Here is a 72089-nt window from a genome sequence, read left to right as displayed (position 1 = left end):
TTGGAGTCAATTGTCCAATTACTTTGGGTCCCTTTAAAAACAGGGTGGCACATGTTAAGGAGCTGAAACTCCTAAACCCTTCATCCAATTTTAATGTGGATACCCTCAAATGAAAGCTGAAAGTCTGAACTTCAAATGCATCTGAATTATTTTGTTTAAAATTCATTGTGGTAATGTCTGTAGCCAAAATTAGAAAAATGTTGTCTCTGTCCAAATATATATGGATTTAACTGTATAAGGCAAATAGATAATGGCTGCACTCAAGTGTATTGTGCTAAAGCAAGGAAATGGGCAATACATGAAATGTGAACAGCATAATGGCTTGTGAAATTTATGAAAAAACACATGAGATTTTTAGCACAAAATTTGGCCAAATGTTGTGAGCCCATTCACCAAACGTCAAGGTAATCTCAGATCGAATGGGTAACTAACCTGTCTGCCTAGTGTGAACACTTACCTATGGCTAATAAAATGGTAAAGCCTGTATTTATAGAGGAGGTTAGAACCAACTGTGTTTGGATGTAATTAAAATCACAGCATGGTGAAGGGCGGGGCGTTCAAGTCAGAAAAAGCAATACATAGTAAATATAGAAAAACTGACTGAACTGGCTGTTCAGTCAGTTTTTCTATATTTACTATTTAACTGTATAAGGTTAGAATTTTTTTGTTTGTCATTTAAACTCATTGATGGTGATGTGTGTCAGGGCTCTTTATATCACTGAAAGCAATTGCAGATACCTGTGCAAATTAGTTTGGCAGGTGTGTCCAAATAAAGGCAAGACTACTTAAGAAGGCTGTTCCACATTATTAAGCAGCCTACATTTTTTGCCAAAATGGGAAAGAAAAAGGATGTGTTGGCTGCTGAGAAGCAACAAATTGTGGAGTATTTAGGTCAAGGCATGACTACAATCAACATTGCCAAGACACTTCATCGTGATCATCGCACAATCAAGAAGTATGTAGCCGATTCCCAGCACACATGTGTGCGTGCTGATAAGGAAAAATTGAGGACTCTTTCCAACAGGCAATTGCGTAAGGTTAAAACAGCAGCTGCAAAAATGCCTTGTCATAGCAGCAGACAAGTTTTTGAAGCTGCTGGTGCCTCCAACGTCCCCAGAACAACAAGATGCAGGGTCCTTCAGAGGTTTGCAGCTGTGCGTCAGCCATCCTGTCAACCACCTCTATCCACTGCACATAAGCAGAAACGGCTTCAGTGGGCCAAACGATACATGAAGACTGACTTCCAAACTGTTTTGTTCACCGATGAGTGCCGTGCAACGCTCGATGGTCCAGATGGATGGAGTGGAGGATGGCTGGTTGATGGACACCCCATGAAAACACGGATAAGGCGCCAACAAGGAGGAGGTGGAGTAATGTTTTGGGCTGGAATCATGGGGAGAGAGATTGACGGTCCCTTTATGATCCCTGAAGGGGTAAAGATGAACTCCATAATCTATGTGGAGTTTCTAAAACAACACTTCCTGCCATGGTTCAAGAGGAAGAACCGTGCTTTCCGCATCAAGACCATTTTCATGCATGACAATGCACCGTCTCATGCTGCAAAAAACACATCTGCATCTCTGGCTGCTATGGGCATAAAAGAGGACAAACTTATGGTGTGGCCACCATCTTCCCCTGACCATACCTCCCAACTTTTGAAGATGGGAAAGAGGGACAAAGTTTGAAGCGCGCAACGTGCGCCGCGGCAAATTTTAGGCCACGCCTCTGACCACACCCATTCATAACTAGTCACACCCATATCCACGTCCCAACCACACCCATTTAGCACTGCTGATCACATTGTTTCACATACAATAATTATAAACAAAAAAAATATGGCCACACAGTGCTCCATGCTGTATAAGGGCCACACATGATGCTCCATACTGTATAATGACCGCACATGATGTTCCATACTGTATAATGACCACACATGATACTCCATACTGTATAATGACTGCACATGATGCTCCATACTGTATAATGACCGCACAAGATGCTCCATACTGTATAATGACCGCACATGATGCTCCATACTGTATAATGACCGCACATGATGCTCCATACTGTATAATGACCGCACATGATGCTCCATACTGTATAATGGCCCCACATGATGCTCCATTCTGTATAATAACCGCACATGATGCTCCATACTGTATATTGGCAGCACATGATACTTCGTACCGTATAATGGCCACATAGCTACTCCTACACACGCGGCTGCGCTCCGTACACTTTGCACTCACAGCTCCACTCCGTACACACGCACTCTGCTCCATACACCTCGCACACACATGGCTCTGCTCCATACACCTCGTACACATTCAGCTCCGCTCCATACATCTCATACACACACGGCTCCGCTCCATACACCTCATACACACACGGCTCCGCTCCATACACCTCATACACATAAGGCTCCACTCCATGCACCTCGTACACACATGGCTCTGCTACATCCACACTGTAAACACCTCCTGACCCCACACAAGGCAGCTAACTTACCTCATCCAGCAGCACCGCAAGTTGGCAACCAGCGCCACAGCTGAGTCCTGCAATCCATGGAGGTCCGGATCATGTGACCCCTGACTCCTTCCCTCCTGTGACCTCATCACAGGTCCTGTGCGCAGAAAGCAGGCAGCCAATATGTGGTGTAAGGCTCTGTGGTGCAGGGATGACCGGCTGATACGTGTCCCCTCTCTCTCTGGAAGACTCAGGAACATACGGCAGGGGAGGGAGCGTGGCCTAACACAAGGGGGCGTGTGACGGCTGCTTCTCCTGCTGTCTGCAGGAAGCAGAGTGTCCCGTGCTGGACAGCGGGGCAAAGCATCAAATCCGAGACAGTCCCGCACAATGAGGGACGGTTGGGAGCTATGCCCCGGACCTCAACCCAATTGAGAACCTCTGGAGCATCATCAAAAGGAGTGTCTATGATGGCGGGAGGCAGTTCACATCTAAGCAACAGCTCTGGGAGGGTATTCTGTCCACATGCAAAACAATTAAAGCAGAAACCATCCAAAAACTGACAAATTCAATGGACGAGAGAGTTCAGAAGCTTCTTTCGAACAAGGGGTCCTATGTGCAAATGTAACATCACCTAGAATAAAGTTTTCACTTGAAAACTGTTTGATTTCATTTTGTAATAAGCTGATAATGCTTATAACTTCACAATTGACCATTTTTTTGTTCAAAATTTAAAAAAAAGGTTGAAAACTCTGCTGTGCATAATAATTTGGAACATGCATTTTGAGTGTTTATTTTTTTTAAAAAGGATACTGTTTTCATTGGCAGTTTGTTCCAAAACACTGCAATTATACTAGAATAGTAGATGACTGGAAAATAACAATGACTGCAATTCAGATTTAGATTAGTAATTTAGAGAAAATATGAGGAAATATTATTTGCATAATAATTTGAAACACAGTATATATATATATATATATATATATATATATATATATATATATATATATATATATATATTTATTATATACACCCCTCTGTGTTCATCATCTCATTGAATACATTTACATTTGACCAGCTTGATTTTCCTGAAATTACCAGCACCCCGACAACCAATGTGCGAAAATTTCGCAGGGGCCAACTAGTAGTTTATCAATTAACAAAATGCTAAGTGAATGAACAAAAGAAAATCTAAATCACAATAGGATCAATTCTTCCAGGCACTTGCACACAGTATTTAACCCCTTCACCCCGAAGCCTGTTTTCACCTAAGTGACAGGGCCAATTTTTACAATTCTGACCACTGTCAGTTTATAAGGTCATAACTCTGAAATGCTTCAACGGATCCTGGTGATTCTGAGATTGTTTTCTTGTGACATATTGTATTTTATGATAGTGGTAAAACTTCTTCGATATGACTTGCATTTATTTGTGAAAAAAACAGAAACTTGAAGAAAATTGTGAAAATTTAGCAATTTTCAAACTTTTAGTTTTTATGCCCTTAAATTAGAGAGTTATATCACATAATCTAGTTAATAAACAACATTTCACACGTCTGCTTTACATCAGCACAATTTTTGGAATTTTTTTTTTGTTAGGGAGTTATAAGGGTTAAAAGTTGACCAGCGATTTCTCATTTTTGCAACAAAATTTGCAAAACCATTTTTTTTTAGGGACCACCTCACACTTGAAGTGACTTTCAGGGGTCTATATGACAGAAAATGCCCAAAAGTGACATCATTCTAAAAACTGCACCCATCAAGGTACTCAAAACCACATTCAAAAAGTTTATTAACCCTTCAGGTGCTTCACAGGAATTTTTGGAATGTTTAAAAAAAATTTGAACATTTAACTTTTTTTTCACAAAATTTTTACTTCAGATAAAATTTGTTTTATTTTACCAAGGGTAACAGGAGAAATTGGACCACAAAAGTCGTTGTAAAATTTGTCCTGAGTACGCCGATACCCCATATGTTGGGGTAAACCACTGTTTGGGCACATGGCAGAGCTCGGAAGGGAAGGAGCGCCATTTGACTTTTCAATGCAAAATTTGCTGGAATTGAGATCGGACACCATGTTGCGTTTGGAGTGCCCCTAATGTGCCTAAACAGTGGAAATCCCCCACAAGTGACACCATTTTGGAAAGTAGACCCTCTAAGGAACTAATCTAGATGTGTGGTGAGCACTTTGAACCTCCAAGTGCTTCACAGAAGTTTATAATGTAGAGCCGTAAAAAGAAAATCATTTTTTTTCACAAATAATTATCTTTTCGCCCCAAATTTTTTATTTTCCCAAGGGTACCAGGATAAATTGGACCCCAAAAGTTGTTGTGCAATTTGTCCTGAGTACGCTGATACCCCATATATGGGGGGGAACCACTGTTTGGGCGCACGGCAGAGCTCAGAAGGGAAGGAGCGCCGTTTGAAATGCAGACTTAGATGGATTGGTCTGCAGGCGTCATGTTGCATTTGCAGAGCCCTTGATGTACCTAAACAGTAGAAACCCCCCACAAGTGACCCCATATTGGAAACTAGACCCCCACGGAACTTATCTAGATGTGTTGTGAGAACTTTGAACCAACAAGTGTTTCACTACAGTTTATAACGCAGAGCCGTGAAAATAAAAAATATATTTTTTTCCACGAAAATGATATTTTAGCCCCCAAATTTTTATTTTCCCAAGGGTAACAAGACAAATTGGACCCCAAAAGTTGTTGTCCAATTTGTCCTGAGAACGCTGATACCCCATATGTGGGGGGAACCACTGTTTGAGCGCACGGGAGAACTTGGAAGGGAAGGAGCACTGTTTTAGTTTTTCAACAAAGAATTGGCTGGAATTGAGATCGGACGCCATGTCGCGTTTGGAGAGCCCCTGATGTGCCTAAACAGTGGAAACCCCCCAATTCTAACTGAAACCCTAATCCAATCACACCCCTAACCCTAATCCTAAAGGTAACCCTAACCACACCCCTAACCCTGACACACCCCAAACTCTAATCCCAGCCCTAACCCCAGCCGGAAAATGGAAATAAATACATTTTTTAAAATTTTATTATTTTTCCCTAAGGGGGTGATGAAGGGGGGTTTGACTTACTTTTATAGGGTTTTGGCGGATTTTTATGATTGGCAGCCGTCACACACTAAAAGACACTTTTTATTGCAAAAACTAGTTGTTACGCTTTTGGGACCAGGAGAACAAGATAGGTGAACCCACTGAACCGAAACAGCGAACCTCCCCAGGACGAGTGGACCAGGTAGACCACCCCCTATACAGGGAGCGTTAGGAGCAGGCCCAGGGGAGACTACTGCATGGCAGCCGGTACCAAAGGCAGGGACGACGGGCAAAAACAAAACAAGAAAGATGAAGAGAAGCGGGTAACGGGAAACAGACTAAACAGGACGAGAATGGGAGACAAACCAGTAGACAAGATGAGGACACTGGACCACGGATGAGCAGAAGACGAAGACGGAAGGACTAAACTGAGGAACGGAGCACCGGGGAAACGGAGACACAGGAGGACTGGAGCTGAAAAGAAGCACGTAAAAAGGCAAGGGTTAGGCACAGAAACGAAAAACCAGAAACGTAAGACAATCCGAAAAGAGAACGCAGAGTACGCAGAGAAGCGAGAGAGCCAGAGACACTTGCAAAAGAACAAATGACAAACAGGCACAGGCGAAAGGAAGAGGTGACCTTAAATGCAGAGCGGCAGCGTACCTTCCGGGTCATGGTCCTCCAGAACCACAGAGAGCAGCGGGAGGAGCGTCAGGACAAAAGAACAGTGTGCGCGTGCGCAGAGGAACCTAATGCGCGTGCGCCCGACAGGAAGCAGGAGCCGGGAGAGCGAGCAGAGGAGACGGCACTGGAGGAAGAACAGGAGCGCGCCGGGACGCCGTGGAACTGTAAGTATGAGCGGACAGCAGGGGCCGCGGCGGTGATAACGGCGACCTGACAGTACCCCCTCCTTACCTCCCCCCTCCTAAGACCAGAAAGAAATCTAGCCAAAACTCAAGGAGCTTGGATGTTCTCCCGAGGTTCCCAAGATCTCTCCTCCGGACCAAAACCCTTCCAATCCACCAGAAAAAAAGGTCCTCCCCCTCACTTTCTTCATGGCTAGAATGTCCTTGATCTCAAAAACATCAGCAGCGGAGACCGGCTGAGAAGAATGAGTAGAAGAGGCATGAAACTGGGTGAGAACAAGTGGCTTCAGGAGGGAAACGTGGAAGGAATTAGGAATACGGAACGAGGGAGGTAGCTTCAATTTGTAAGAGACATCATTAATACGGGTCAAGATCTCAAAAGGTCCAATATAACGGGGACCCAATTTACGTGAAGGAATCTTTAAGCGAACAAATTTAGAGGATAACCATACCCTATCACCAGGACGATATAATGGAGGATCTAAGCGCCTCTTGTCAGCATGCCTTTTCATTCTGTCACGCGCAAATTCAAGAACTGTCTTGGTCTTTTGCCAGATCCTGGAGAACTCCCCGGACAGAAGATCAATCCGCCGGTACCCCCAAGACAGGAGGAACCGGTAGAGGTACACCAGGATGTTGCCCGTAGACGATAAAGAAGGGCGACTTGGAAGAAGATTCACTGGGATGGTTGTTGTATGCGAATGCAGCCCACGGAAGAAGATCGGACCAGTCACTGTGATGTGAATTGGAAAAATGACGAAGATAAGTCACCAGAGTCTGATTAGTGCGTTCCACTTGACCGTTGGTCTGTGGATGGTAGGCAGAAGAGAAGTCGAGCGAGATGTTCATAAATTTACAGAGAGATCTCCAGAACCGAGAGGTGAACTGAACTCCTCTATCCGAAACGATATGTTGAGGGAAGCCATGAATACGAAAAATATGGCGAACAAAAATTGCCAAATCAGGTGCAGAGGGTAAACAAGGAAGGGATATGAAATGAGCCATTTTGGAAAACCTGTCCACAACAACAAGGATGACAGTGCAGCCGGAAGAGCGAGGCAAATCGGTGATAAAATCCATTGCAATGTGTTGCCACGGAGCTGAAGGAACTGGCAGCGGATGAAGAAGTCCACAGGGCCGTCGCCTTGGTATCTTGTTCTTGGCACAAGATGGACAGGAGGCAATAAAATCTTGAACATCCTGGGAAAGAGTTGGCCACCAGTAGTAGCGGGACAGAAGGGAGAGAGTCTTCTTTAGACCAACATGACCAGCAAATTTGGAAGCATGGCCCCAACGTAAGACCAGCCTCCTATTGCGCTCAGAGACGAAGGTCTTGCCCGGAGGCAACGAAGACAGATTGACGGGAGCTACTACGATGACTTTGGAGGGATCCAGGATGAGCAAAGCCTCCTCCTTCGAATCGACAGACAAAAAGGATCTGGAGAGAGCATCAGCCTTAAGATTTTTATTGCCAGGACGAAAATTTAACTCAAAATTGAAACGAGCAAAGAAGAGGGACCATCTAGCTTGCCGGGGATTAAGTCTCTGTGCTGAACGAATATAAGCTAGGTTCTTGTGGTCCGTATAGACCCTGAACGGGTGAATAGCTCCTTCCAATAAGTACCTCCACTCTTGTAAGGCCAATTTGATGGCCAATAACTCCCTGTCACCAATCGAATAGTTTCGCTCAGAAGAGGAGAAGGTCTTGGAAAAGAAACCGCAGGTGACGAGTCACCTAGACGAAGATTTTTGAGAAAGTACTGCCCCAGCTCCTACTGCAGAAGCGTCCACTTCGAGAATAAAAGGTTTGTCAACCTGAGGGCGATGAAGCACGGGAGCAGTGGAGAAGGCTTGTTTCAGAGACAGGAAGGCATCTTCAGCTTCAGCGGACCAGACGTGAGGATCGGATCCCTTGCGAATCAAAGAGATGATAGGTCTGATCAGAGAAGAAAAGTGAGGAATGAACTGTCGGTAGTAATTCGCGAGACCGATGAATCGCTGGATAGCTTTAGTACCTAGAGGACGAGGCCAATTGAGCACGGCGGACACTTTCTCCGGGGTCCATACATAAACCAGAGTCGGAGATAATGTATCCCAGGAAAGGAAGAGATGACTGCTCAAAAGCACACTTCTCGATCTTGGCGAATAGGCGATTCTCCTTCAGATGCAGAAGAACAAGACGAACGTCCCTTCTGTGAGAAGACAGGTCAGGAGAGTAAACGAGAATGTCGTCCAAATATACCACCACACAGGAATACAAAAGATCTCGGAAAATGTAATTCACAAATTCTTGGAATACTGCGGGGGCATTGCATATGCCGAAGGGCATGAAAAGGTACTCATAGTGACCATCTCTGGTGTTGAAAGCGGTCTTCCACTCATCTCCGGAACGAATTCGGATAAGGTTGTAGGCCCCACGAAGATCCAGCTTAGTAAAAATTTGTGCACCCCGTAGCCGATCGAAAAGTTCAGGATTGAGAGGAAGTGGATACTTGTTCTTGATAGTAATACAATTAAGACCTCGGTAGTCAATGCAGGGACGGAGAGTACCATCCTTCTTGACAAAAAAGAAACCTGCGCCCGCAGGAGAGGAGGACTTCCGGATGAAACCCCTGGCCAAATTTTCCTGTACATACTCGGTCATAGCTTGAGACTCAAGAGGATTCAGCGGGTAAATGCGTCCCCTGGGTGGAGTTGAACCAGGAACGAGGTCAATCGGGCAGTCATATGAACGATGCGGGGGCAAGTTCTCCGCCTCTTTCTTGTCGAAGACATCAGCAAAGGAATGGTAGGCCGAAGGCAAACCTGCCCGAGGAGAAATCAAGACAGACGACCTTAATGGAAGAACAGGACGCGGACATCTAGTCTGACAGGAATGACCCCATCGGAGGACATCACCAGACCGCCAATCCAAAACAGGCTCGTGTATTCTTAACCATGGAAGACCCAGAAGAAACGAATGAGACAGCGATGGCAACACGTAAAAGGCAATCTTCTCCCGATGCAAAGCTCCGATTTGCAGCTCCACTTCTTCGGTGACCAAGGTAACGGTCTCCTGCAAGGGCCGACCGTCAACTGAAGCTAACTGCCGAGGAGACTCCAAGGATCTGACAGGAATTTGAAACCTACTGACCGCCTCGAGTTGAATAAAATTCCCAGCCGCTCCTGAATCAACATAAGCTACCTCAGAAAAACAAGAAGAACCAACATGCAACAGAACAGAGATAGTAAAAGGTAGAGAGGTATCACTATCACCTAGGTAGGCCTCCCTTACCTGTCCAAGGCGGAAGCGTTTCCCGGCTTCACCGGACAGGAACGTAGAAGATGGGAGGCGCTGCCACAATAAAAGCAGAGACCCTGTTTAAGTCTCTCCTTACGATGCTGTTCCGCCGGCTTGATACGGTCCACTTGCATAAGTTCAGGTGCAGAGGCTGTAGAAGAAGAGACTGGCAGAGAACGAGAAGGACTGCGAGAAGACGTAACTGGTCGAGGCAATCTCCTCTCCCTGGCAGATTCACGGAGACGTTCCTGAAAACGCAAATCTATGCGGGTTGCCAGGGAAATAAGATCCTCCAGGGATGTTGGAGTATCTCTACCCGCCAACTCGTCTTAATTCGACCAGACAGACCGCGCCAAAAAGCCCCAACCAAAGCCTCATTGTCCCAGCCCAGCTCGGAGGCCAAAGTACGAAAATGAATGGCGTACTGGCCGACAGAAAGGGAACCCTGGCGGAGATTAAAAAGAGACTCTGTGGTAGAAGCTAACCGCCCTGGCTCATCGAAAACCTTACAAAAAGTCTTCAGAAATGAAGAAAGTTGGGAGACGAGAGGATCATCTCGTTCCCAGAGGGGATTAACCCAGGCCAGAGCCGCACCCTCAAAGTGAGACACAATAAATGCCACCTTAGCTCGGTCAGTGGGGTATTGTTGTGGCAGAAGTTCAAAGTGCAACTGGCATTGATTTAGGAAACTCGACACAATTTGGGATCCCCGCTATACCGCGGAGATCTAGCCAGACGAGGAGGTGGGTGAGAGGCCGTAGTCTGGGCAGGAGCAGAGGCGGCAGTTTGTAGGGTCAGCAAACGGTTATCCACCGAAGCCATGTAATTTAGTATGTGGCCCTGGGTGTCGCATTGCTGGGCGAGCTCCTGCTGGAGACCAGCCAGCTGGGTAGCGCTCCCCGGGTCAGAGGGTTGAAGAGCAGCTAAACAAGACTCCATAGATTTTAGAAAACCCATAATCCTGGTTTGGTTCTCCCGCAGAAACAACAGTTCATTTGGGTGGAAACGGAAGTACCAGCGGGGTCCATGGCCTGTTTGTACTGTTATGCTTTTGGGACCAGGAGAACAAGATAGGTGAACCCACTGAACCGAAACAGCGAACCTCCCCAGGACGAGTGGACCAGGTAGACCACCCCCTATACAGGGAGCGTTAGGAGCAGGCCCAGGGGAGACTACTGCATGGCAGCCGGTACCAAAGGCAGGGACGACAGGGAAAAACAAAACAAGAAAGATGAAGAGAAGCGGGTAACGGGAAACAGACTAAACAGGAGGAGAATGGGAGACAAACCAGTAGACAAGATGAGGACACTGGACCACGGATGAGCAGAAGACGAAGACGGAAGGACTAAACTGAGGAACAGGAGCACCGGGGAAACGGAGACACAGGAGGACTGGAGCTGAAAAGAAGCACGTAAAAAGGCAAGGGTTAGGCACAGAAACGAAAAACCAGAAACGTAAGACAATCCGAAAAGAGAACGCAGAGTACGCAGAGAAGCGAGAGAGCCAGAGACACTTGCAAAAGAACAAATGACAAACAGGCACAGGCGAAAGGAAGAGGCGACCTTAAATGCAGAACGGCAGCGTACCTTCCGGGTCATGGTCCTCCAGGACCACAGAGAGCAGCGGGAGGAGCGTCAGGACAAAAGAACAGTGTGTGCGTGCGCAGAGAAACCTAATGCGCTGCGCGCCCGACAGGAAGCAGGAGCCGGGAGAGTGAGCAGAGGAGACGGCGCTGGAGGAAGAACAGGAGCGCGCCGGGACGCCGTGGAACGGTAAGTATGAGCGGACAGCAGGGGCCGCGGCGGTGATAACGGCGACCTGACAATAGTTTTTGCATCACCACATTTTGAGAGCTATAATTTATCCATATTTTGGCCCACAGAGTCATATGAGATCTTGTTTTTTGCGGGACGAGTTGATGTTTTTATTGGTACCATTTTCAGGCACATGACATTTTTTGATCGCTTTTTATTCCGATTTTTGGGAGGCGGAATGAACAAAAACCAGCAATTCCTGAAATTCTTTTAGGGGGGGCGTTCATACCGTTCCACGTGTGGTAAAATTGATAAAGCAGCTTTATTCTTCAGGTCAGTACGATTACAGCGATACCTCATTTATATAATTTTTTTATGTTTTGGCGCTTTTACACAATAAAAACTATTTTATATAAAAAAAATAATTGTTTTTGCATCGCTTTATTCTGAGAGCTATAACTTTTTTATTTTTCTGCTCATGACGCTGTATGGCGGCTTTTTTTTTGCGTGCCAAGATGACGTTTTCAGCAGTACCATGTTTATTTATATCCGTCTTTTTGATCGCATGTTATTCCACTTTTTGTTCGCCTGTATAATTAAGCTGTTTTTTTTTTGCCTTGTTTTTTATTTTTTATTTTTGCGGTGTTCACTGAAGGGGTTAACTAGTGGGATAGTTTATAGAGCGGGTCGTTACGGACGCGGCGATACCAAATATGTGTACTTTTATTGTTTTTTATTTACATAAATAAATGGATTTATTGGGAATTTTTTTTTTTCCCTTTATTTGGGGGTTTTTTTTGTTTGTTTTTTTTATACATTCTATTTTTTTTTTACTTTCTACCATTGTCCCAGGGTGGGACATCACTATATTAGATCAGATCGCTGATCTGACACTGTGCATAGCACTGTGTCAGATCAGTGATCTGACACGCAGTGCAGTAGGCTTTCCGGCGCCTGCTCTCAGCAGGCGCCGGCTAGCCACGTTACTTCATGACCCGGAAGAAGTCCCGCGGCCATCTTGGATCCGGGGACTCCTTCCGGATCACCGGAGCAATGCGATCGCATCACGTTGCTCCGGTGGGAGAGCGCAGGGAGCCCCCGTCACTACTGAGAGCGGCATCAGAGGGGTTAAATGCTCGTGGGCATTGCTGCGGGGTGTCAGCTGTTATATACAGCTGACACCCACACCCAATCACCGCGGCGCTCAGCGCGAGACCGCGGTGATCGCTGCGCTGTACTAGTACTGCGGCTGGCACAAATGCAGTGCCCGCAGCGCAGTACTAGTACGGCGCATGTCACGAAGGGGTTAAGGTTGTTCTAAACATCCTGGGAGAACCGCAGACCTTCTGTGGATTTAGTCTAGCACATATCCTTCAGTCTCTTCACATAATCCTAGTCAAACTTAATGTTTAGAGCAGAACTCTGTGGGGCCGTGTCCTCACTTACAGGACTCCTTGTTCTTCAGCCTGAAGATAAATCTTAATGACAGTGGCTGTATATATTGGGTTGTTATCCTGCTACAGAACACATTTGGAGTCAATCAGATGCCTTCCTGATGTTATTGCATAATGGGCAAGTATTTGCCTGTGTCACGCTCACGCCCTGACTGGTGGGCGTGAGCTCGGGGAGTTTGTGGCCCCACTGTGCCACGAACCAGACTACCCTGGAAGGGGCATGACTATGACAGCTGCCTGGGTTTTCGCTGGAGCCTCTGATGGTGAGGTCAGGCTTGTGCGGCGCAGCTGCCAGGTGCTCCAGGGTGGTGTCTGGCTGTGGCTGCTGATCCCACTTGGGAGACAGGAACACTAGGAAAGGCACAGCAGAGACACAGGGCTGGCAGGCACAGCAGAGAACACAGGGCTGGCAGGCACGGCAGAGAACACAGGGCAGGCAGGCACGGCTGAGAACACAGGGCAGGCAGGCACAGCTGAGACACTGGGCAGGTTGGTGTGGTGTATGAAGGAACAGGTAGGGACCTGTTCACACAGGAGGTGCAGGTATGGATATGAAGTATGAAGGAACAGGTTGGGACCTGTTCACACCGGAAAAGAACCGCAAGGCTGCAGATAGGAGCAGTAGAGCAGCAACAGAAGCTAGGCAGAGCGGAACCGCAAGGAATGTGGAGAGGAGCTGCAGTTAGATTTCTGCAGAAGCTAAGCAGAGCAGAACCGCAAGGAATGTGGATGGGAGCTGCAGCAAGAGATTTCTGCAGCAGCAGGAGTGGAGCAGAGTAGAACGGAGCAGAACCGCAGGAGTGCGGAGCAGAGGCAAAGTCGCAGAGAGACAAGGGTAGAACCACAAAGTGCAGAGCCAAGAGCAGAGTGAAGGCACAGAGTGCAGAGCCAAAAGCAAAGGCACAGAGTGCAGAGACAAGAGCAGAGCAAGCCCCAGAGTGCAGAGCAAAGTCACAGGTTGCAGAGTAAAAAGCAAAGCAGAGTGTGGAGCCCAGAGCAGAGAGGCACTGCAGGGAAAGAAACCACAGACAAGGAGACAGAGGTAGGACAAAGTTCAGACAAGGTAATGGAACAAGACAAGGTATAAGAACAAAGACACAGGGACCAGGATATACTGCCTACTGGAGGGCGGACAACAAGATCAAGGCAAAGCTAGGAGTAGAACCTCCAGAGAAGGAGAAAAACAGAGCAAGGCCTGGCAGCTCAGAAGCAAAACACATACTGAGTTAACACATTGCACAGGCCCCGTCCACAGGATGGAGCTGCCCTAAATACTGGAGGCCTCTTGGTAATTGGTCAGGAACACATTAGACAAGTGTGCCCTGATTCTTTAAGAACCAGAGAGTTCTGGCGCCGACCCTCTATGCACACAGCCAGGAAGCATGCAGAGAGCAGAGGCACAGAATATGGAGCTGGCAACAAACAGAAACCAGAACATGACCTGGAGCAGTGGGTAAGATAGCGTGAGATGAGAGGCCATGCCGTGATGCCAGAAGAGTTGTTACAGTCTGTATTTCTCAGTATTAAGGATAACAAGAAAAGGGTAATGTTGAGGACTATAGACACAGTAGTCAAACAAGGACACAGTGAAACAGATGAAAGACACATCATGCTTATTTATCTTCAAAATCAAAGATGTTAAGCAATGCCGTCAACTCAGAGGTGGCAGCAACCAGTGTGACCCAGCTACACCCATCTACTTTTGGAAAAGTCTGTCTGGAAGTGTTCTTCATGGAAGTTTTGTGGCCAAAAACCATTCCTTATACATAAAAACAAGGCCAAGCAAGTAAACTGTGCATACCAACATAAGAAATGATGTCCTGAAAATGGCAGCAGGTGTTTTGGAATGAGGTGTCAAAATTTGAAATATTTCGCTGTAACAGAAGGCAATTTATTCACTTAAGGGCTGGAGAGTGGTAAAGAATGAGTGCTTGCGGGCAGCACTAAAGCTTGTTGGAGGGTCCTTGAACATTTAGGGCTTTGTTTTATCAAACAGAGTTGAGAATTTGGTCAAGATTAATGGTGTCCTCATTGCTGACAAATACACGCAGATATTCAATCACTTCTGAAAATTGGTATAAGCCCAAAATGGAATAAAGTTGCCAAAAGGTATTTACCAAAATATATGATTTTCTTGTGTTTAATATATCATAAAAGTAGAATACTAGCCTTGATAAATTCCCTTTTTCATATGTCCTCATTTCAGATTTGCTGCAAAAATTACAGTTATGCTTACATATGGAAGATTTGTTTTAGGTTATGTGCACACGTTGCCAGGCTCGGACTGGCCCACCGGAGAACCGGAGGATTCTCCGGTGGGCCCAGGCACTGACACCTGCTGGCATACTGGCCAGCAGCTGCCTAGGGCCCCCACTGCTCCAGGGGCCCCCTTCCTGGCCGCCCACCCTCCTTGAAGACGATACTCACCCTGCTCCAGCGATGCCTGGTCTCGGCGTCTGCAGCTCGTCCTGAATGAGCGTTCACGTGGTGCCGCTCATTAAGGTCATGAATATGCGCATATTCATGACCTTAATGAGCTGTATCACATGACCGCTCATGCAGGAAGGTGCTGCGCCGGGAGTCGGGACAGAGCCAGAGGGATGTCGGCGCGGCCGCGCGGCGTTGGACAGGTGAGTATGAGGGACGGGGGGATGAAGGAGGACATAAGCCAGCACGCCATGCAAGATGGGAGCAGGAGCGGGAGCTGGGGGGTGGAGAGATAAGCCATGCATACAGGGGCGGATATGAGCCATGCATACAGGGGGGGATATGAGCCATGCATACAGGAGGGGGGAATATGAGCCAAGCATACAGGGGGGGATATGAGCCAAGCACACGGGGGGGGAATATGAGCCATGCATACAGGAAGGGGGGAATATGAGCCATGCATACAGGGGGGGGGGAATATGAGCCATGCATACGGGGGGGGGGGGAAATATGAGCCATGCATACAGGGAGGAATATGAGCCATGCATATGGGATGGGAGGGAGATGAGCCATGCATACAGGAGGGGGGTCATTATACAGTATGGAGAACTGTGTGTGGCCATTATACAGTATGGAGCATCATGTGTGGCCAATGGACATTATACAGTATGGAGCATCATGTGTGGCCATTATACAGCATGGAGCATCATGTGTGGCCATTATACACTATGGAGCATCATGTGTGGCCATTATACAGTATTGAGCATCATGTGTGGCCATTATACAGAATGTAGAACTGTGTGTGGCCATTATACAGCATGGAGCATCATGTGTGGTGGCCGTTATACAGTATTGAGTATCATGTGTGGCCATTATACAGTATGGAGCACTGTGTGGCCATATTTTTTTGTTTATAATTATTGTATATACAACAGTGTGATCAGCAGTGCTAAATGGCTGTGGTTGGGACGTGGATATGGGTGTGACTAGTTGTGAAATGGGTGTGGTCAGAGGCGTGGCCTAAAATTTGCCGCGGCGCACTACGCACGCCGCAAACTTTATACCTTCTTCCCTTCTTCAAAAGTTGGGAGGTATGGTACCACATTTGCCAGATCACGGCAAGTGCCGCAAATCTCATAGGGAATGAATGAGGCCGAACGCAGTATTGCTGTAAGTGATCCATTATGCGGCAGACGCAGAAAAACTGCCAGATCTGCTGCAAAAGGTGACTTTCACATCAGCGATTCTTGCCAAAGTCACTGCCGATAGTGTCATACTCACAAAAGGGGGAGGCAGCACTAAAAGTGCCTAGGGCAGCAGAAACTCTAAATACGGCCCTGGGGGGGGCTACATTATATTCTGTGGGGGGACTGCATTATACTCAGGGTACATTATATTATGGGGGGCTACATCATACTATATGAGGGGTTGCAGTATACTCTATGGGGGGCTGCATTATATTCTGTGGTGGGGTTGCATTATTCTCTCAAGGGACTACATTATAATGTGGCACCCCTAGGGGTATTTGGTGTCAATAACTATTTTTGTGGCAAATACAAATACTAAAATAGCAAGACTGCACTACCATCTCCGGCCAGAAGGGGGAGCTCCAGAGACTCCCCTTGATCTATTCTGGTCTGAGAAAAGGACTGGCAGTTGGGCTAAGGAGCTAGGAGTGAAAGGTCATACAACTGAATTTCTAACAACCCTATGACGGTTGATAAGTCAGGACCATCGACCTGAAGAGAAGAGGAATAGAGAGAAAGGACATTGTGAGAACCGGGTAGCATTAATTATTACCCAGAATAGACGCAGAGACGGATACCGGATCCGCGGCTATATTCATTATATATAATACAGCAACCGGAAAGACGTGAGGTGATATCAGCCTCACTAGGGTCAGGCGTAGCAACAGACAGAGTTCAGCGGTATTCCCAGAGGGGATAAACTGACAAAAAGGACTCGGGTTGCCCGTCGAACCAGGACCCGGGAGGGACAGATTGAGTCGGCAGCCAGTTCACATACAGCAGCAGGGCCACATGGAAACTGCGCATAATAAGAGATAGAAATCTTGACATGGTCAGAGTAATTCAGAGTGCTCATACAGACTCCGGTGACAGTACTGATTGCAAATCCCTTCATGTTGAAGTAAACTGGTTAAACGTTTCAACGCCTCAGTCTTTCATTTGGACAATAATCATCTACTCAAGATCGGGATCATCACTACTGGGAGGATCCGCTGCTGATCAAGTAAGTGCCTGTTCCTTCACGATATCCCTTACACTGTGCATTGCCTGAGACCACAGCACTGGGTCAAGCCATTCGTGACATCCCCCTCAAGAGACAGACTTCATTGGTCTAGTGCTGGGTACTTCGGTCTCCCGGGCGTCACAACTGGCGTCACAACTGGCGTCACGAACAGGATAGGGCCAGCCCGTACACCGGGTATTGTGTGCCGTGATTGGAGCCTAAAACTGTGAAAACTTGGATGAAAATTTTGAAAATTGACTTATTAACCCCTTCATGACCCAGCCTATTTTGGCCTTAATGACCTTGCCATTTTTTGCAATTCTGACCAGTGTCCCTTTATGAGGTAATAACTCAGGAACGTTTCAACGGATCCTTGCGGTTCTGAGATTGTTTTTTCGTGACATATTGGGCTTCATGTTAGTGGTAAATTTAGGTCGATAATTTCTGAGTTTATTTGTGAAAAAAACGGAAATTTGGCGAAAATTTTGAAAATTTCGCAATTTTCACATTTTGAATTTTTATTCTGTTAAACCAGAGAGTTATGTGACACAAAATAGTTAATAAATAACATTTCCCACATGTCTACTTTACATCAGCACAATTTTGGAAATAATTTTTTTTTTTGCTAGGAAGTTATAAGGGTTAAAATTTGACCAGTGATTTCTCATTTTTACAACAAAATTTACAAAACCATTTTTTTTAGGGACCACCTCACATTTGAAGTCAGTTTCAGGGTTCTATATGGCCGAAAATACCCAAAAGTGACACCATTCTAAAAACTGCACCCCTCAAGGTGCTCAAAACCACATTCAAGAAGTTTATTAACCCTTCAGGTGTTTCACAACAGCAGAAGCAACATGGAAGGAAAAAGTGAACATTTAACTTTTTAGTCACAAAAATGATCTTTTAGCAACAATTTTTTTATTTTCCCAAGGGTAAAAGGAGAAACTGGACCACAAAAGTTGTTGTCCAATTTGTCCTGAGTACGTTGATACCTCATATGTGGGGGTAAACCACTGTTTGTGGGCACGGCAGGGCTCGGAAGCGAAGGAGCGCCATTTGACTTTTTCAATGAAAAATTGGCTCCAATCTTTAGCAGACACCATGTCGCGTTTGGAGAGCCCCCGTGTGCCTGCCTAAACATTGGAGCTCCCCCACAAGTGACCCCATTTTGGAAACTAGACGCCCCAAGGAACTTATCTAGATGCATAGTGAGCACTTTAATCCCCCAGGTGCTTCACAAATTGATCCGTAAAAATGAAAAAGTACTTTTTTTTCACAAAAAATTTTTTTAGCCTCAATTTTTTCATTTTCACATGGGCAACAGGATAAAATGGATCCTAAAATCTGTTGGGCAATTTCTCCTGAGTACGCCGATACCTCATATGTGGGGGTAAACCACTGTTTGGGTGCACGGCAAGGCTCGGAAGGGAAGGCGCGCCATTTGACTTTTTGAATGAAAAATTATCTCCATCGTTAGCGGACACCATGTCGCGTTTGGAGAGACCCTGTGTGCCTAAACATTAGAGCTCCCCTACAAGTGACCCCATTTTGGAAACTAGACCCCCCAAGGAACTAATCTAGATGTATAGTGAGCACTTAAAACCCCCAGGTGCTTCACAGAAGTTTATAACGCAGAGCCATGAAAATAAAAAAATATTTTTCTTTCCTCAAAAATGATTTTTAGCCCGGAGTTTTTTATTTTCCCAAGGATAATAGGAGAAATTGGACCCCAAATGTTGTTGTCCAGTTTGTCCTGAGTACGATGATACCCCATATGTGGGGGTAAACCACTGTTTGGGCGCACGGCAGGGCTCGGAAGGGAAGGCACGCCATTTGGCTTTTTGAATGGAAAATTAGCTCCAATCATTAGCGGACACCATGTCGCGTTTGGAGAGCCCCTGTGTGCCTAAACATTGGAGCTCCCACACAAGTGACCCCATTTTGGAAACTAGACCTCCCAAGGAACTAATCTAGATGTGTGGTGAGCATTTTGAACCCTCAAGTGCTTCACAGAAGTTTATAACGCAGAGCCATGAAAATATAAAATTATTTTTCTTTCCTCAAAAATGATTTTTTAACCCACAATTTTTTATTTTCCCAAGGGTAACTGTTGTGAAATTGGATTTTGGGCTCCCCCGGTGGCCACTGGTGGAATTGAACTGGTGTGCATCATCCCCTCTGTTCACCTGTTTCCATCAGGATGTGGGAGTCGCTATTTAACCTTGCTCCTCTGTCACTTCCATGCCGGTCAACATTGTAATCAGAAGCCTTTCTGTGCATGTTCCTGCTGCTAGACAACTCCCAGCTAAGTTGGACTTTAGTCCTCGTTTGTTTTTGCATTTTGTTCCAGTTCACTGCTGTAGTTTCGTTTCTGTGTCTGGAAAGCTCTTGTGATCTGAAATTGCCACTCTGATGTTATGAGTTAATACTAGAGTCTTAAAGTAATTTCAGGATGGTATTTTGATAGGGTTTTCAGCTGACCATGAAAGTGCCCTTTCTGTCTTCCTGCTATCTAGTAAGCGGACCTCAATTTTGCTAAACCTATTTTCATACTACGTTTGTCATTTCATCTAAAATCACCGCCAATATATGTGGGGGCCTCTGTCTGCCTATCGGGGAAACTTCTCTAGAGGTGAGCCAGGACTATATTTTCCTCTGCCAGGATTAGTTAGTCCTCCGGCCGGCGCTGGGCGTCTAGGGATAAAAAACGTAGGCAACGCTACCCGGCTACTGTTAGTTGTGCGGCAGGTTTAGTTCATGGTCAGTTTAGTTTCCATCCTTCCAAGAGCTAGTACTTATGTTTGCTGGGCTATGTTCTCTTGCCATTGAGAACCATAACAGGTAACAGGAGAAATTGGACCCCAAAAGTTGTTGTGCAGTTTCTCCTGAGTACGCTGATACCCCATATGTGGGGGTAAACCACTGTTTTGGCACACGTCGGGGAGCGGAAGGGAAGTAGTGACGTTTTGAAATGCAGACTTTAATGGAATGCTCTGCGGGCGTCACGTTGCGTTTGCAGAGCCCCTGATGTGCCTAAACAGTAGGAACTCCCCACAATTGACCCCACTTTGGAAACTAGACCCCCAAGGGAACTTATCTAGATGTGTGGTGAGCACTTTGAACCCCCAAGTGCTTCACAGAAGTTTATAACGCAGAGACGTGAAAATAAAAAATGTGTTTTCTTTCCTGAAAAATATTTTTTTAGCCCAGAATTTTTTAATTTTCCCAAGGGTAACAGGAAAAATTTGACCCCAAAAGTTGTTGTCCAGTTTCTCCTGAGTACGCTGATACCCCATATGTGGGGGTAAACCACTGTTTGGGCACATGGCGGGGCTCGGAAGGGAAGTAGGGACGATTTGGAATGCAGACTTTGATGGAATGGTCTGCGGGAATCATGTTATGTTTGCAGAGCCCCTGATGTGCCTAAACAGTAGGAAACCCCCCACAAGTGACCCCATTTTGGAAACTAGACCCCCCAAGGAACTTATCTAGATGTGTGGTGAGCACGTTCAACCCCCAAGTGCTTCACAGAAGTTTACAACGCAGAGCCGTGAAAATAAAAAATCATTTTTTCTTTCCTCAAAAAAGATGTTTTAGCAAGCAATTGTTTATTTTCACAAGGGTAACAGGAGAAATTGGACCCCAATATTTGTTGCCCAGTTTGTTGTGAGTACGCTGGTACCCCATATGTGGGGGTAAACCACTGTTTGGGCGCACGTCAGGGCTCGGAAGGGAAGTAGTGACATTTGAAATGCAGACTTTGATGGAATGGTCTGCGGGCGTCACGTTGCATTTGCAGAGCCCCTGATGTGCCTAAACAGTAGAAACACCCCACAAGTGACCCCATTTTGGAAACTAGACCCCAAAAGGATCTTATCTAGATGTGTGGTGAGCACTTTCAACCCCCAAGTGTTTCACATAAGTTTATAACGTAGAGCCGTGAAAATAAAAAATAATTGTTCTTTCCTCAAAATTATGTTTTAGCAAGTAATTTTTTATTTTTGCAAGGGTAACAGGAGAAAATGGACCCCAATAGTTGTTGCCCAGTTTGTCCTGAGTACGCTGGTATCCCATATGTGGGGGTAAACCACTGTTTGGGCGCACGTCGGTGCTTGGAAGGGAGGGCGCACCATTTGACTTTTTGAACGCAAGATTGGCTGGAATCATTGGTGGCGCCATGTTGCGTTTGGAGACCCCTGATGTGCCTAAACAGTGGAAACCCCTCAATTCTAACTTCAACACTAACCCCAACACACCCCTAACCCTAATCCCAACTGTAGCCATAACCCTAATCACAACCCTAACCCCAACACACCCCTAACCACAACCCTAACCCCAACACACCCGTAACCCTAAATCCAACCCTAATCCTAACCCTAATCCCACAACTGTAACCCCAACACAACCCTAACCCTATCCTTAACCCTAACCATATCCTTAACCCTAACCACAAGCCTAATCTTAACCCTATTTCCAACCCTAGCCCTAATTCCAACCCTAAGGGTATCGTCTCACATAACGATTTACCAACGATCACGACCAGCGATACGACCTGGCCGTGATCGTTGGAAAGTCATTGTGTGGTCGCTGGGGAGCTGTCACACAGACCGCTCTCCAGCGACCAACGATGCCAAGGTTTTGGGTAACCAGGGTAAACATCGGGTTACTAAGCGCAGGGCCGCGCTTAGTAACCCGATGTTTACCGTGGTTACCAGCGTAAAAGTTAAAAAAAAAACGTACATACTCACATTTTGGTGTCCTTCAGGTCCCTTGCCGTCTGCTTCCCGCTCTGACTGAGCGCCGCCGTACAGTGAGAGCACAGCACAGCGGTGACGTCACCGCTGCGCTCTGCTCTCACTTTCCGGCCGGCAGACAGTCAGAGCGGGAAGCAGACGGCAAGGGACCTGAAGGACACCGAAATGTGAGTATGTACGTTTTTGGTTTTTTTTAACTTTTACACTGGTAACCACGGTAAACATCGAGTTACTAAGCGCGGCCCTGCGCTTAGTAACCCGATGTTTACCCTGGTTACAAGTGAACGCATCGCTGGATAGCTGTCACACACAACGATCCAGCGATGACAGCGGGAGATCCAGCGACGAAAGAAAGTTCCAAACGATCTGCTACGACGTACGATTCTCAGCAGGGTCCCTGATCGCTGCTGCGTGTCAGACACAGCGATATCGTATGGATATCCCTGGAACGTCACAGATCGTACCGTCGTAGCGATCAAAGTGCCACTGTGAGACGGTACCCTAACTCTAATTCCAACCCTAACCCTAAGGCTATGTGCCCACTTTGCGGATTCGTGTGAGATTTTTCCGCACCATTTTTGAAAAATCCGCAGGTAAAAGGCACTGCGTTTTACCTACGGATTTACAGCGGATTTCCAGTGTTTTTTTGTGCGGATTTCACCTGCGGATTCCTATTGAGGAACAGGTGTAAAACGCTGCGGAATCCGCACAAAATTGACATGCTGCGGAAAATACACAGCGTTTCCGCACGGTATTTTCCGCACCATGGGCACAGCAGATTTGGTTTTCCATAGGTGTACATGGTACTGTAAACCTGATGGAAAACTGCTACGAATTCGCAGCGGCCAATCCGCTGCGGATCCGCTGCGGATCCGCGGCAATCCGCTGCGGATTCGCAGCCAAATCCGCACTGTGTGCACATGCCCTAACCCTACCCCTACCCCTACCCCTAATTCTCACCCTAATTCTAACCCTAGTTCTAACCCTAACCCTAGCAGAAAAAAAAAATTTTTTTATTTATTTTTATTATTGTCCCTATGGGGGTGATAATGGGGGGGGGTCATTTACTTTTTTTTATTTTGATCACTGATAGGCTATATCGCAGGCTATATCGCAGTGATCAAAATACTTCTGAAATGAATCTGCCAGCCGGCAGACTCTGCGGGCGCAGTGCGCATGCGCCCGCCATATTGGAAGATGGCGGCGCCCATGGAGAAGCCGGACGGACATCGGGAGGCCCGGTAAGTATGAAGGGGGGGGGTGATCGGATCACGGGGGGGGGACCGGAGCACAGGGGGGGGGGACCGGAGCACAGGGAGGGGGCACCGGAGCACGGGGGGAGCGGACAGGAGAACGGAGGAGCGGACAGAACGAATTAGGGGGGCGGACCGCGCACCGGAGCACTGGGGGGGCGATCGGTGGGGTGGGGGCAGATTAGGTTTTCCAGCCATGGCCGATGATATTGCAGTATCGGCCATGGCTGGATTGTAATATTTCACCGTTTTTTGGGGTGAAATATTACAAATCGCTGATTGGCAGTTTCACTTTCAACAGCCAATCAGAGCGATCGTAGCCACGGGGGGGTGAAGCCACCCCCCCTGGGCTGAAGCACCACTCCCCCTGTTCCTGGAGATCGGGTGAAATTGGAGTTAACCCTTTCACCCGATCTGCAGGAGCGCGATCCCTCCATGACGCATACGCTGCGTCACAGGTCGTGAAGGCACCGACTTTCATGACGCAGCGTATGCGTCAAAGGTCGTTAAGGGGTTAAAGAAAATCCCGTTCTCCATTGAAAACTATTGAAAGTGACTTTTCTCCATTGGTTATAATGGAGTAAAAATGGCCGCCATCCCCTGAGGTAATCATCTCATAACCGTTAGGCACAAAACTGTTAATCGAGCTACGTCATTACCCAAGCCCCAGTCTAACTGAAAAACTTCAAAATCCACCATTACAGAGCGTGCGGCAGATAGAGGCAGCAGGGGGCGTGTCATTGTGAGCGGTACCAAGCAGAGTGCTCTGACATCAGAGCGAGGGGAAAAAACAATCCTGTTGCACAGAGGAACGAATCTACATTATCTAGACGGAAGCGGAGACCGGAAGGGTCTAGATTAACTAAGGGGGTACAGTATGTCGCAACACGGAGACGCCGCAGCACCCGGCGACGCTAATGCAGCTGAAAGACAGAGTGTCGATAGAGAGCCCGGCAGCGCAGCAGGGCAAGGAGTGGCGCCCATCATGCCGGTGTTGATGCCATATACCCCGGGTGGCCCGTGGCTTCCAATGTATGAAGGTAAACCTAATATCCTTGACAGTTTCAGGGAAAAGATGCTGGCTCATTTTGATATGTTCCCCGTGGGTGAAGCTCAGCGTGTTAGTCTCCTGATGATGCAGTTAAGTGGCCATGCTAAGCGAGAAGTCACGGCATGGGCAACTGATCTAAAAGGTACTGTTGAACGCATATTTGCTGGATTAAAAGCTACATTTGAAACCACTGCCAGCAGCAAAGCTAAAGTACGATTCTTTAATTGCAAACAAAAAGCTAATGAGGGCGTGAGAGATTTTGCCTTAAACCTGCAGGAAGCCCTTAAATCACTTACACTGGCTGATCCCATTTTTAACACTGGAGCGGATAAACTGCTAAGAGATCAATTTATTGAGGGACTCTACACCCCTTCTCACTGGGGGCATGCTTGTTTTTAAGAACCCTGAATTGACATTTGCCCAATTAAAAGAGAGCGCTATACCTCTCCAGCTGGCAGAGGCACCTCGGGATCAGGATTTTGCGCAACCCATGGCAGGTGCATCTCAACAACAGGAAGTGCCAGTGACATCGGCTATGTCTGGGGCCATTGCTAAGCCCCTGGGGCCTAGTACTAATGAGACTCTTCAACTAAAGCTTGACTCTTTAACTGATGTTGTTGCTTCAATGGCTAAAACCATGCAGGATATGAGAGGACTCAAGATAGAGTTGGCAAACCGTAGAGAGGATGTCCCATGGATGAGACCCCGGAGATACCCGACATAGAGAGGGCGACCCCGCGACCGTTTCCAACCGGATGGACAGCCCATTTGCTGCCGTTGCCAGCAGCCAGGCCACTTTGCACGAGATTGTGGTTTAAACGGGAATCCCCTGGGAATGCGGGCCGCTTCGCAGGAATGAATTTTCAAGGCCCAACACCCTGGCACGACAGGTACATCGGAGGACGACCTATCATCCCTATCGTGCTGGACGGAATTCCCCTCAACGCTTTGCTGGATACAGGTTCCCAGATTTCATCTATACCATATATCCTTTATAAGAGGTACTGGGCTGAGGTAGATATTGATAAAGGACCCTCTGATGTTGAACTAGATATATGGGCCAGTAATGGTAAGTTGGTACCGAAACTAGGATTCAGGGAGATGACCATAAAGATTGGTAAAGCAGAATTAAAGAAACAGGGTATAATTGTCGTTGATGTTGACCGGCAGAACTGTGAACCAACTGTATTGATAGGAATAAATGTGTTAGAGAACTGCTTGTCCGAAGTTATTTCTGTCTTACAGCAAATTGCTGAAACTGCCCGATCCTGCCAGCAGAGAGTTCTCAGGAGGGAAATAAAAGTATTAATGTTAAGGCAACAGGTAGAAGTTGCAGGTGGAGAAATCGGCAGTGTGAGGGTGAGTGATCCAACGTCTATTGTAATCCCACCAAAAACAGAAATGCTGGTATGGTGTAGAGCGGCCATTGGTACTAAAGGACGAGACTATCAAGCCTTAATAGAACCAGCGTACACCGACAGCAGGCCCACTATACACACACGGCACGAGGGGTGGTCGAGGTACACCGGGGACGGGTGTCGGTACGACTTTTGAACTGTGGAGAGGAAGAGGTCACTTTGCCAAGGTATGCTACAGTGGCAAAGTTATATACTGTTGACAACAATGCCATCACAACCGTTGAGCCCTTAGAATCGACCTGTCAGGTGGAAAATAACGGCTCAGATGGAGAATCGGAGGATTGATGCCAACAGCTAGACGTGGGCGTAGATTCAACACCTACCCATCAAAGACAAGGGGTGTATAGATTAGTGACATAATATGAACAGGTCTTCAGTAAACACCCATTGGACTTCGGACGGATAGAAAGGGTGGAACATACAATCCCCACCGGTGACCATCCCCCGATAAAAGAAAGATATAGGCCCATACCGCCCGCTCACAATCAATGCGCGAAGGACATGCTGAGAGAGATGAAACAGGCCGGGGTAATAAGAGATAGTTGTAGCCCTTGGGCGGCCCCTCTGGTGATTGTCAAAAAAAAGGACGGAACCATGAGAATGTGCGTAGACTACCGGCGGATTAATAACATCACCCATAAAGACGCCTATCCCTTGCCTAGGATAGAAGAGTCCTTGACCGCTTTGAAATCTGCTAATTATTTTTCCACCTTAGACTTAACAAGCGGGTATTGGCAAGTCCCTGTGGCTGAGAGGGATAAAGAAAAAACGGCATTCACCACACCAATGGGTCTAAGCGAATTTAATCGCATGCCGTTCGGACTCTGCAACGCATCCGGTACTTTCCAGCGACTGATGGAATGTTGCCTCGGACACAAGAACTTCGAGACCGTCCTCCTGTACCTAGATGATGTGATCGTCTACTCAAAGACTTACGAACAGCACTTAACAGACCTGGCAGAGGTGTTCGAAGCCTTATCCAAGTATGGTATGAAAATCAAACCATCCAAATGTCACCTTCTAAAGCCAAAGGTACAATACTTAGGGCACATCGTGAGTTCGGAGGGAGTAGCACCGGATCCCGAGAAAACAACTGCCATAAGGGATTGGCCAAGACCTACCAATGCAAAAGAAGTGAGGCAATTCTTGGTATTGGTGGGTTACTATCGCAGATTTATAAAAGGATTTACCAAGTTGGCAGCACCCTTGCAAGACGCTTTGGTAGGGCAGACAAAGAAACCTTCGAACCGAAACCCTCCTTTTCAGTGGGACGACGAAAGAGAAGACTCCTTTGAGCAACTAAAGAAGGCACTAACCGGAGAAGTTCTTGCGTATCCGGATTACCATCAACCTTTCATCCTCTACACCGATGCCAGTAATGTAGGATTGGGAGCGGTGCTGTCACAAAAGCAAGAAGGTCGGGAGAAAGTCATCGCCTTTGCAAGTAGAAAACTCCGGCCTACTGAAAGAAATTCAGAAAATTATAGTTCCTTCAAATTGGAGCTACTGCCAGTAGTTTGGGCAGTGACTGAACGTTTCAAACACTATTTGACCGGTGCAGAATTTATTGTCTACAATGACAACAATCCGTTGACCCATCTAGACACGGCTAAATTAGGTGCGTTAGAACAGCGATGGATGGCCGGTTATCTAATTACAACTTCGTGATCAAGTATCGAGCAGGTCGCAAGAATGGAAATGCCGATGCCCTATCCTGGATGCCACACTTGAGAGATGTAGAAGAAGAAACGGGGGAGCTTGAAGAAATTGAACTACCAGCCTTTCATCAGCCCAAGGCAAAACATCGTCAGTCAAATACCTATCAGAAACAACAAGAAGTGAATTTTAATCCGTTAGCACACCATAGATGGGCTGACACCCAAGATAGCAATCCGGCTGTGAAGTTAGTGAAGGAACTATTGACTGAGCAAAGTGCATATCCCGTTGAGGATGCCCCAGAAGAGACGCATCAACTCTGGAAAGAGAGAGGCAAAATGTTCCTGTATCAAAAGAAGCTCTGTAGGAGATACACCAATCCAAAAACACATGAATTGGTTTGGCAAATTATCGTGCCTAAACAAGATGTGAGGATGGTCCTCGAGGCTTACCACAATGGTGCTGGTCACTTCGGTTGGAAAAAGTTAGAAGTGCCTCTAAGAGAAAGATTTTATTGGGTCGGGATGAGAAAATCAATCGAACAGTGGTGCAGAAACTGTGGCCCGTGCAACCTCAGAAGGAACGATCAAAAGAGCACCACTGCAGCCCATAATCACCAAACAACCACTTGAACTTGTAGCCATGGACCATGTGAAGTTGGCACCGAGCCGGTCCGGTTATGTCTATGCCTTGACCATCGTGGACCATTATTCGCGCTTCTTGGTAGTAGTACCTGTAAAAGATCTGACTGCGAAAACAGCAGCCAAAGCGTTCCAAGCGTACTTTTGTAGACCCCATGGATATCCGGAACAGGTTCTCACTGACCAGGGTACAGCCTTTGAATCAGAGATCTTCAGAGAATTCTGTAATATGTATGGTTGCAAAAAGATCCGGACGACGGCCTATCATCCGCAAACAAACGGCTTATGTGAGAAGATGAACCATATTGTGATAGACCTACTAAAGACTTTACCTGAAACGGAAAGGAATCAATGGCCAGAGAAATTGCATGACTTGGTGGATCTGTATAATCATGTCCCGGTGAGCTCTACCAACTGCACCCCAGCTTATCTTATGCGTGCAAGACCCAGCCAATTGCCAATCGATCTAGAAATGGGAATTCTGAAACCAGACGCAGAAGTTCAAGACTCCAATTGGGATGTCGTACGGCAAAAGCAGTATCGCCAAGTGCAAGAGAGTGTGGAAAGAAGCCTCCAGCAAACCAGAGAAAGACAAGAGGGAACTTTCAACCAGAATGCTCTAGCAACTCCATTAAGACCTGGTGACCAAGTACTTAACAGGAATCGTCGAACCAATAAACTGGATAATCAATGGGAAGCCGTACCCTACACAGTTTTATCAACAAGAATGGATAATCCTAAAATGTGTCTCATTAGCAAAAACGGAGGTTTAACATCTGTACTAGTGTCAAGAGACAATCTTAAATTATGTCCGGAGACGTTGAAAGAGCCAGAAGTTGTCCAGCCAGAGCCAGAAGTTATTCAACCCATACAGGTTCAACCAGTAAAGGAAAAAGAGGAAATGTATCACACCTGTATAGGAGACTTTCCCAAAACCCTACTAACATACCATGGTGCGGTAGTGGTTCCCATGGTGGCCTTTTATCCAACACCGAACCCAATATTAGAAGTCCCAAGACAGGAAGAGGCTGACCCCGTACTGCAAGAGGTTCCAGACCAGGAAGAACAGATTCCTAATCGGAGTAATCTCATTCACGGTGGACTTGCCAACCCCATAGTTGTGGAATTATCTTTAGCAGAGAGGGCAGATACTATATCCGCAGTAGACAGAAGTACACAACATAAAGAGACACCGCTATTACGTAGATCCCAGCGTAGTACCCAGGGTCAATTACCGGCCAGGTATGCGGATTACCAACTATAAGACTATAGTCATTGTTATCGTTCTGTAACGTTTAAGCCCAGTACCTACAGAGACTTACCTGTATGAACTTCTTGCATATTCTTGAACTTTTTATCAGCCCGGAAACACCAAATCAAAGCTCCAGAAAGACTGCTTTGTGAACTTTGCTTCCTAGTACCTTCAAGGATAGAACTGTATTAATGGACGCTATTTGAAGTGACTTTTTACAGAATTCCATTTTTTTTGTTTCTTTGAGTGGTTTTTGTAACTTTTCATTTTTAAGACTCTGTACATACCAATTGTTATTTCAAAATGTTATCGTCCCGCAGTCCCGGAGTACTGTTCTTAACTAAGGGGGAATGTGGCGCCCCTAGGGGTATTTGCCACAAAAATAGTTATTGACACCAAATACAAATACTAAAATAGCAAGACTGCACTACCATCTTCGGCCAGAAGGGGGAGCTCCAGAGACTCCCCTTGATCCATTCTGGTCTGAGAAAAGGACTGGCAGTTGGGCTAAGGAGCTAGGAGTGAAAGGTCATACAACTGAATTTCTAACAACCCTATGACGGTTGATAAGTCAGGACCATCGACCTGAAGAGAAGAGGAATAGAGAGAAAGGACATTGTGAGAACCGGGTAGCATTATTACCCAGAATAGACGCAGAGACGGATACCGGATCCGCGGCTATATTCATTATAATACAGCAACCGGAAAGACGTGAGGTGATATCAGCCTCACTAGGGTCAGGCGTAGCAACAGACAGAGTTCAGCGGTATTCCCAGAGGGGATAAACTGACAAAAAGGACTCGGGTTGCCCGTCGAACCAGGACCCGGGAGGGACAGATTGAGTCGGCAGCCAGTTCACATACAGCAGCAGGGCCACATGGAAACTGCGCATAATAAGAGATAGAAATCTTGACATGGTCAGAGTAATTCAGAGTGCTCATACAGACTCCGGTGACAGTACTGATTGCAAATCCCTTCATGTTGAAGTAAACTGGTTAAACGTTTCAACGCCTCAGTCTTTCATTTGGACAATAATCATCTACTCAAGATCGGGATCATCACTACTGGGAGGATCCGCTGCTGATCAAGTAAGTGCCTGTTCCTTCACGATATCCCTTACACTGTGCATTGCCTGAGACCACAGCACTGGGTCAAGCCATTCGTGACATCCCCCTCAAGAGACAGACTTCATTGGTCTAGTGCTGGGTACTTCGGTCTCCCGGGCGTCACAACATTATGGGGGCTACATCATACTATATGAGGGGGCTACAGTATACTCTATGGGGGGGGCTGCATTATATTCTGTGGTGGAACTGCATTCTCTCAGGGGACTACGTTATATTCTGTGGTGGGTTGCATTATACTATATGAGGGGGGCTGCATTATACCCTATGGGGGTGCTACATTATATTCTATGGTGGGGACTACGTCATACCTGAGGGGGTTGCATTATATTTTGTGGAGTGCTGCATTATATTCTATGAGAGGGGACCGCATTATATTTTATGAGGGGGCTACATTATATTCTGTGAGGGGGATACCCCAAACCTTGATACATAATTAAGACGTGAACTACCTTATATTATACCCTGATATTAGCGCTTTTTACCGCACAATTGGTGGTCTTGTATCTATTTCTATGTAGCTACATAGTGGGCCCCAAGAATGATTTTCTCTGGTGGGCCCAAGGTGCTCCAGTCCGACGCTGCACGTTGCGGATTTTGATGCGGATCCGTGTTTTTGGACGTGCAGAATTGCATCAAATCCGCAGTGTAGTGCACAAGCAATGTTAGTCAATGGGAAATTGAGAATTGTGCACATGCTGCGGAAAAAAACTCATGGATTTGCAGTGTTTTATTTTCCACAGCAATGCAATTCATTTTGCATTTCTGCACCCGTTGACTACCATTGAGGCAGGCAAATACGCAGCAAAACTGCAGGTTTAAAAAAGATCTGCAGATTTGCTGCGGAGTTGTCTCCGAGAAACGCTGCAGATAGGGAAGAGGAAGAGTGTGTGGGCGGAGACTGTGTGCGGAGATGTGCGTGTCTGTGTTCGGGTGTTTGTGTGTGTCTGTGTGCGTGGCTCTGTGTCTGTGTGTAGGCAGGCATCGTCTGATGGGACTACTAGTCCCATCCGGCTATGTCTGCTACAGTGACAGCTAGCCGGATGATACCCGTGGGCACTAGGGACCGGAGTGTGTGGCTGCATGTATTTTTATGCACTGAACTCTACGGTCCCAACGGCAGAGCCGGGTATTGATGTGAGAGACTCGTGCGAGTTTCTCCCAAGTGTTACCACAGCCTAACGCAGAGTGTGTGTGTGTGTGTGTGTGTGTGTGTGTGTGTGTGTGTGTGTGTGTGTGTGTGTGTGTGTGTGTGTGTGTGTGTGTGTGTCTTTATTTAACTCTATATGTACCATTTTATTATGTTTCTTACTAAACATCTGGCTTGGTATTGGTATTATCTATCTATGGATAGATAGATTTATCTATCGATCTACCTATCTGTGTGTGTAAACATTATTCTTCAATGGAGTATGTAAATGAAGAGGTTGGACAAGAAATGACATTACAATTCTTTTTTTTGTTAAATAATCTTTATTTAGCTTACAAAAACGCATACAAATCCACATGAAAAAATGCATGAAAATCCGTTTTAAAAACGCGTCAAATCCGCGCGGATTTTTACCTGCGTTTTCTGTCAAGAGATGCAGAATCTGAGCAGAAAATTTTACAGGCAAATCTGCAACGTGTGCACATACCCTTACAGAACTTTTTGACAACTGAACTTCTTTTATGCCAAATTCAAGAATTAATGCTCAAAGAAAAAGATGCAAACTACTAAGCAAATCTGCACTAAGTTTATGAGACCCACATTTGGAGTTTACCTCCACCAGCTACATACAGTGGGGGAAATAAGTATTGGTTCCCTTGCTGATTTTGTAAGTTTGCCCACTGACAGACATGAACAGTCTATAATTTTAAGGGAAAATGAGGAGAAAGGAGGAGTATTATGGCTTAAAAAGTATTTTTAACCAATTATACATAATAGAACATAGGTTCAAAACAGATTTAAAAAAATAGTAAGGTGCATAAGGATGGAAAAATAGGACCACCAGTGCCAAACACCTACCAATAGTCTGCATAAGATAGGCAAAAGCACTTGTTCAATGAGGTAGATAGTTAAGGTACATATCACATCATAGTCTTAAAAATTCTTATTGCTGAGAACAGCGCTTACCAGTGAGTGCGGAGGGTGGATGGCACTGGACTGGATCCTGAGAGACCCCAATGTTTCCACCTCCATGCTTGATGGTGAGGACAGTGTTCTTTGAGTCATAGGCAGCATTTCTCTACCTCCAAACACGGTAAGTTGAGTTAATTTCAAAGACATCAATTTTTGTCTCATCTAACCACAGCACCTTCTCCCAATCACTCACAGAATCATCCAGGTGTTCATTTGCAAACTTCAGACAGGCCTGCACATGTGCCTTCTTGAACAGTGGGACCTTGCAGGCACTTCAGGATTTTAAACCTTTACGGAGTAATGTGTTACCAATGGTTTCCTTGGTGACTGTGGTCCCAGCTGCCTTGAGATCATTAACAAGTTCCGCCCGTGTAGTTTTAGGCTGATCTCTCACCTTCCTCATGATCAAGGATACCCCAAGAGGTGAGATTTTGCATGGTGTCCTAGATCGATGTCGATTGACAGTCATTTTGTATTTCTTTCATTTTCTTACTATTGCACCAACAGTTGTCTCCTTCTCACCCAGCGTCTTACTTATGGTTTTGTAGCCCATTCCAGCTTTGTGCAGGTCTATGATCTTGTCCCTGACATCCTTATAAAGCTCTTTGTTCTTGCCCATGTTGTAAAGGTGAGTCTGACTGATTGAGTCCTGGATAGGAGTCTTTTATAAAGGTGACTATGTAAGACAGCTGTCTTTAATGCAGGTAACGAGTTGATTAGGAGCATCTGACTGGTCTGTAGGAGCCAGAACTCTTAGGCTGCCGTCACACTAGCAGTATTTGGTCAGTATTTTACATCAGTATTTGTAAGCCAAAACCAGGAGTGGAATAATTAGAGGAAAAGTATAATAGAAACATATGCACAACTTCTGCATTTAGCACCCTCTCCTGGTTTTGGCTTACAAATACTGATGTAAAATACTGACCAAATACTTCTAGTGTGACGGCAGCCTAAGGCTGTGTGCACATGTTCCGGATTTTTCACGTTTTTTTCGCTATAAAAACGCTATAAAACCGTGAAATAAAAACGCTCATATTAAGCATCCTATTAATAGAATGCAATCCGCATTTTGTATACACATGCTGCGTTTTTTTTTCCGGAGCGGAAACGCATTCCGGAAAAAAATGCAGCATGTTCATTAATTTGCGGAATCCGCACACATAGGAATGCATTGATCCGCTTACTTCCCACGTGGGGCTATGCTCACCATGGGGGAAGTAAGCGGAACATGTGCGGATGGTACTCAGGGTGGAGGAGAGGAGACTCTCCTCCAGGCCCTGGGAACCATATAATTGTTAAAAAAAAAAAGAATTAAAATAAAAAATAGTGATATTCTCACCTTCTGATGGCCCCCAGAGTCCTCCCTCCTCTCAGCGGTGCACGCGGCGGCTTCCGTTCCCAGGGATGCTTTGTGCGAAGGACCTGGGATGACATCGAGGTCACGTGACCGTGACGTCATCCCAGGTCCTTCGCACAAAGAATCCCTGGGAACGGATGCCGCCGGGTGCACCGCTGAGGAGATTGGGGGCCGTCAGAAGGTGAGAATAACCATTTTTTAATTTTTTTTATCATTTTTAACATTAGATCTTTTTACTATTGATGCTGCATAGGCAGCATCAATAGTAAAAAGTTGGTCACACTTGTCAAACACTATGTTTGACAAGTGTGACCAACCTGTCAATCAGTTTTCCAAGTGATGCTACAGATCGCTTGGAAAACGCTAGCATTCTGCAAGCTAATTACGCTGGCAAAATGCTAGTGTTTAGCGGGAAAACGCATGCGAATTCCGCATGCGATATACCCGCGGCAGAAGTTGCAGAATTGCCGCTGAAATTTCCGCGGCAATTCTGCAACATGTGCACTTAGCCTTAATGTTTGGTAGGAGATCAAATACTTATTTCTCACTGCAAATACATTTATATAATTTATACGTGATTTTCTGTATTTTATTTTTTATATTTTATCTCTCAATGTTAAAATTAACCCCTTCATAACCTTGGGATTTTCCGTTTTTCCATGTTCATTTTTTGCTCCCCTCCTTCCCAGAGTCATAACTTTTTTATTTTTCCGTCAATATGGCCATGTGAGGGCTTATTTTTTGCGAAACAAGTTGTACTTTTGAACGACATCATTGGTTTTAGCATGTCGTGTACTAGAAAACGGGAAAAAAAATTCCAAGTGCAAAGTGTAAAAAAAAAATTGTGTCATTTTCCGATACCCGTAGCGTCTCCATTTTTCATGATCTGGGGTCGGTTGAGGGTTTATTTTTTGCGTGCCGAGCTGGCATTTTTAATGATACCATTTCGGTGCAGATACGTTCTTTTGATCGCCCGTTATTGCATTTTAATCAGGTTAATGCTTTTTTCTTTATTGATAAATCGGGCAATTCTGAACTTTTATATATTTTTAGAAGCTGGCACAACTCGATCGCCTCTGCTACATAGCAGCGATCATCAGATCGCTGCTATGCAGCAGAAATGCAGGTGTGCTATGAGCGCCGACCACAGGGTGGCGCTCACAGCAAACCGGCATCAGTAACCATAGAGGTCTCAAGGACCTCTATGGTTACTCTGCAGAAGCATGGCTGACTCCAGATCATGTGACGGGGGTCGGCAATGCGCTCATTTCCGGCCGCCCGGCCAGAAGCGCCAGTTAAATGCCGCTGTCAGCGTTTGACAGCGGCATTTAACTAGTTAATAGCGGCGGGTGAATCGCGATTTCACCCGCCGCTATTGCGGGCACATGTCAGCTGTTCAAAACAGCTAACATGTCCCGGCTTTGATGCGGGCTCACCGCCGGAGCCCGCATCAAAGCGGGGGTTCTGACATCGGACGTACTATCCCGTCCGAGGTCAGAAAGGGGTTAACCTATCCTTAAAATGATACACTGTTCATATTGTCAGTGGGCAAACTTACAAAATCAGCAAGGGATCAAATACTTATTTCCCCCACTGTAAGCACCCACCATCAAATGTGGTCTTCATTGTATTTCATATCCATTATAACACAGCCGAGTGCTATGAGATAAAAGATTGCATAGCCCTCTGCCCAGTTTTATTCTGTGGGGCAGCTCAGATCTGTGATTATTTTCTCATGCAGATTTCTCACTCCCAAAAGTCAAAATCAATCTATAGCGTTTATAAAAGGGTAAACGGAGAGGACCACATTGCTGCCTTACATATCTACTCAATGGATACATCCGCCCTCTCTGCCCAAGAGGCTGCAACAGCTCTCGTAGAGTGAGACCTTATATCTCCCCTTAGAATAACTACCACTTATGGAATAAGCTTGTTTGATGGCTTCTTTAATCCATCTAGAGTATTTTTAGATTCTTTAAACCCATTCCTCCCTGATAGGAAACAAAAAGCGATTGACATTGTCTCCAGGATTCCATAACCGATAAATACTTTATCAGGCATCTCCTACCATCTAGTGTATAAAGTTTTTCTATGATTTTTAGAATTAGCAAAAAAATGAGTAAAGAACTATTTCTTGACTCCTATGGAAGCTGGAAGCCACTTTAGGGAGATTAATTTTAAAAGCCAAATCCGGATTATCCTCCAGGATCTGTGTAAAGGGTGGACCCACTGACAGGGCCTGAAAATCGCTAACTCTACGAGCTGAGGTTAGGGCCACTAGAAGGACACATTTTAAAGTTTGGAATTTAACTAATATGGAGTCCATGGGTTTAAAGGGAGAGTCTGTCAGAGCTGTCATAACCAGATTCAAATTCCAATGAGGACTTTTCTCACTGGGCATTGGTCTTTACCTGGAGCAGGCTTTAATATAATGAGAAATCTATCAACAACCTGCTAGGTCGTAATTATACAGAGCACTAAAGGCCGACGCCTGACGTTTAATGGTGCTGGTGGAAAGTCCCTCTTCCAGACCTTTTTGAAGGAACTCTACAGTGGAATTAACTAGCACCCCGACTTCCAGCCTCACCCCTGAGATGTCTAGAAATCTCTTCCAGGTCCAACCATAAATCTTTGCAGTGACTGACTTTCTGCTCTGGAGCAAGGTGGAAACAAGGTTAGAAGAAAAACATATATCCCTTAAAGCAACCTCTCTAGTTTCATGCTGTCAAATCTAGACTGGATATTTGAGGATGCCATAACAGGCCCTGTGCAGAGCAGATCTGGAACTTCTGGTAGTACGCATAGCTCAGTGACTGACATTAGTCTAATCCAAGAATACCATGACCTCTTGTGCCAAAAGGGTGCTATCAACAGGTCTATTGTCTTCTGTTTTTCCCAGGATTGCTGGTATTAACATCATTGGTGCAAAAGCATAGGCTTGGTTATAATTCATTCTGACAAGGAATCCATCCACCACTTGAGGATTTATATCTGGCAGACCCCCATATATCTACAATCTGATTGAAAATTAGTTGGTTCAGAGCCCATTCTTGTTGCCTTAGCCGATTGCAGCTCAAGTCTGCTTTACCGTTTTCTATCACTTTTATGTGTAGAGCAGTTAGAGAAGGGAGATGATTCTTTGCCGTCTGAAATATCCGATTAGTTACTTGCATTAGAGCATTGGACAGAGTGCCTCTCTGATGACTTATGTACGCCACTATTACCCGATTGAAAGGATTCTCACATGGTTACCCTGTGAAGAGAAAAGGAGTTCCATCATGGCGTGCTCCACTGCCAGTAATTCTTTCATGTTTGAGGAACCCATCTTCTCTTGCCCATTCTCCGTGAACAAGGTGATCCTCTAAAATGGGAACCTCATCCCCTTGGACTTGCATCTGTGGTTATCACCCTCAATATTTTGTTTACCCAAGGCACACTTCTGGGTAGATTATTTGTGTAAAATGAGACTGAATTGTTATTTGAGCATCAATCTCTCTTCCAGATAACCTACCAATGCATATTTGTTAGCCAGAACATCCAGCTGGTGTGTAACTGGGCCCATAACATTGCTGGGATAAAAGATCAAAGAACCCAGCAGAGACATAGCTTTCCTGAGAGTCATGGTGTGAACTTTTACTGTCTCTGACACTTGGCTATAAATGTTTTCCTTCTGGTCTTCTGAGAGACAACATTCCTGATTTACCAAGTCCAGTATAAGGCCTAAAAAAAAAAAAAAAAGTACTGTTAGGGATTTGAATCCTGACGTCTTAAGATTTAAGAGCCAGTCAAAGTCGTTCAAGGTAGTGCCAACCTCTTCTAATTGGGAGTTGCAGTGATGAACTGACCTGTCGATCAGGAAATTGTCCAAATATGGGGCTACTAGAGCGTCCATTTCTGGAAGGTGAGTTGTCACTCCCGTTACTAGCTTCATAAAAATCTTGAGGTGCAACTGACGGTCCGAACGGAAGGGCTCTTCATTTTTTATGGCCAAGACATCTCTCAGGAACTTTTGATATGTTACATGTATCAGAAAGTGATAATACACATCCTTCAGATCCAGAACCATATAGCAATCCAGACATAATATAGAAGAATTAACACTTCTATTTTTTTTAAAGCATTTTTACTTTGCAATATTTTTTTCTACACCTGTCTAAACTTTTGCACAGTACTGTTCATATGTATTGTAGGGTTTCAGCGCACTGGTAGCCTCTTGGATCTGTACCGACGCACGGTTTTTATATCAAAACAGCATATAATATGTTGTGAATCATAAACTCTACAGCTACAAAACAAAAACCGTTTTTCTCCTGTACAGTGGAATAGCATTAAGTTACTCACCGGTTAACAGTATTTTTCGGAGTCCATGACAGCACCTCCAGAGAGGGGGGGGATCTGCCCTTCAGGAACAGGAAACCTACAGATACATAAGGGCGGCACCTCTCCCACGCATCAGTTGGTTTACAGAGCACAAGAGGACCACCAAGGTTAATGACATGATATATATATAAAAATATTACTACTATTTACCACGTGTGGAATATAATAAGGAAGAGGTGCACACCCAGAACTTAAGAAAACGGGAGGGAATCTACGGGTGCTGTCATGGACTCCGAAAAATACCATTAGCCGGTGAGTAACTAAGGGTACCGTTACACAAAACGATTTACCAACGATCACGACCAGCGATACATAGTAACATAGTAACATAGTTAGTAAGGCCGAAAAACACCGGATTACGTACCGGTAATGCTCTTTTATAGAACCACGACAGCACCCCTTCACTCAAGTGGGTGCTGTCGTGGCGAAGAGAAAACGCCGGATTACGTACCGGTAATGCTCTTTTATAGAGCCACGACAGCACCCACTTGAGTGAAGGGGTGCTGTCGTGGCGAAGAGAAAAAGACATTTGTCCATCCAGTTCAGCCTATATTCCATCATAATAAATCCCCAGATCTACGTCCTTCTACAGAACCTAATAATTGTATGATACAATATTGTTCTGCTCCAGGAAGACATCCAGGCCTCTCTTGAACCCCTCGACTGAGTTCGCCATCACCACCTCCTCAGGCAAGCAATTCCAGATTCTCACTGCCCTAACAGTAAAGAATCCTCTTCTATGTTGGTGGAAAAACCTTCTCTCCTCCAGACGCAAAGAATGCCCCCTTGTGCCCGTCACCTTCCTTGGTATAAACAGATCCTCAGCAAGATATTTGTATTGTCCCCTTATATACTTATACATGGTTATTAGATCGCCCCTCAGCCGTCTTTTTTCTAGACTAAATAATCCTAATTTCGCTAATCTATCTGGGTATTGTAGTTCTCCCATCCCCTTTATTAATTTTGTTGCCCTCCTTTGTACTCTCTCTAGTTCCATTATATCCTTCCTGAGCACCGGTGCCCAAAACTGGACACAGTACTCCATGTGCGGTCTAACTAGGGATTTGTACAGAGGCAGTATAATGCTCTCATCATGTGTATCCAGACCTCTTTTAATGCACCCCATGATCCTGTTTGCCTTGGCAGCTGCTGCCTGGCACTGGCTGCTCCAGGTAAGTTTATCATTAACTAGGATCCCCAAGTCCTTCTCCCTGTCAGATTTGCCCAGTGGTTTCCCATTCAGTGTGTAATGGTGATATTGATTCCTTCTTCCCATGTGTATAACCTTACATTTATCATTGTTAAACCTCATCACCAACGATACGACCTGGCCGTGATCGTTGGTAAGTCGTTGTGTGGTCGCTGGAGAGCTGTCACACAGACAGCTCTCCAGCGACCAACGATGCCGAAGTCCCCGGGTAACCAGGGTAAACATCGGGTTACTAAGCGCAGGGCCGCGCTTAGTAACCCGATGTTTACCCTGGTTACCATCGTAAATGTAAAAAAAAAAAAAAAACCGTACATACTCACATTCCGGTGTCCGTCAGGTCCCTAGCCTTCTGCTTCCCGCACTGACTGAGTGCCGGCCGTAAAGTGAAAGCAGAGCACAGCGGTGACGTCACCGCTGTGCTCTGCTTTTACTTTCCGGCCGGCAGTCTCAGGCACAGCCCCATGCGGGAAGTAAGCGGTTCAATGCATTTCTATGGGTGCAGAATCGCTGCGATTCTGCACAAAGAAGTGACATGCTGCGGGTTTTAAACCGCTGCGTTTCTGCACGGTTTTTCCCGCAGCATGTGCACTGCGGTTTCCATAGGGTTTACATGTTAATGTAAACGCTATGGAAACTGCTGCGGACCCGCAGCATCAAAATCGCCGCGGATCCGCGGTAAAAACCGCAAAGTGTGAACATGGCCTTAAAGTTTCCTATTATTTACTATTTCCTGTGTTGTTTTCTATTACACACCTGTTACTATGACCAGGGGGCCGTATTCACATTCACCACAGCACTTTACACAAGGACAATGACTGCAGGCGCGGAACTAGAGATCAGACAGATGGAACCAAAATCATTAATGAAACTAGAACATAATAGTAAATGTACCAGTCAAATGGTTTCACAGACCGTTTGTGCTCTAAAAACTGAAAGGATTATGTCAAGATTAATTATCCTTGCTAAAATGTACAGGTCAATGTCAGTATAATTGACCGGCCCGTTGTCTTGCTGACCAACCACAATGTCAGAGCTGGAGCGCGTTCCTGCAACAGCACTGCTGGGTGATGTGGAAACTCCAGCAATGATGGCAATAGAACGGACCTGCTTGATTATTTCAAGCAGGTCTGTGCTTACCTCCCATTGAGATCAATGGGAACTTAGCTGGAGGCAGAACACTGCTGTGAGTCTGCACGATTTACAGCAGCATTTTGACGCTAAACGGGGCACTCTGCTCTGTGAAGACTGAGGATTCTGCCTGCCTATTTGGCTGGCAGATTCCTCAGTGTGAATGGAGCCTTAGGGCCCGTTCACACTACATTTTCCTATGCAGTAAATCTAGCGCTGAAAATGGTTTGCCTCCTATTTTCATCAATGGGAGTCCAAAAGATTGAGCACTGAAAAAAGCACCTTACACAGTATTGTGTGTATGGTGTGTGTACTGTTTTTACATTATTAACCTTTTTTACACCAGCAGGCTGTCTTGCAGGCTCTCTGCCTCCTAGGCTTCTGTCCTCCGGCGCTTGCTGCGTCCGCCCACTGATGAAGTCAGCAAGGGCCGGACACACGTAATGCATTGCTATGGATAAGCAGGCGCGCTGCTATGGACTGTCGAGCGTTCCCCCTGCCCCTTAGGCCCCGGACGGATGATGCAATCACATGGCCTAAGCCTTGGTGCACTGTTACGACCCAACATTTAAAAATTAAAGGGAATCTATAACCAGGTTTTCCCCATATAAAGTACTGCAAGAACCTACAAGACCAGCATTCTGAAAGCTGTATATGCAGTTGAAACCAGACAAACACCAGAGTACTTGACGGAAGCAATTCTGAACAGCCAATCGTAGCATTTCTGAATCATATGGCCTGAAACAATAATGTCCCAGGCTATGATCGGTGCTCTAAGGCCGGGTTCACATTAGCATTTCTGTGCGCAGCATATGGTCCTCATACATCTGCATGCGTCCATATCTTTAACATTGTGTACACAGGGACATGTTTTTGCATGCGTTCGCATGCAGATGCGTATGCATGCGTCGTTTCAGTGTGCGGCGGTGTCCGGCAAACGCAACATGTTGCATTTTTTGAGGCGTCAAATATTGTGCAATCATCCGTGTTCGGGTACTGGTCTGGTACCTGAACCCAAACTTTTTGTAACTGTTTGGCAGAATCCTCCGGACCCGAACATCCAGATGTCCGCCCATCTCTAATCAGCACTCATGCCTGCTGTTTTACACTTTTTTTTCACTGCATTTTTTTCTTGTATCTTTTTCTTAAAAAAAAAAAAAAAAAGTTTACACCAAGCACACTCAGGCGGATCATACGCTGCGCACAGAAACGCTAATGTGGACCCAGCCTTAGTGTTTGCCGAATGTTTTTTTTTGCCTTCCTCTGGATCAACATGTTAGGCTATGGTTGAACTAGATGGACTTAAAGTCTTCCTTCAACCTTAAATACACTGCTCAAAAAATAAAGAGAACACTAAAATACCACATCCTTGATATCACTGAATGAAATATTTTAGTTGCAAATCTTTATTCATTTCATAGTGGAATGTGTCGAGAACAATAAAACATAAAAATGATCAATGTAAATCAAAATGAATATCCCATGGAGGTCTGGATTTGGAATGATGCTCAAAATCAAAGTGGTAAATCAAATTACAGGCTGATCCAACTTCAGTGGAAATGCCTCAAGGAAATGATGCTCAGTAGTGTGTGTGGCCTCCACATGCCTGTATGACCTCCTTACAACACCTGGGCATGCTCCTGATGAGGTGTCGGATGGTCTCCTGAGAAATCTCCTCCCAGACCTGGACTAAAGCATCTGCCAACTCCTGGACAGTCTGTAGTGCAATGTGACATTGGTTGATGGTGTGAGACATGATGTCCCAGATGTGTTCAATCGGTTTCATGTCTCGAGCGGACTAGTCCATAGCTTCAGCGCCTTCATCTTGCAGGAACTGCTGACACACTCCAGCCACATGAGTGTCCTGGATTAGGGGAAACCCAGGGCCAACCGCACCAGCATATGGTCTCAGAAGGGGTCTGAGGATCTCATCCCGTTACCTAATGGCAGTCAGGCTAACCCTGGCGAGTACATGGACGGCAGTGCAGCCCTCCAAAGAAATGCCACCCCACACCATTACTGACCCACTGCCAAATCGGTCATGCTGAAGGATGTTGCAGGCAGCAGATCACTCTACACGGCATCTCCAGACTGTCACATGTGCTCAGTGTGAACCTGCTTTCATCTGTGAATTGCACAGGGCACCAGTGGCGAATTTGCCAATCTTGGTGTTCTGTGGCAAATGCCAAGCATCCTGCCCGGTGTTGGGCTGTGAGCATAACCCCCATCTGTGGAAGTCGGGCACTAAGACCATCCTTATGGAGATGGTTTCTAACCACCTGCGCAGACACATGCAAATTTGTGGCCTGCTGGAGATCATTTTGCAGGGCTCTGGCAGTGTTCCTCCTTGCACAAAGGCTGAGGTAGCGGTCCTGCTGCTGGGTTGTTGCTCTCCTACGGCCCCCTCCACATCTCCTGGTGTACTGGCCTGTCTCCTGGTAGCACCTCCAGCCTCTGGACACTACGCTGACAGACACAGCAAACCTTCTTGCCACAGCTCGCATTGATGTGCCAACCCTGGATGAGCTGCACTACCTGAGCCACTAGTGTGGGTTGTAGAGTCCGTCTCATGCTACCATGAGTGTGAACGCACAACCAACATTCAAAAGTGACCAAACCATCAGCCAGAAAGCATTGGTACTGAGTGGTGGTCTGTGGTCCCCACCTGCAGAACCACTCCTTTATTGAGTGTGTCTTGATAACTGCCTATAATTTCCATCTGTTGTCTATTCCATTTGCACAACAGCATGTGAAATTGATAGTCAGTGTTGCTTCCTAAGTGGACAGTTTGATTTCACAGAAGTTTGATTTACCTAGAGTTATATTCTGTTTAAGTATTCCCTTTATTTTTTTGAGCAGTGTACTATGTTACTATTTTAGCTCCTACATAGAAAAGATTTGCATAAACAGGATCAAATGAGAAAATAATTACTTTTTTTTAAGCATAATCACATAAAAATACATACCATAACACTACTATGGGATTCTATGATGGGTACAACTACAGAGGAGCCACAGGTCAAAGGCAAATGCTATGCAATCTAATCATACTTGCACCCTGTATTAACCTTAGAACATACACACAGAAGGTCCACTATATAATAGGACACAATATCACTATGCTGGTAAATAGCATCAAGCAAAAAAAACCCATCATAATGGTTAAAGGGGGAATACAAAGGTTATTTGCAGCATATTTACTTCAAACCAGCGGCGCCACCACCCCTACACGCGTTTCGGCGTGAGTGCCTTCTTCCGGGGGAGTTACTATTTTGTCTGACATATCTGTTATTTAAGGGCATGAAAGTACAAAGTTTGAAAATTACAAAATGTGAAACTCATATACAGGTCCTTCTCAAAAAATTAGCATATAGTGTTAAATTTCATTATTTACCATAATGTAATGATTACAATTAAACTTTCATATATTATAGATTCATTATCCACCAACTGAAATTTGTCAGGTCTTTTATTGTTTTAATACTGATGATTTTGGCCTACAACTCCTGATAACCCAAAAAACCTGTCTCAATAAATTAGCATATCAAGAAAAGGTTCTCTAAATGACCTATTACCCTAATCTTCTGAATCAACTAATTAACTCTAAACACATGCAAAAGATACCTGAGGCTTTTAAAAACTCCCTGCTTGGTTCATTACTCAAAACCCCCATCATGGGTAAGACTAGCGACCTGACAGATGTCAAGAAGGCCATCATTGACACCCTCAAGCAAGAGGGTAAGACCCAGAAAGAAATTTCTCAACAAATAGGCTGTTCCCAGAGTGCTGTATCAAGGCACCTCAATGGTAAGTCTGTTGGAAGGAAACAATGTGGCAGAAAACGCTGTACAACGAGAAGAGGTGACCGGACCCTGAGGAAGATTGTGGAGAAGGACCGATTCCAGACCTTGGGGAACCTGAGGAAGCAGTGGACTGAGTCTGGTGTGGAAAGGCGTGTGCAGGAAATGGGCTACAGGTGCCGCATTCCCCAGGTAAAGCCACTTTTGAACCATAAACAGCGGCAGAAGCGCCTGACCTGGGCTACAGAGAAGCAGCACTGGACTGTTGCTAAGTGGTCCCAAGTACTTTTTTCTGATGAAAGCAAATTTTGCATGTCATTCGGAAATCAAGGTGCCAGAGTCTGGAGGAAGACTGGGGAGAAGGAAATGCCAAAATGCCTGAAGTCCAGTGTCAAGTACCCACAGTCAGTGATGGTGTGGGGTGCCATGTCAGCTGCTGGTGTTGGTCCACTGTTTCATCAAGGGCAGGGTCAATGCAGCTAGCTATCAGGAGATTTTGGAGCACTTCATGCTTCCATCGGCTGAAATGCTTTATGGAGATGAAGATTTCATTTTTCAGCACGACCTGGCACCTGCTCACAGTGCCAAAACCACTGGTAAATGGTTTACTGACCATCGTATTACTGTGCTCAATTGGCCTGCCAACTCTCCTGACCTGAACCCCATAGAGAATCTGTGGGATATTGTGAAGAGAAAGTTGAGAGACGCAAGACCCAATACTCTGGATGAGCTTAAGGCCGCTATTGAAGCATCCTGGGCCACCATAACATCTCAGCAGTGTCACAGGCTGATTGCCTCCATGCCACGCCGCATTGAAGCAGTCATTTCTGCCAAAGGATTCCCGACAAAGTATTGAGTGCATAACTGAACATTATTATTTGATGGTTTTTTTGTTTGTTATTAAAAAACACTTTTATTTGATTGGACGGGTGAAATATGCTAATTTATTGAGACAGGTTTTTTGGGTTATCAGGAGTTGTAGGTCAAAATCATCAGTATTAAAACAATAAAAGACCTGACAAATTTCAGTTGGTGGATAATGAATCTATAATATATGAAAGTTTAATTGTAATCATTACATTATGGTAAATAATGAAATTTAACACTATATGCTAATTTTTTGAGAAGGACCTGTAGAGTCCTTGCAAACAGAGTGATCTATTTTGTGTTTATTTCTTAATGGTGATGGCTTACAACCAATGAAAACCCAAAAGTAATTATCTCAGTAAATTAGAATTAACTAAAAACAACAGAACAAGCTTCCTAAGCGTTTAAAAAGGTTCCTAAGGCTACTTTCACACACAGCATATTTGCTGCGTATTTTGCTGCTGCTTTACCTGCGTTTTTTTACGCAGGCAAAAAACGCAGCTGCTTTCACACACTGCGTTTTTTGCAGCTGCGTTTTTTTCAGCATTGTGTACTGAAAATAAAGTTTGTTTGAAAAAAAAAAAAAGGGGGAAAAAAAGAGTCATTGAGGTCATTTCCTGTCTTTATGACTCAGAATACAATACACACTGGAGGGACAGGTATAGTTTTAGGATAGGGGGGTAGATTTGCCTGACAGGTTCCCTAAGTGCCACGTATTTCAGTGCCACATATTTCAGTGCCACGTATTTCAGTGCCACGTATTTCAGTGCCACGTATCACGTATTTCAGTGCCACGTGCCACGTATCAAAGTGCCACGTATCAAAGTGCCACGTGCCACATATTACGTATCAAAGTGCCACGTGCCACGTATCACAGTGCCACGTATCAAAGTGCCACGTGCCACATATTTCAGTGCCACGTATTTAAGTGACACGTGCCACGTATCAAAGTGCCACGTATCACGTATTTCAGTGCCACGTATTTAAGTGACATGTATCACGTATAAGTGCCACGTATTTAATTGCCACATATTTAAGTGCCACGTATCAAGATTTTCCATGGAGAACAGACACATCCAGAGATATGTCTGCTCTCCACGGCTGCAGCAACACACTGACAGGAGCCATAGTTCCTGTCGGTGTGTCACTGCACATGCGCGAGCGAGTTTACCGGCGGTCATTGACCCCGGCACTCTTGCTTAACGGCAGTGCTGCGTGGGAAAGTTCAACGCAGCTGTACTGCTGTTAACCGAGACGCCGGAGTCATTGAACTCCGGAACAGTACGCGATACACTGCTAGGAGCTTCGCTCCTGGCAGTGTATCGCCGGAGAGCAGGGGATCGGCGTGGGACACTCGTTTTATGGATTCTGCGGACAGGGAGTATGAATTTGGTTTATTATTTTTGGATTTTTTCCTGGAGGATCGAGGGCTTCGCCTACAAGTGTGCTGTTGGTGAGTATATACTCTATGTTATGTGTTGTATGTACTGTGTGTCATGTATGTGTATTGTGTGTAGGTGTTTTGTGTAACTTTACAATTGTGCTAAGTCGCCGGACACAGGGACAACTCTCCCATCCTAATACCGGATGGGAGTAGTAGTCCCATACGGCGACTTAGCACAATGGTGGCACTAGCGTCGCATGGGGACACACACACACGCGCACGCACACACACACACGCGCGCACACACACACACGCGCGCACACACACACACGCGCGCACACACACACACACACACCAAATCGATCAGCAGCCCCACGTTTATGCTCATTCTGTTGGACTCCATGCTGCTTCTCTGGGGGGCGGGGGCTTCCCTCTTCCTGTCCGACTTCACGTCCGGTCCTGGGTGTCAACCCCTCCGTACAAAGACGCCGACACCCAGGACAAAGGCGCTGTGTGTAGACGGTAAGATGGGGCCCTATGGGGATACGCAGACACGCCGCTGCGTAAAGAATTGACATGTCAATTCTTTTTACGCCGACGTGTTTGCAGACAAAAGCGCCGCGTTTTTTTGCGGTGTGTCTGAACGGCAAAGTGAATTTCTCATTCACTTTGCCGGCAGACGAAAATGACATTGCGCATTTTTGAAAAGCGCCCGCAAAATAGCGCTCAAAAATGCGCTGTGTCTGAAAGTAGCCTTAGTCTGTTTTAGTAGGCTCCACAATCATGGCGAAGACTGCTGACTTCACAGATGTCCAAAAGACAGTCATTGACACACTCCACAAGGAAAGTAAATTGTGCATTTAAAGGGAACCTGTCACCTGAATTTGGCGGGACCAGTTTTGGGTCATATGGGCGGGGTTTTCGGGTGTTTGATTCACCCTTTCCTTACCCGCTGGCTGCATGCTGGCCGCAATATTGGATTGAAGTTCATTCTCTGTCCTCCGGAGTACACGCCTGCGCAAGGCAATCTTGCATTGCGCAGGCGTGTACTCCGGAAGACAGAGAATGAACTTCAATCCAATATTGCGGCCAGCATGCAGCCAGCGGGTAAGGAAAGGGTGAATCAAACACCCGAAAACCCCGCCCATATGACCCAAAACTGGTCCCGCCAAATTCAGGTGACAGGTTCCCTTTAAGGTGGGCTCCGGCGGTGAGCCCACCTTAAAGCCGCGACATGTCAGCTGTTTTGTATAGCTGACATGTGCGCGCAATGAGCGCGAGCGGAATCGCGATCCGCCCGCGCCCATTAACTAGTTAAATGCCACCGTCAAGCGCTGACAGCGGCATTTAACTGGCGCTCCTGGCCGGAAGTGCTCGCACCGCTGACCCCGGTCACATGATCGGGGGTCAGCGGTGCATTGCCATAACAACCAGAGGTCTCCTTGAGACCTCTATGGTTGTTGATGGCCGAATGCTTTGAGCGCCACCCTGTGGTCGGCGTTCAAACTATACGACCATTTCTACTACATAGAGGTGATCTGTACTTCACCTCTATGTAGCAGAGGCGATTGTGTTGTGCATGCTTCTAGGAGGCTATTGAAGTATGCCAACATTAAAAAAAAAAAAGTGTTTAAAAATATAAAAAAAATTAAAAATATATAAAAGTTTAAATCACCCCCTTTCGCCCCAATCAAAATAAAAAAAAAAAAAATAAAAATCAAACCTACACATTTGGTATCGCCGCGTTCAGAATCGCCCGATCTATCAATAAAAACAAAGGATTAACCTGACCGCTAAATGGCGTAGCGGAAAAAAGAAAAAAAAAAAACGCCAAAATTACGGTTTTTTGGTCGCCGCGACATTGCATTAAAATGCAATAACGGGTGATCAAAACAACGTATCTACACTAAAATGGTATCATTAAAAACGTCAGCTCGGCACGCAAAAAATAAGCCCTCACCTGACCCCAGATCACGAAATATAGAGACGCTACAGGTATCGGAAAATCGCGCAATTTGGTTTTTTTTTTGCAACTTTGGAATTTTTTTCCACCACTTAGATAAAAAATAACCTAGACATGTTAGATGTCTATGAACTCGTAATGACCTGGAGAATCATAATGGCAGGTTAGTTTTAGTATTTGGTGAACCTAGCAAAAAAGCCAAACAAAAAACAAGTGTGAGATTGCACTTTTTTTGCAATTTCATCACACTTGGGAATTTTTTTCCCGTTTTCTGTTACACTGCATGGTAAAACCAATGGTATCGTTCAAAAGTACATCTCGTCCCGCAAAAAATAAGCCCTCACATGGCCATATTGACGGAAAAATAAAAAAAAGTTATGGTTCTGGGAAGGAGGGGAGCGAAAAACGAAAATGAAAACACGGAAAAAGCTCCGGGGGTGAAGGGGTTAAATAAAAATGAACATTTAACTTTCTTCACAAAAAATTTACTTCAGCTCCAATTTGTTTTATTTTACCAAGGGTAACAGGAGAATATGGACCCCAAAAGTTGTTGTACAATTTGTCCTGAGTACGCCGATACCCCATATGTGGGGGTAAACCACTGTTTGGGCGCATGGCAGAGCTCGGAAGCGAAGGAGCGCCATTTCACTTTTCAATGCAAAATTTACTGGAATTGAGATGGGACGCCATATTGCGTTTGGAGAGCCCCTGATGTGCCTAAACATTGAAACCCCCCACAAGTGACACCATTTTGGAAAGTAGACCCCCTAAGGAACTCATCTAGATGTGTGGTGAGAGCTTTGAACCCCCAAGTGTTTCACTACAGTTTATAACGCAGAGCCGTGAAAATAAAAATTCTTTTTTTCCCCACAAAAATTCTTTTTTAGCCCCCAGTTTTGTATTTTCCCAAGGGTAACAGGAGAAATTGGACCCCAAAGCTGATGCAGAAAAGGTGCGTCTTTCAGGGAATGACCAGAGAACCAAAAACGTTACAGCTAATGCTCAACTGCAGCAAAGAAGGAAACACAAAAACTGCGATGATCTGCTGCTGCCAGTACAAACACACCAGCCCGTTCACACTGGCGGTGGAGCCTCTGCTGCGAGGTCCATTTTTTGGCTGGAAGAGCAACAAGTTGGACTCTTCCCCCTGTGGACAGCACACGTCCTGACAGGACCCTGAAGCCGCCATTATAGTGAAGGAGGTCTGCCTGGCGCCATTTGTACCTGTCCTAATTCACAGAGTTTATGTCAGGAAATGGTGACCAATGTGACTACAGCAGAGCTCTGGGCCACAGAGACACCAGGAAAGGAAGTGCCCCCACAAGTCCCATCAGTAACGCGAGTGTCCGGTGATAGAGCACGTGACTGGACCCCACTGTGGCCGAGCTCCTCGTCACGGGAACTTCCAGCCATTATAGTAGAAAACGACACAAAACCACATAAAGACGCGCTGCCTCCTAGAACGGTACCGACACCTGCTAAAGCGACAGCGATAAAAAGCGGCACTGCGCGGAAACCTGCGGCAGAACGGAACACCCACGTGGAAATCCCCCACCTCGCGGCCATCTTGCAGTCAGTATCGACCACATGGTAAGTAAACCCAAAATGGCTACGAAGAGCGCCGCGCTCGGCTCGTTTATAGGTCCTTTTGGATTCTCGCAACCTCATTGGTTGGAGGTGTGCGTTCCAAATCCGATCTCTCGCCTGCCATTGGTCACACGTTCGCACAGAATCAGAAGCGCAGAAAGAGCTAGGGGCGGTGTTTGCGGCGTTCCTCCACGGATTGGCTAGAGGTGAACACGTGACACGGAGCCTTTATTAGCGCCTTCTCAAGAGTCTCGCAGCCACTCGGTTTCTTGTCACAGGCGCTTCGTGTCCTCTTGAATAGCTCAGGCACGTGACCCATACATCCACGGGAACCGCACATCCGCCGCCGACATGGTGAAACTAGCTAAGGTAAGTGCGCGCGCGGGGCGGTAGCATCGAAATATGCGATTGATATCTGCCACATTTAGGTGCTTTTACTATCAGTTCGTGTACATCTGCGCAGCGTGTGCCCGGCTGGTTATTGGCCGTGGCTGTACACCGATGGTAGCCGCTTAGAGACTGGGCAGCTTTCTGTGGCCTGGTAGCTCGCAGCTACAAGAAAGGAGTTCAGTAGTACGCATGCGCGATTAAGAGACTAGCGAGCGGCGATGGGTGACGTCAGCTTGTTCCGTAGCGAGGGGCGCCCTGTGGGCCCGTGGCGGCGACGGGGCAGCGGCCGCCTGTGAGTTACCGGTCGTGTGAGCCAGCCGTGAGGGGGGAAGGGGTCGGAGACTATTGGGAGAGGTGTGCGCGGCGCTAACGGCGCCATTTTGTTTTCCCGCTTGCTGAACTTCTACGTCTAGTCCGCGGCCTCACTTCCGCCCCGTGCACTTTTTGCACGTGGGGGTGTTCCACGTGGCCGCGGAGGGAGAAGCCACACGGGTGGTCGGACAGCACATGGTGTCACCCGCACGTGGGCTCCTCATGGCCGCTCCGGGCTCCACACATTGTTCCCCTTTGTGTCACATCACCTTCCCGCTCCCTGGGCGCTTGTTCTCGGCTTTTATGTTTTTTTCTTGTGTATTTGATAATTTGCACCGTTTTGTGTTACAGGGAGCAAAAGCACAAGGTAAACCTAAGAAGGCCCCTCCCCCCAAGCAGGTGGACTCCAGTGAGGATGAGGAGATGGAGGAGAGCGAAGAAGAGCTGGTGAGTGCTGCCTTCGCTGGCCGGGAAGGCTTTCCCCTTAACTGTCCATTGGTCACTTCGCTTTTAAACTTGGCTGCTTGGAGTGAACGGAAACATTCTGATCCTGACTGTTCCATGTTGTGGATGAGGTTCCCATTCACACACGGCAAGCGGAGATCTGAGACAACAGCGAGTGTCACTCGTGTAATCCTTCTGATCACAGCAGTTCTGAGGTCATTTTAGTTTGTGGAAATCTTCCTTTTTTTTTTTTTTTTGATGCCTTCCAAAGCGGGATTAAGAGTGTGAACAAATCCGTAAACATGTAACTAACTTAAAGGAACCTGTCGTACAGCGCTCAGGCATAGGGTTGGCATCGGCCCTGGTTCAGTCACCACTCTGCATAGTGAGCAGTAGCTGTAACCACCACCCTGGCACTGACTGCCAACTCCTATGCGGATCCTGCTGTCAGTGATCTGATGAACATCCATTGATCCATGGCATCCCCATCCATTGGGGGTTATTCACACACACTCTGGATGTGAGTGGAGCTGTTAACTGTAGTGCCTGCTGCCGAGTGCTGCAGTACACCTCCCATGTTCTTCAGCTCTCAGCAGATGCCAGTATGCAGTGAGTAGAGCGGTTCAGCTTTGCTCACATATGGCTGGAGATGATGACCGCTGATCAATGAAGATGCCAGGCATTGAACCTCCCTCACAATTTTATTGGTGACCTTGTGTAAGGTGTGATATTAATAGATCTGTGTATGGTTACATCTTTAGGGACATGCTCATTTTACTTACGGGGTTGTCCACTACTAGGACATCCTGATCTTGATCTTCAAATGTTTGGGGCCAATAAAACAAAAAAAAACCTACTCTCCTCCTGTGACAGCGCCATCCAGCGGTGTCTGCACTCTCGCTCCCTGTGCTGTTATGACTAGTGTTGAGCGATACCGTCCGATACTTGAAAGTATTGGCCGATACCGGCAAAGTATCGGATCTGATCCGATACCAATACAAGTCAATGGGACTCAAGTATCTGAAGGTATCCCTGATGGTTGGGGATCGGGAATCTGAATCGGAAGTTTCCAGTGTATGGTTCCCAGGGTCTGAAGGAGAGGAAACTCTCCTTCAGGCCCTGGGATCCATATTAATGTGTAAAATAAAGAATTAAAATAAAAAATATTGATATACTCACCTCTCTGACGCAGCCTGGACCTTACCGCTGTGAACCGGCAGCCTTCTTTGCTTAAAATGAGCGCGTTCAGCACCTTCCATGACGTCACGGCTTCTGATTGGTCGCGTGCCGCTCATGTGACCGCCACGCGACCAATCGGAAGCCGCAACGTCATCCCTCAGGTCCTAAATTCCTAGAAGGGAATTTAGGACCTGAGGGATGACGTCGCGGCTTGTGATTGGTGTCCTGGCGATCACATGAGCGGCACGCGACCAATCAGAAGCCGTGACGTCATGGAAGGTGCTGAACGCGCTCATTTTAAACAAAGAAGGCTGCCGGTTACCAGCGGTGATGTCCAGGGGCCTCCGGACAGGTGAATATATCAATATTTTTTATTTTAATTCTTTATTTTACACATTCATATGGATCCCAGGGCCTGAAGGAGAGTTTCCTCTCCTTCAGACCCTGGGAACCATACACTGGGAACTTCCGATTCAGATTCCCGATACTTTTGTGGTATCGGATCTCGGTATCGGAATTCCGATACAGCAAATATCGGCCGATACCCAATACTTGAGGTATCGGAATGCTCAACACTAGTTATGACACATTAGCTGGTGTCAATATCTCTGCCTTTGAATGTTTTAAACATAAAGGGGAAGTGAGAGATCACAGTAACAGCACAGGAGCCCCAGGATGGCCGTCACCGCCGGAATGAAGCCAGCACAGGAGGAGAATATAGGCCTTTTTATTTTATCTGCCCCGAACATTTAGATCAAAGAGAACTCCTCTTAGTAGGGAAATTAGTCCAAAATCAAAAAAGATAGAGGGAGGAATGAGACTGCAGAGAATCTGTTGGATCCTGAAATAAGTCATCCGATCTTGGAGGTGGAGGAGGGGAGATGTAAATATATAACATGCATTAAATGGGTGAGAAGGTTTTATAAATGTCAGCACAGATGATGATTTTTACTGTGGGACTTAATACTGATTTCAGTGATGATCTGCTTAACTGATGTGCTGTTCAATGTTTGGCAATGATCTCTATAGTTTTGTGACAAAAGGTTAATTATAGCTTGTGTTGTAATGATACCCTGCTCTGTCTGAGACGTTAGTCCGGCGAGCACACTCGGTTATTTTTTACAGTTTTTTTTTTCCGAATAAGAATGCATACAGTAGTAACTATCAGTTACTGGTAGGACCACCCACCAGGCCAAAATACTAGGAAGAGGAGGAGTTTTAATTAGTCACAGAATATACTGAGTCTTTCCTCAAAAAACATGTCTATTCAACTGCATCTGTTCCATAACCTGATTTGTATTTTCACTCACTGCTGCATTTGGCCATCAGAGATCTTGGACATTTCGGTTCTAACACTTGGTTATCTTTTAATAGATGGAGGTTCCTGTGAAGACGCCCTCTAAGAAAGCTACTACTCCAGCCAAGGCAACACCAGGGAAAAAAGCTGCCACTCCAGCTAAAGCTGCAGCCACCCCTGGTAAAAAGCGCGCCACTCCTGCAGCAGCCAAAAATGGTAAAAAGGCAAAGAAAGCAAAAAAGGAAGAAAGTGAGGAGGAGGAGGATGAAGATGATGATGATGACGACGAGGAGGAAGAAGAGGAGGAGGAGGAGTCCGGTAATTATTTATTTAGTTAGTTTACATTTGTAAAGTGTATAAGTAAACTTGTACAGTACCAACTTTTTATTTTCTATAATTTTTAGAGGATGAAAAACCAGCTGCCAAGAAGCCAGCTGCCAAAAAGCCAGCTGCCAAAAAACTTGTAGCTAAAAAGGAAGAATCGGAGGAGGAGGATGAAGATGACGATGATGAGGAGGATGACGACGATGATGATGACGATGATGAAGGTATGATTCCTGAATACACCACAGCTTTGTAAAGACAATGGGCATCTTGGTTACTGTCAGTTCTAAGTGTTACTATGCAGTTTGTCTTATTTGAGTGATGTTTTAAAAGGTTTTTCCACTTGAATAAACGTGGATTCCAAATGCTTTTATGCAAGTAATAGCATGCACTTGCCCTCCCCAGGTGCAGTGCAGTCAGTGTTGCTGCTCCAGCAGTGATGTAAGCTTTTGAAATGAGGTAGCGGCTGACATCCAGCACTGGGGAGGCTGAGTACCTGTTCAGTTTTACATTAAAGCATATGAGGTTCTGTTTTCTTTACAGGGGACCTCCTTTAAAGAAACTTATTTTCTGAAAACTGCACACTTAGCACAGATGGTTGTTAAAAAAAAATCACTAACCATAGCACAAATGATGAATATATTATGGGACTTAATACTGCATACCCCATGATGATATATTTTACTGATGTGCTTAGTATCGAAAGTAATTTGAATCATTAGAGGGCAACCCCTTAATATACAAAATTAGCATATTGTAAGCTTTCAATTACAGGGAATGTTATGGTGTTTATGCAGCTTGTTTTACAGCTGACAGGTTTGATTAAAAAAGATTTAGTAGAAAATAGTACTGTGACTGTCTAGCAGCACTGTATCCAGTATAGGAATGCGATTTCCGATCAGTTACTGTTATAATGAAGATGGCATTCATCCTCCTTGACCGTATACATAGGGGCTGTTCTTCAAAGCTTTTAGTCTATTTTGGCATAAGACTTGTAAATTTTTGCACAACACTAAGTTTACTTTTTTATTTACACCAGTTTTTGCAGCACCTTGTCCACAATGGGCAGAGCTTGGGACTTTGTGTGGCTATGCATTCCTGGCGAGGTACCAGCCAGCCTTTTATTGTGCAACAACGAATCTGCCCCATTATCTTATTTAGGAGAGAAGAGCATAATTACTGTAGGTAGAAATGGTACTAGCTCTGGGCTTAAATAATCATGGGGCTGATGGCAAAGCACAAAGAGCATAGTTAAATATAAAATTCAGGCTGATGTCTGGGCAGCAGACAATAGGTTGAACCACAGGGATGAAAGTGGAATAAATGTAAGACAAGTTCAGACAATTTGGGCATTTTCAGGAATGCAGTGTTGATAAGGTCATCTTTTTAAAGCCATTGATCACTGCTAGGCATCCTCTGCTTAATCAATTCAGGACCCCAATTAAAATAAAAACTATTGGTACCCCCTCATGCAGCTGTACCATTCCAGCAATGTGGGTGCTAGTGTTCCTATGCGGTCACGTGACATTGTCGCGCTTAATCATCTTTTTAATTTTTTCTTTAATCAATATTATAGATTTACAAATGTTATCAGATAAAATTTTTCTCTTTCTCTCCATTCACAGTTGCTAGTAGTAAGATTCTATGAAGGAGGTAGAAGCTCCATTTCTCTCACATTTACATAGAACTTCATTAGAAGAGTGAGGGGCAGTTGCTACTATATAGACTTGGAGCCAAATGTTGTTCCATGCTTTCAGATCTGTCAGATCTTCCTCACTCTCCCTTCACCATAACCTTTCCCAAAATCTGAGAATTCCCAGAAAGTTCTCCTTTATATAAACTTATATGAAATTTAGGTGCATTTAATTAATCCTGACTTAAATGCAATTTTTGACTTAACAAAAACATGTGTTTTCTTCTGTAATCACCATTCCACCCTCTACCACTGTATGCTAGTATACAAGCCTTCTAGGGTTAGGAGACTGCTGGATTTGGTCTGCACACATCTTGTGTACATTGTTTAAGCATAGTCTCACTTTAAATAGTCACATTAACATGAGTTAACTATTCCCACTGAAGGCTCACATTGGAGTTTGTATAATTCAGAAGTGTTTGTTGCAATGTAAGTCCATGGAGACACGTTCTAACGTTTGATAACCTTATATTGCAAAAAAGACTTCTGGTTTGCACAGCATCATGAGTGGGGAGAGCACTGTCATTTAATTTAGGAGAGGACCTGAGCAGGTGGTGATTGGTGGGTTTATTAATACACCTACACATTTACACAGGTTTAACGCAACATTTTTAATGTGAGTATTCTTAAAGGGAACCTGTCACCCCCAAAATCAAAGATGAGCTAAGCCCACCAGCATCAGGGGCTTATCTACAGCATTCTGTAATGCTGTAGATAGGCCCCCGATGTATCCTGAAAGATGAGAAAGAGGTTAGATTATACTCACCTAGGGGGGCGGTCTGATCCGATGGGCGGTCCGGGGCCTCCTATCTTCATAGGATGACGTCCTCTTCTTGTCTTCATGCTGCGGCTCTGGCCAGGTCTCTGACCTTTCCCTGCGCACTGCAGTACTTTGCTTGCAGACAAAGTACGCCGCAGCGTGAATACAATAAGATAACGTCATCGTAAGAAGACGGGAGGCGCCGGACCGCGACGCCCATCGGATCTGACCGCCCCCCAGGTGAGTATAATCTAACCTCTTTTTCTCATCTTTCAGGATACATTGGGGGGGGGCTTATCTACAGCATTCTGTAATGCTGTAGATGAGCCCCTGATGCCAGTGGGCTTAGCTCATCTTCGATTTAAGGGCTGCAGCATCTGCCAATAATGTCTTATGTAGTGATAATCGCTACTGTTCCACCCTTTCATGTACTTTGACCGACTACCAGGATAACACTAAGCTTTGCTGTAGCGATGCAAGGCAACAGTGCTACGTTGTGCATTGTATCAATATACTATCCAACCAAACAGGCTGATACCCAGGTTTTTACCTCATGTGATATCATAACTGACCAGATTTGCATTCAGGTGCCAGCAATAACTCCTCCATAGTGTACTTGGGCAGATCTGCTATTTAGGCTCCTTGGAAGCATTGTTAACAAATCGTGCAGCTTTATTCCCCCTCTTCTCATTCTTAAATAAGCCTGCGTAATTTGCAAATTTTTAGTGTCATGAAATTGCTAGTTCGAACAGCAACTTTTATATGGCAATAAAATATTTTGCTGTCCTTTTATCAAGTCTGCTGTCCCAGATGTAAACCCTTCCTTGAGTCTGCATGGATATTCAGGTCCTTCATCGATAAGCTGTGACGAATAATCAATGAGGGAATACATTAATTTGAGCAGTGATATTTTGTGAACACTAGTACTAGCCAGTAGTCAGGTGAAAATGGGGACGTTAAAAAAAATAAATAAATAAAAAAATAGGTTGCTCTGGCTGCCTAGAATGTCTGCAAAATTTCTTGCATCAAACACAAAGGTCAAAATTTTGCTGGTGCTGTGAACTGGTGAAATAAAGGTAATTGTAGGAGGAATGTCAACATGTAGTTGATCAAAGGTTCAGAACTGCTAGAAGCACTATATTAATTGGCAGACTTGCATATTAGTTTGACTAACCAAATGTCTAAATTTTAATGCAGATGATGAAGATGCGGCAATTGCACCAACCCCTCCTGTTAAATCTAAAAAGGCAGACTCTGAAGAGGAGGAGGAGGAGGAGGAGGAGGATGATGATGATGATAGCGATGAGGAGGAAGGTGTGTAATGAAATTCTTTTTTAGCTTGTGTAGGCTGTTTTTTTTTGTTTTTTGTAAATATTAATTGTTCTCTCTCCAGTACCTGTGAAGGAGTCTGGAAAGCGCAAAAAAGAAATGCCCAAAAAAGGTGCTCCAGAAAAGAAAAAGATACAACCGGCTCAAGCATCTGAAGGTATTAAAACTGAATTGCTACTGCAGATAATGTACGGCACTTCAGAGTTCATGTAGTGGACATCAAAGAGTGTTGGGGTGCCTTCGGGACATATGTCTGATGTCTTCCGCATAACTGGGTCTGGTAGTATGCTCCAGAGAGGCCATAGACTGTAATGGTGACTGTAGAGCGAACATGCACTCAGACGTGCACAATTTTTGGGAGTGTCTGCCTACTGGAGGCGGGCACTCAGACATAGTAGACTGCGTCTGGGTGTCGGCCTTCTGTAGGCACACTTTCAAAAATTGTGCATGTCAGAGCGCATGTTCACTCTACCGTCACCATTGCAGTCTTAAGGCCTTGCGCACTTCACTCTTCCGTCACAATTAGTCTTAAAGGCCTTGCCAGTGCATATGCTCTTACGCTTTTTGCTAGAGATTTTGACAAATGCCCTGATGGAGACACCATGCAATGTTTATCATAGATGAATTATCTAATCTATGATTAGCTGTAGCAAAGTTCCATTGTAGTTTGTTATTCATAAGTGGTTTCTATCATTACATCTATTTTTGTATGGCTGTTCCTATAATTGATCCAAAGCAGTAATGTTCTGTTATCATACTTTTTAACCTAAGCTGTAGTAATACGCTGAGCTAAACCTGTACGCCCACTAGTTCCATTTGTATGGAAACACCCATCGTTGACATGTCAAAAAGCAAATATTTATGCAGGGTTTTTTTTCCTCTCCTTACAAGGATTATCCGTCTTTGTTGGGAACCTGAATGCATCTAAAGACTTCAATGAACTAAAGTCTGCTCTGAAAGACTTTTTCACAGAGAACGATTTAACTGTGCAGGATGTTCGTGTTGGGGTTAAGAGGTAGGCTTACTTTTAAGTTTTTAATTCTTAGACCATGTAATCTGACTATATCAGACCACATATTAACCACCTACTATTTGTACTCTAGGAGATTCGCCTATGTGGATTTCTCTTCTACAGAAGAGGTTGAAAAGGCACTTAAACTATCGGGAGAGACTGTTCTTGGTTTTGAAATTAAAATACAGCTGCCAAATAACCCTGAAGAAAAGAACAGCAGTGCTGAAAATCGGAAGGGTATTTGTCTGTTTACAGATGTTATGTGTACTTGATGTTTATTTTCTCTTGATAACCTTTGTGTGTGATCACAATTTACTTGGCAGAAAGAGATTCAAGAACTCTGTTTGTGAAGAACTTGCCTTATAGCACAGGTGCTGAAGAGTTGCTCAAGATCTTTGAGAGTGCCAAAGACATTCGCCTGCCTGTTGGAAAAGATGGATCTAGTAAAGGGTAAGTTAATGTTATGGGTAGTGTGGGGTTCCTTTTTGTAAAAAAGAAAATGCTGTGTATATTTGGTCAATGCATGAATTTTAAATCGTGTGCTCTAATTTAGGATTGCATATGTAGAGTTCAACTCTGAGGAGGAGGCAAATCAAGCCATTGAAGAGCACCAAGGTGCAGAGATTGAAGGCCGCTCTATTGTTGTTGATTTCACCGGAGACAAAAGCAAGAATGCTGGAGGCAGAAGAGGAGCACAAGGAGGAGGTTGGTGCTGACTTATAGTATCAAGATCTATAAGTCCTCAAAACTGACAGTGCTATGCAGGTGCTGGGAGCAAATAAGTGCTGTAAGCCCCAACTGCCTCTTTGGTCTCTATGTGCAGATTCCTGGGCTCTTGGCTAAATGCTTTCATTATTACCTGTATTGCACTGTGAAAAGTTGGGTTGTCAGAACTTCTGATAAACTTCCTTTACATAAAATCATTGCAGAGGGCTGCTCAGTCTTATGCCGAAGTCCTCCAGTTAGTGTAAACGACTGTCGGCTGGAAATGATGAATAAATGGAATCTGAATACTTTTGTAGAAACTTATTTAGATAGTCAAGTTCTGATCCTGCTGACTAATGTAAAACGTTTGCTCCACTTAGTGACAGTGCATCCATATAAAAAAAGGAAAGCCTGTTACAAATACATATTTAACTTTTATTTTTTTCTTGTGTAAAGGTGATTCCAAGGTACTTCTGGTAAACAACTTGTCCTACAGTGCTACAGAAGACAGTTTGCAGGAAGTCTTTGAGAAGGCCACTTCAATTAGAGTACCACAATACCAGGGAAAACCTAAAGGGTAAGTATCCCATTCCGGTTGAGATTGTAAGGAACTATTATTGCTTATTTAGTTGGTTGACAATCCTAAAGATCTAGGTAGATTTCTCAAGCTTATTTCTGGTTTTAAGTCTATAAAACTTACCTTTTTTTACAGGTTTGCTTTTGTTGAATTTTCATCTGCCGAAGAAGCAAAGGAAGCCTTAGAATCTCTTAACAACACAGAGATTGAAGGCAGGCAAATACGTATTGAGATCAGTCAAGGAAGTGGTCCTCATGGTGGAAGAGGTAAATTTTCTGCTCTAATTATGATTTGAGCTTGTTTACTTGCGCTAGGAATAATGATGGTTTTGAACTGCTCCAGCCACAAGAAGTGGTAGGAAAATTATTCTTTTGCTTGCAGCTACTGCAAAGGTGTTTAGTTTTCAAAATCGATAGCAGTTTTCCATTTATATAGTGTTGCCTGCATAACTGCAGCCAGTGTGTTTGTCTCCTACCCCCAGTTTTAGTGTTTCTAATGCTGCTGAACTTGTTTTAGGATCCACTCAATCAAAAACACTGTTTGTCAGAGGACTTTCTGAAGACACAACAGAGGAGACCTTAAAAGAAGCATTTGATGGTTCTATTAATGCTAGAATAGCAACTGATAGAGACACTGGTGCATCAAAGGGGTAAGTGTTGTGATCTAAAACTTACCAGATGTACTATTGTCCTAATACCTTCTCATTGAGCTCCTTCCAGCCAATTTATATTGTGGCTGTTGATGGATTCGCACGAGAAGAATAAAAAATGGCATGTTTGGCTTTATGTCCCTCAAGTGAGGGTTGAATTGCTTGAGTGCAACATGAATTAAAGTAGGGTAGGAGTAAATAAATGTATTTGATGCCCATTCATTCATCTAATGTTCTATCTTGTAACCCTCACTTCCCTCCACAGGTTTGGTTTTGTAGATTTCTCTACAGCTGAAGATGCTAAATCTGCCATGGAAGCAATGGAAGATGGGGAAATTGATGGAAACAAAGTTACACTAGACTTTGCAAAACCCAGAGGAGAGGGTGGCCGAGGTGGATTTGGTGGCAGAGGAGGTGGCCGAGGTGGATTTGGTGGCAGAGGAGGTGGTCGAGGTGGATTTGGTGGCAGAGGAGGTGGCCGTGGTGGATTTGGCGGCAGAGGTTTTGGTCGTGGTGGTTTTGGAGGTAAGGCCATTTCTGACAACACCCTATTTACTGATTTATTTTTGGCAAAATTACTAAATGCTTATTTGATTATTTTTTTTTTTTTTTTTAGGTAGAGGAGGTGGAAATATGGGACAAGGAAAGAGAAAAAGGTTTGATGACTGAATGGTTTGATCCCTCTCTCTCTCCAAGCCTCAAGCCATCTCCCTTTACTGAAAGGACTCTGAGGGTAGGAGGGGTGCTACTTGTTCCCTTCCCTGTACCCCTCCAAATTAAACTAGCATTTGAAGAGCCTTCGGTGTGGACATTCCAATGTGGAGATCAACCTTTTTCCTGTTGACACCTGGACATTGTCATTTCATGGAATGTGACTGTATCTTACGGACTTTTTTTTTTTTTTTTTTTTAAAGGAGTGTGTGTGAGACCCCGTATTGAATTTGTCAACGTGTGTTTTACCTACTGTACATTTATATTTTTCCCTCCAAATCCTGTAGTTTTGCTTTAAATGCAGAATGTTCTGGTTTGTGCTTCAGCAGCTTGTCTTCAGATTAAAGGACCTCATCTGGTTATGTATTTTATTAGTATAACTGTTTTCAAATATTCTGCTGTTAGAACAGTTCATTGTTTGTATCAATTTATCATTTTAGTTAGTGTGTGATCTAAAATATTGAATGGCCCACAAACTGCCCTCTGCTTAAAATGGTACTCCTCTCAGACATGGCATACCTATAGGATATGCTGTAAAATGTTTGATAGACTGTCACATTTGTGGGACCCAAATCGATCTCGGTCAAAGATTACTATTTTGCAGCTCCAGTCAGTGGAGTTGGTGTTACCCCAAAATAAGCTTTCTATTGATATCTGCTAGAGTTACACGTAACCATGTAAGCTTTGTATCTTATTGTAATGTCAAAGATGCAAAACAAAAAGATTTAGCGGCTCCTGATTTAGTCAAATGTGAACAGGTGCGATCTGCTCTCTGCAATAGTATACAAACAAATGCAGCAGCACATGGCGTGTGTGAGGGTATATAGGAATTTAGAACTGCATTACTGCTATATAGACAATGGTTCCAAAATGCACACCGCTTAACCAATTTGTATGACTATCCACCCTGACAAAGCATACTCCATTGAAAAAAGGAAACCTATTTTATCAAACATCATGCCAGGGAGCACAAATTTGAACGGCAGGCAAGATTTAGTTACAAATGGCCTTAAATTGGAGGAGTACTCCATATTTGGGCCAGCACTCGTGTGTAGGGCCTGTATCACTCTAGTTTAACCATAGATATTTGTGCAGTAAGGTGTGAGTTTATAAAACCAGCTTTAGGCTACTTAGAGCTAAATCTTGCCTGACCTTGAAACTTGTATGCCTTTACCCAGGAGAGGCAAGTTTGATATTGTAGGTTAGGTTCCCTTCCACAATGGGGTAAATGGGCACACAATTTAACTGCCTTGTACCTCTATTATAGAAGTGTATTCTTACAGCAGTAATGCAGTTCCTAATTCTCACATTCGATCTTCTATACTTTCACACAGTGTTGCTGCACTATGTCGGGGATGAGAATATGCTAAAGAATTCTCCAGCTAGAAGATACTCACACATTAGGTTACTTTAAAAGATATGGTGGTGCACTTCTTAAATGCAATTGCTTATTTTGTTTAGCCTGTAATCTATGGATGCAGAAGCTATTGTAAATAAAGCAGCTGTCTAGTCATTGCCACAAAAAATTAAATGCAAGCCTTTACTTACAAGGGATTGACTTCTTGCCTGCATTTCATGTTTCGTATTTGCTGCACGGCTGCAGTTCTAACCCCTCTTTACTGAGCAGTGGTCGGTGACTGCAGCACGGCCCCAAGAGGCCTGAGCTAGTGAGACATGCCCCTTGTCTCATCTGTTCAGACTGCTGCTGTCTCCATTCGGCAGCTCTCCCTCCACTGGCTGCTTTATATGAACAAGTCTGCAAGGCTCAGCAGTAAGTCTGTTCATGGTGAGCTGACTAATACAACAGATGCAGGAAGTTTAATGGTCTTTATTCAACCAATTAAAGTGCAATTTACAGGCACCTCCTACACGCGCATGTCAAGGGCAGAGTATAAATAAGGCATTTTTGCAATTTATGGGATCTGCACCTATAGGGCAATTTTAGTGGATATGCTCTAATTTGTAAGATGGAGCCTGCAGGGTTGCGTAACTCATTTGCACATTGTGTTTTAATCATTTTTTTATAGAATATATTTTAAAGTCATGGTTGAATTCCTAGACTGACTGTTGCAGACTTTTTTTTTTTTCGTGAAAACTGCTCCCATCTCAGTTGGGTTGTTCTTAAATGCTTGGGAAATGTTATAGAATTTTCATTCCTATCCACCCTAAAGGTACCGTCACACTCAGCGATGCTGCGGCGCTATAGACAACGAGCCGACCTAAACTAGATCGCTGCAGCGTCGCTGTTTAGGTTGCTGTAGAGATGTCAAACACAGAAACTCCAGAACGATGCAGGAGCGATCCAGTGACGTAACGACGACTCACTTCTCGTTGGTTGTTAGCTCCATGTCAAACAGCCGGAGTGTACCGACTGGCTAGAAGGAGACGCTGCGACACCCCCTATGCTCGTTGCTGGCGTCGTTGCTTTTGATGTCAAACATGACGATACACACCAACGAAATAAAGTTCTGGACTTCTATCTCCGACCAGCGATGGCACAGCGGGATCCAGATCGCTGCTGCGTGTCAAACACAACGAGATCGCTATCCAGGACGCTGCAGCGTCATGGATTGTTGCCGTTCTCTTTGCAAAGTTGCTGAGTGTGACTGTACCTTTAGGTAAAATATCTTCCTGACATTTGATGTAATTGAATATCCACAGTTTCCCCATTTATTGTACAGTTTCATAATGGTGATTGTAGACAGAACTTGTGCTCAAGCATAGCTGGTGCTGGGAGCTCGGTTTACCTGCCCTGGCAGTTTATAATCCGCTTGGTGGTCCGGTCACTTGTAGCAGAAGTGTGGAAAGGGCTTTCTCTCAACCCAATATAGATGTGACTGCAGGAAGCGGATGGTTTTCAGAGCAACTGGAGAGCAAATAATTACTGGAGTCTGCCAGATGTAGAACCACGTTGGGTCCTTGATACTCAGCATCTTGTCCGAGCATTAGGCAACTGCTCAGACTAAAGTTGATGTCTCGGAAGGACAAAGTAAAACCGAAACATCCCCACCAACACATTTAATGTGTATCTCAAATTTCTGAATTTACACTGATATCGCCACCTCCAGAACAACACTCACTTTCCCTAACTGACAACTGATAAAAAAAAAATTCAAAAATGCAATTTTTTTTTTTTTACCCCTGCCCCATTGCACATACAAAACGTTATATAAATTGGATAACTGCAAGCGTCATCTTGTCCTTGAATTTTCAAGCACTCCCCTTGACTGTTATATGTATTATTATATTTACATTAAGAATATGATGGAAAAAAAATTACCTTTTTTGTGGGGGAGGGGGAAGGGTTTCTGTGCAAAACTAAAACCACTGTATTCATACAAGTCCGAAGAATAAAGCTTTTACTCAACACTGTAAAGTTTAAAACAATTTGTGACTTGCTCTATATTCCCTTTTTTGTATGCATAAATTAAACAATAAATGTTAGGTACCCCAATATGCTATCAATCAAAACTCCCAACTCATCCTGCAAAGAAATGTCTTACCCATTTTTCCCCAATAGCAGAGCCATGGAGATCTCTCAAAACATATCCACAAAACAGTGGTCTTGGTGTGTAAAAGTAGCACAAAATAAGGATAAGTTTGGTATCTCTGTATTGTACTGATCTAAAGAATAAAGTTGTCTTATCACAGTGTAGTGAATGGTGTGGAAAAAAAAAAAAAAGCTGAACTGCTGTTTGTTCATTCTGCCTCCCAAGATTCGGTATAAGCTAAGTCAGACTGCTGTATAACTAAGACAAGGATTGCAATGCTTGGCATGGCCATTTTTTCTACCAACCCAAGCATGACAGCTGCATAGCAATACATGCTTTCACTCTCGGGTTGGGAGTGCAGATGGCTAGTCCGAGCATTATGTTGCGATCCTCGTCCTGAGTTATATGGTCATCTGACTCTTTAGGCTTGCTTCATTTTGATCATCTAAGTCTAAACTGATCACTTTCAAGTTTCCTTTTAATGGTATTTGCAGATGGCCTGCAGAATATTGAGTTTTTGGTGCAGAAAGTTCCACTGTAAATACACAATACTTGGAAGGAAAAATACATGCAATATTGTTTGCAATTTTCCATTTATTTGAATGAATGAAAAACACACTGAAAGATTTGAAACTGTTTCAAATCTGGAAGGAAAATAAGCAGAATGAGATTTCAGAAACATCGTCTGCTAAGGACATAGCAAGGCACTATAATGCACATGCGTGGGTGAAGCCAAAGAGCGACAGCACATGCCCACTACCGTACTTCGCTCTGCAGGGCAGAGAATACGCCTGCACAGAAGAAAAATGGAACACTGGATGACGTAGGACAAGTCATCCACAGGAAGCAAACTAGAATAGCATTTCGAGATGAGGAGGCACCGGACCAAAACCGACTCATATGGAAGTATAATAAAGCTCTTTATTTTGCCTTGCCGGATGAATTGGAGTTATGTTCAGCATTATGGAATGCTGTCACATGGGGCTAAAAGTTGGTGGCTAGTGATGAGCGAGTGTACTCGTTGCTCGGGTGGTCTACGAGTATTTATGACTGCTAAGTTTTCTTCGCCTCAGCAGCGTGATTTGCAGCTATTGGCCAGCTTGATTACATGTGGGGATTCCCGAGCAACCAGGCAACCCCCACAAGTACTCAGCCTGGCTAATAGCTGTAAATCATTCAGCTGCTGTGATGAAAACTAAATCTCCAAACACTAACAAATACTCGGAGGTCACCTGAGCAACGAGTACAGTTGCTCATTAGTGGTGGCCGAAGGTAATATGGGAAAAACCTGATGACAGGTTCCCTTTAAAAAAACGGACGCAGCTTACCTAGAGTGCAAGGGTATGTGCACACGTGGATTTTGCTGCGTATTCACAGCTGTTTTCCATGAGTTTACAGTACCATATAAACCTATGGAAAACAAAATCCGCAGTGCACGTGCTGCGGAACAAAACGGGTGGAAACGCTGCGTTTATTCTGCAGCATATCAATTCTTTGTGCGGATTCCGCAGTGGTTTACACCTGCTCAATATGAATCTGCACAAAAACCTGCAGTAAATCCGCACTGCGGATTTCCTGCAGATTTACCAAAATCAGTGCGAAAAAATCCGCACACCTTTCTGCAACGTGTGCACATACCCCAAAAGTTGATAATAAGCCCATTGTGGCGATGTTTCGAATCCAATATGAACCTTTTTCAAGCAGTCAGCATAGTGCAAAGATCATACATTTAACGGTGCAGTGATTACAATCATAATTATGCATCTACTATATAATTGTCTAAGGGTCACTTCCGTCTGTCTGTAACGGATATTCATTGGTTGCGGCCTCTGTCTGTCATGGAAATCCAAGTCGCTGATTGGTCGTGGCAACACGCCCATTGCCATGACCAATCAGCGACGGGCACAGTCCGACGGCAACATGGCCGCTCCTTCCTCCCCCGCAGTCAGTGCCCGCTCCATACTCCCCTACAGTCAGCGCTCACACAGGGTTAATGGCAGCGCTAATGGACCGCGTTATGCCGCGGTGTAATGCAATCCATTAACGCTGCTATTAACCCTGTGTGACCAACTTTTTTACTATTGAGGCTGCCTATGCAGCTTCAATAGTAAAAAAAAAATCTAATGTTAAAAAAAATAAAAAATCATCATATACTAACCTTCCGGCGCCTTTCCCGCTCCTCGCAACGCTCCGGTAACCGCTCCATGCATTGCAATCTCGCGAGATGATGACGTAGCGGTCTCGCGAGACCGCTACGTCATCATCTCGCGAGACCGCAATGCACTCTTCAGACCGGAGCGCACGAGGAGCATCGGTAACCGCTTCCTGGATCCAGGGGCCAACGGAAGGTGAGTATATAACTTTTTTATTTTAATTATTTTTTTTTAACAGGGATATCATGCCCACATTGCTATATACTGCGTGGGCTGCGCAATGTACTGCGTGGGCTGCACAGTGTACTGCGTGGGCTGCGCAATGAACTGCGTGGGCTGCGCAATGTACTGCGTGGGCTGCGCAATGTACTGCGTGGGCTGCGCAATGTACTGCGTGGGCTGCGCAGTGTACTGCGTGGGCTGCGCAATGTACTGAGTGGGCTGCGCAATGAAGTGCGTGGGCTGCGCAATGTACTGAGTGGGCTGCACAATGTACTGCGTGGGATGCGCAATGAACTGCGTGGGCTGCGCAATGTACTGCTTGGGATGCGCAATGAACTGCATGGGCTGCGCAATGTACTACGTGGGTTGTGCAATGTACTACGTGGGCTGTGCTATACACTATGCATACATATTCTAGAATACCCGATGCGTTAGAATCGGGCCACCATCTAGTCATTAATTAAACCGCATATAGCACCATAATACAAAACATAATTTGCCTTTGCATACATATAAGATATTGCAAACTAGTGGACAAATAGCAGAGTGTACTATATAAAGTGCATAATTATACCGATAAAGTGTAAGTGTCAATGCAATAGGGCTTGAGAATAAATATGTTCTATACAAACAAGCACATGATATTAATAGGTGCCCCTCAGATGACATGGCACACTGTCTGGAAGTAAGACCCTTCTAGGTAATGCTAGTTGGTTATTACCTGTATGGTGATGGGGGCATGTGCCCCTCAAAGAACTGGTGCCTAAGTCCTAATGGATAGCAGTGAGAAATGGTACTTTGCTGGTCATGGAAGAAGTCCTCAGTTGTGGGCTTTAAATAAGTCCAGGAGCGCTGTCCTGGCCGGTGACAGACGCTCCATAAGCCGGAGGCATGAATATCCTCAACGGTGTGCTTGCAGGACCTGCTTGATTTTTCCAGTCACATGACTCGCGCAGTAACGTATCAGAGAAAAGTACGGATTGTAGTAGGAGCCAAAAAACGTTTCGGAAAGTCTGCGGATTCCTTCATCAGGGATGGCTCCTGTGTCTGTATAGGTTTAAATACCCATGGCTCATCCATGCATAAGTCAATCAAAGGCAAAAAGTTCAACTTCATTATTTAAGCCCTTAGAACATGTATCTAATTAAAAAATCCATTGAGTTTCTTCTTTTGACATTTGTTAATGAAGTCACCAATGCGCCAATGTTTGTGCACCACCTTAATGCCTATTACCTTGACACCATGTAGCGATCCCCCGTGGAGTGCTGCAAAATGTTTTGATAAGGGGTGATCATCAAATTTATTTCTTATATTTCGAAGGTGCCCATTAATTCTTTTATTTAAGGGGCGTTTTGGTCACCCCACGTACATCTTTCTGCACGGGCATTCTATGACACAGATCACCCCTTGTGTAGTACTTGTAATGAAGTCAGTGATTTTAAATTGTGTATCATTTCTGGATGTCACAGATTTTTGTTTTGTTGGATGTAAAGTTTTGCACATTTTGACATGGGGAAAAAAACCTTTTATTTGTTGCTTAAAAGGTCCCAATAACTTTTTTGATGGACCAGGATCTTGTACTTTGGGGGTGATGATATTGCCCAAATTCCTGGCCTTTCTAAAAACGAATTTCGAATGTTCAGATAGTTTTTCCTCAATAACCTTGTCCTCTTTCAGAAGATCCCAATGTTTATTGACAATCTTCCTCAATAGGTGGGTATTTGAATTGTACTGGGTAATGATTGGGATGGATATTTGATCCGTGCTCTTCATTAAATTCCCTTTTTTCCGTTCATAATTACGAATGAGTTTGCTTCTATGGATCTCACACTGATTTTTTTATCTCCAGCAGTTATTTTTGGTTATAGCCTTTATTTAAAAATTTGTTAATAAGGGTATCGGCTTCCCTTTCATAACGCAATGGACTGGAGCAGTTACGATGTGACCTCATAAATTAGCTGCGGTAGATGTGGAGAGCTTCCCATCTTCCCAGGTAGAGGTTTCCATAACTGGGCGTGAATCTGGTCCCCATGGCTGTGCCCCATTGCTGGGTGTAGTAGTCCGTCTTGTATTTAAATGAATTATGTGTTAAAATTAAAAGTGCACATTCCTTAATAAAAATCCACTTTTTCCGGAGACAGGCTTTGTGTGTTTCTTTTAAAAAGTAGCTCATTGCTTTCGTTCCCTTGTCATGTTGAATTACTGTGTACAAAGATGTAAGGTCAAGTATTTCCAAGATATAATGACTTTGCTATTGCAAGTTGCCCAAAATCTGTAGAATTTGCTTGCTGTCTTTAAGGTAAGCCGGCGGGCTTGGTACAATTTTTTGTAGATAACAATCTACATAGTGAGATAAATTTGAAGTAAAGGTCCCGTCAAATTAAGCGACGCTGCAGCGATATAGACAACGAGCCGATCGCTGCAGCGTCGCTGTTTAGGTCGCTAGGAGACGTCAGACACCGGCAAAAGCAGAACGATGCAGGAGCGATCCAGTGACGTACTTATCGTTCTCGCTGGTTGTTCGCTCCATGAAGAAACATTGCAGGCATCGTTGCTTTTGCTGTCAAACACGACGATACACGCCGATCTGACGACGACCAAATAAAGTTCTGGACTTCTAGCTCCGACCAGCGATATCACAGCGGGATCCAGATCGCTGCTGCGTGTCAAACACAACGAGATCGCTATCCAGGACGCTGCAACGTCACGGATCGTTGTCGTTCTCGTTGGAAAGTTGTTTAGTGTGAAGGTACCTTTAGTGGGTTTACCCTGTGAAGTAGATTAATTAGATTAATTATGAGATGTAAAACCGTGCTTTTGATCTATACATCTCTCCCCCTTGACAGGGTGAGTCATCTATGGTTTTATAAGCCATTATTGCACACACCATATTATCGTAAAAAATAAAAAATATAAAATATATTTGGTCGTCAGATCGGCGTGTATCGTCGTGTTTGACAGCAAAAGAAACGATGCCAGCGATGTTTTACAATGGTAACCAGGGTAAATATCGGGTTACTAAGCGCAGGGCCGCGCTCAGTAACCCGATATTTACCATGGTTACCATTGTAAAAGTAAAAAAAAAATACTACATACTCACCCTCTGATGTCTGTCACGTCCCCCGGCGTCCGCGCTGCTGCTCAGAGCTTCCTGCACTGAATGTGTCAGTGCCGGCCGGAAAGCAAAGCACAGCGGTGACGTCACCGCTGTGCCCTGCTACTGCCGGCGCTTACACAATGCAGGGAAGCGGACGCCGGGGGACGTGAATGTAAGTATGTAGTGTTTGTTTTTTTACATTACACTGGTAACCAGGGTAAACATCGGGTTACTAAGCGCGGCCCTGCGCTTAGCAACCCGATGTTTACCCTGGTTACCCGGGGACTTCGGCATCGTTGGTCGCTGGAGAGCTGTCTGTGTGACAGCTCTCCAGCAACCACATAGCGACGCTGCAGCGATCGGGATCGTTGTCGATATCGCTGCAGCGTCGCTTAGGGTACTGTCTCACAGTGGCACTTTTGTCGCTACGACGGTACGATCCGTGACGTTCCAGCGATATCCATACGATATCGCTGTGTCTGACACGCAGCAGCGATCAGGGACCCTGCTGAGAATCGTACGTCGTAGCAGATCGTTTGGAACTTTCTTTCGTCGCTGGATCTCCCGCTGTCATCGTTGGATCGGTGTGTGTGACACCGATCCAACGATGCGTTCGCTTGTAACCAGGGTAAACATCGGGTTATTAAGCGCAGGGGCGCGCTTAGTAACCCGATGTTTACCCTGGTTACCATCGTAAAAAAAAAAACAAACAGTACATACTCACATTCCGGTGTCCGTCAGGTCCCTCGCAGTCTGCTTCCCGCTCTGACTGACTGCCGGCCGTAAAGTAAGAGCAGAGCACAGCGGTGACGTCACCACTGTGCTGTGCTTTCACTTTACGGCGGCACTCATTCAGAGCGGGAAGCAGACTGCGAGGGACCTGACAGACACCGGAATGTGAGTATGTACTGTTTTTTTTTTTTTTTACTTTTACGATGGTAACCAGGGTAAACATCGGGTTACTAAGCGCGGCCCTGCGCTTAGTAACCCGATGTTTACCCTGGTTACCCGGGGCCTTCGGCATCGATGGTCGCTGGAGAGCTGTCTGTGTGACAGCTCCCCAGCGACCACACAACGACTTTCCAACGATCACGGCCAGGTCGTATCGCTGGTCGTGATCGTTGGAAAGTTGCAGAGTGTGACAGTACCCTTAGTGTGAAGGTACCTTTAGGGAAGGAAAAGTCCCAGGTGTTTAGACTGTTTACATTTAATCAGGAAGTCCAGGGAGGTATGTTGTCTGCCAGCA

The 72089-nt window shown here is 45.1% G+C and overlaps 1 protein-coding gene and 2 non-coding genes across 4 annotated transcripts; all 3 read left to right on the top strand.

Moving 5' to 3' along the window:
- The first annotated feature begins 50708 nt into the window (after nucleotides 1-50708).
- On the top strand, nucleotides 50709-62246 carry LOC143807992 (nucleolin-like). 2 transcript variants are annotated; one of them, XM_077290177.1, is made up of 15 exons: nucleotides 50709-50867; nucleotides 51552-51647; nucleotides 54198-54438; nucleotides 54525-54668; nucleotides 58095-58211; nucleotides 58291-58383; nucleotides 59118-59241; nucleotides 59330-59475; nucleotides 59562-59688; nucleotides 59792-59943; nucleotides 60400-60520; nucleotides 60656-60786; nucleotides 61037-61169; nucleotides 61435-61694; nucleotides 61786-62246. In XM_077290177.1, exons 1-15 carry the CDS (start codon nucleotides 50850-50852, stop codon nucleotides 61836-61838), a joined length of 1956 nt encoding a protein of 651 aa, XP_077146292.1. In that variant the 5' UTR covers nucleotides 50709-50849; the 3' UTR covers nucleotides 61839-62246. The 2 variants fall into 2 exon arrangements, with proteins under 2 accessions (XP_077146292.1, XP_077146293.1); XM_077290178.1 differs by lacking the exon at nucleotides 51552-51647 and having other exon boundaries at nucleotides 50723-50867.
- Nucleotides 53755-53823, top strand: LOC143810814 (small nucleolar RNA SNORD82). The gene has a single exon (XR_013223196.1). It is a non-coding gene; the product is annotated as a small nucleolar RNA SNORD82 (small nucleolar RNA).
- On the top strand, nucleotides 55068-55137 carry LOC143810811 (small nucleolar RNA SNORD82). The gene has a single exon (XR_013223194.1). It is a non-coding gene; the product is annotated as a small nucleolar RNA SNORD82 (small nucleolar RNA).
- Nucleotides 62247-72089: the final 9843 nt, after the last annotated feature.

The sequence above is a fragment of the Ranitomeya variabilis genome, chromosome 2, assembly GCF_051348905.1.
Source record: "Ranitomeya variabilis isolate aRanVar5 chromosome 2, aRanVar5.hap1, whole genome shotgun sequence".
Lineage (NCBI taxonomy): Eukaryota > Metazoa > Chordata > Amphibia > Anura > Dendrobatidae > Ranitomeya > Ranitomeya variabilis.
This window is presented reverse-complemented; position numbering and strand designations above follow the sequence as displayed.

Bases quoted from the DNA above. Each gene is read 5' to 3' on its own strand.
- LOC143807992 (XM_077290177.1), top strand. The intron at 58,384-59,117 runs GTATTAAAACTG...TCTCCTTACAAG, and splicing joins ACCGGCTCAAGCATCTGAAG to GATTATCCGTCTTTGTTGGG. The intron at 60,521-60,655 runs GTAAGTATCCCA...CTTTTTTTACAG, and splicing joins TACCAGGGAAAACCTAAAGG to GTTTGCTTTTGTTGAATTTT.